The sequence below is a fragment of the Lactuca serriola genome, chromosome 1, assembly GCF_051521515.1.
Source record: "Lactuca serriola cultivar US96UC23 chromosome 1, Lser_US96UC23_V15, whole genome shotgun sequence".
Lineage (NCBI taxonomy): Eukaryota > Viridiplantae > Streptophyta > Magnoliopsida > Asterales > Asteraceae > Lactuca > Lactuca serriola.
Genome location: NC_136408.1, coordinates 88,949,889 through 89,021,977, shown reverse-complemented (window position 1 = coordinate 89,021,977; position 72,089 = coordinate 88,949,889). Strand labels below are relative to the sequence as shown.

Sequence of the window (72,089 nt, the reverse complement as noted above, 5' to 3'; positions counted from 1 at the left end):
GCCATATCACAGAACCTACCTCTGCGGAGATCCACTTCCTTAAATAATCCCTCTTGATGACAATACACGAAGGGCTCCCACTGGAACCGTGGATACATGATACATCACTAGTCATCTTAAACCCAAGATTCTAAATAACTCCAAAATCGTGATGCTATACGCGGAAACCATGGAACACCCTAACAGAGCATCACAATGTCCTACCTCTACCATTGATTCCCTTACTCCCAGCACCATACACATACAACAATACATTTCCTCTGAATCCCATAATAATTTCCTATTTCACTCAATGCACAACTTCAGTGCATCCAAACACTTCAATTGGAATACAAGGAAGGCGCTAACTCTTCAGAACACACTGATGATCCTCCGAAACCCTTTCCACTACTGCTCAAAATCCAAGCAAGAATACACATCCCAACCCGGAAGTTGGCTACTCGATAATCTTCTACCCATATTTCAACCCAGAAGTTCTCAACTGCCCATACCATCATTACGAGTCTTCCACTTCAAACGACTCTGACCCCCACCAAATTCCTGACCATTGACCACCTGCCGTGGAGACACCCATCCTTCTCTCAGACATATACCACATGCATTATCTCGCCCTGCACCTTTCCTTGATCACCAATGACCCTGATCTCATGAATTCAAGTCGCAGGTTTCTGTATCCAACCCTTAACCGCTCTTGCACAAATCTCTGGTTCTCTCAATAAACCACCCGGTTCTCCCCCACTTAGGGTTCGAACCATCACTATCTGACACATCAACAACCTCACAAACTATTTTCACCAGCAATAACGCACCTGCCCCTGGAAAGTGCTACGCAACGCCCGATAATCCCCTTTAAGGAAATCAATCGATCTCATAACTCTGAACCTCAGATGAAATCCTCAAGAACTTCTCGTCACGACTGCCTCTAGTCGTTCCAAGTCTCGTACCAATCCAATACCAAACAACTCAATTGTCCAATAACATCACTGACTCATAGACTGGACCACGAAATCATCATACTCCCCCACCTCGACTCATCAACCGACGTTCCAACACATGGATCATCCCAAGAACAGGGACCCACTCCCATATTCAATACCCAACATAGATAGAAAAAACCACTGCACTGATTAACTCGACTGGACTCCCCACTGATACCTCTACAATACGCCCTACTATACTCAAATAGGTGTAACGTGGTCCTCGACTATCTCAGTCCCAACTGACTATCTGCTCATGGTAAATCACTGCCTCGCGGCACACATGCTACCTGATACTCTGATGGAAAATCACCATCAATGACAACCTGTGGGGTTTACCCCCAAACTCCAAACTTAAACATCATGCCTCTCGTGTTTCGCACACGAACATAAATAGCACCATCCAGGTCATAGAAGGTGTCATCTCCTCTATCGACTGATTGCTCAACTCAGACCGAAATTCTCCCCTCCCTCCGACTTCTTACCAAAATACTCGGAAAGGCTCTTGACCTCCCTCTCAAGGGACGCCTCTTCGAACTCAATCATGGCCCACTGGCCTAAAACCCATAGCGTCCAATTTCTACCTCATCAATCATGACCGGATAACCGGAGAACCACAAGCATCATTCACTATGAACCATGGTACTCATCCCATGACATCTCTTCTCAATATGCTCCGGTGTATGGTAACCAAACCATAGCATCACTCCTCCATCTGCTCCGATGTATGGTACTCGAACCATAACATCATTCCTTCATCTGCTCCGATGTATGGTACTTGAACCATAACTTCACTCCTCAATCCGCTCCGATGTATAGTACTCGGACCATAACATCACTCCTCAATCCGCTCCGATGTATGGTACTCAAACCATAACATCACTCCTCAATCCGCTCCGATGTATGGTACTCGAACCATAACATCACTCCTCAATCTGCTCCAATGTATGGTACTCGAACCATAACATCACTCCTCAATCCGCTCCGATGTATGGTACTCGAACCATAACATCACTCCTCAATCCGCTCCGATGTATGGTACTCGAACCATAACATCACTCCTCAATACGCTCCGATGTATGGTACTCGAACCATAACATCACTCCTCCATCCGCTCATTAGAACCTTCAGAATACTCCTTGTATCAAGTATGGGTCCTCTGCTTTCAATAGTACGGGCCCATACTACCTGCCACATCTACCCATACTTTCCACACGGACTATCCCGAAGCTCCTAAGTAGCTGCTCGACCTTCTCGTTCACCAATTCCGTCGCGCGTGCTCGCTCTCCAGCGAAATTCTCTACTCTGCCAGCGCACTCATCTGGCTAAGGTTACTCCCTAGGCTCTTCCTAGATTCCCACACTTCTCTGCCATCAGCTGGTGAAGAGCTCCTAATGATGCCAACCATCTACCTCCTAAATATCGTCATATTCGCTTGGTAGATGACTCCCATCATCGAGAGTTCCACAAAGCACGAAGCAAGCAGCATTCGAGCATCGAATAATATATATGACTCACTCTGGGTGATAACTCCGCTTGCTCTGCTCATCCTCGAAAGTACCACCGAACTCTGCAACTCTTCCCCTCGCAGGTTCTAACTATTCTTTCGCTAAGTACCACGGTACTTATCTAGGTATCTCCCCTAGATTACTCTTCTACTCAAATCCCCTAAAGGATTCCAACTAAATATTCTCACTCATCACATACTCAAAAGCACATCGCATATAACAGCAATTCCTAGGCTAAGGCATCACAAATCAGGCCACTCTAGTCCTAAGATATGGAATACCTAGCATGTCTCTAGCATGCAATAATATCTCATAAAGTGCATCATAAATATCTCATAACACAAAAGTAAGGGTATTTTGGGAAATCACCGTTCGGGCTCTGGCTGATTGTACACACTGCTCTTTCTCGCTTTCTCTTTGAACTCTTATTCGCTTTAGAAAATTATTTCTTTGAAAACTTTTCTTACTTCCTAAGTTTGAGTCCAGAGTTACCCGAAGGCGCATCCGAATCCCTCAAACCAAGGCTCAGATACCAACTTGTAACACCGAAAATTTCAAAACAATTTTTCGTTTAAAAATAATCGTTTAATTCTTAAAAACACTTTTCTTAAAATCTCATTCATAATCGAATTACAAAACATAACTCCATTTTCACTTGCATAATAAACCAGGATCCTCAAAACATGACTATTTCTCTGGTGTGTACAATCGAGCCGGTGCCGTCCCGTGATCTTGAGAGAAACCTGAAACACATAACACAAAACACTATAAGCATGAAGCTTAGTGAGTTCCCTAAAATACCACACATAACACATATTAGCCACTCAAGGCTATAACTCTGTGGGTCCGTGGACCCTACTCTGTGAACCCTCTGGTTCTAACTCTGGGAACCTTCCGGTTCTAACTCTGTAAACATGCACAACATAAATCACATAGAAATAATGCAGTACAACACATAACATACATAGCATACAAATACTCTGTCACGTAACTCTGGTTACCTACTCAAGGTAAAGTATAGTGAGAAGACTCACCTGGCAAGCAGGAAGCAGATATCCTCATGCTTGCATCTCGAACTCGCCACCATCTATCACATAAGGCAAAAGCTCTCTTGAACATAACTCTCGAGACTAGACTCAATCCTCTCTTGGCACCCTCTTAAGGGTAAAAGACCGTTTTACCCCCTTCTTGGTCCAAAGGCCACATTGCTGACCAAACCCTAAAAGTCAACAAAAGTCAACGGTCAAACTTTGACCCAACTCGCCGAGTGCACTCCGGTGACTCGACGAGTACACACATGTCCACTAACTCTTTGTCCCGCTTGGTACGTCGAGTCCCTCCCTATGCTCGACGAGTCATACCAGACAGGAATCGCGGGGCCACCCCGACTCAACTCGCCGAGTCTCAAGAACAACTCGGCGAGTACCGCCTTGAACTCCAGTCCTCTAACCCCTCCTGACTCACTGAGTCATCCCCCAACTCGACAAATCTATTCACTGAGCAATTTACCCTAACCCTACTCGCCGAGTCTCAAGAACAACTCGGCGAGTTCATGCCATGCACAAACTCTAATGACCACCTGAGGTCAGATCTGTTTCCCCAAACCATAGATCTGGCCTCCCCAAGCATGAATGTCATGTAAAGTTCGAAACTTGATGCTTGTATAACCACAACAAGGCATCAAAAGGAGATTTAGTCCTAAAAATGGCAACCTAAGGCCAATAACCCCAAACTGGTCCATAAAGCTCCAAGGGTCAAGGTCTCTGGACCTCTTTGAGTCCAGATCCAAGGCACAAACTCGAAGAGGGGCCATTTGCTCCACATAATCACTCTCCAAAGGGGTTAGAAAACCCTAAATCTAATGATCAACATCAAAACTGAAGGAGGTTCGAACCATTACCTCAAAATGATGTCTCTGAACTCTGGAACTGCTTGAATCGCACCTCCTCTTTGCTCTTGTCACCTTCTTCTTGCTAAACCAAGAGTTCAAGGATTAAAAAGTGACTTCTTCTCCCTCACAACGATTTGTCTCACTTAGGGTTCTCTCAAGGGACTGGTAGCCGCAATGCGATGCTATAAGTGCCCTTAAATAGGCTCCAAACCCGGGGGATTAGGGTTTCATTAAACAGCGTGGACTCGCCGAGTCCACTAATGGACTCGTCGAGTCCGGACGTGAACCCGGATGAACATCCGCGACCCTACTCGGCGAGTCTTGGCTCCAACTCGCCGAGTTCCTCCTCAAACTCCAAAATAATTAAATAAAATGATATACCTGGGAAATCAGGATGTTACAAGGTATCTTGGCCTATAGCATGCAGTAGGACCGCCTCAACCTCATACACCACCATACGTCGACATATAAACAATCAAGGATCAAGTAGGCACATAATACATGCAATTAGAGATGCAATCAAAAACCATATTCACCCTCAAGATCCGAAAACTAGATTTTGTCAAAACCAGTTTTGACCGAATCGGATCAAATTAAACTGGTTACTGGATCGAAACCATTTTGGTAATTCGGAAGCAAAATTAGATTGGACCTCATATTTAAAACCGAATCCGTCGAAAACTAGTTTTTCTATGGCCGTTAAAAAAAGGGAACTTTTGAAAAAATCAATTTTTTTCTAACCGTTAGAAGGTTCCAAAAAATGTCTATTTGACTATTTCTTGACTCTTTGACCCTCTTAACACATATAAATAGATCGCATTTGTTAGATTTCAATGTTACACATAATTTCACTACTTCTGGACTTCTAGTTTCTTAACACTCCACAAAAATGAGCTTTAGAAATTCTACCGTGGGTGATCAAGAGTTGGATGTAATGGTGGTGAAAATCTTACCAACCCGTCAGAATAAAGAAGTGCAGGAACATTTTGATATGGTGCTATTGTCGAACAGGAAGGAAAAGACTCGATGCAAGAAGTGTGGGTTGTTGATGGTAAAGATGACATTAGTACTTTGAAGAGCCATGAAACTAAAACTTGTCTGGTTGTAAAAGGTCAAGGCAATTCGGATAAACCGACTCCCGTCGGGGCAATTTTTAGGCACAACAATAATGATATTCGTGAAAGCTTTTGCAAGTTCATGATTCAAGTGGGAATGCTTATCAACCACTTCGACAACCCATGGTTGACAAGGATTTTGCGGAAAAAAAATGCAACCTCAATACCGGCAAGTAAGTCACACTACTCTTAGAGGTGATGGTATAATGTATTGGGGTATAGACAAAAGAGGTATACAATTGGGATTTTTAGATATAAAAACCGTTGTTTCTTTAATATGTGATGTTTGGTCCTCCACCAAAAATTGTCCCAAAAATTATCCTGACGTCACAACACATTAGATAGACCTCTCTACTTGGGTAATGAACAAATGAGTTATTGCTTTTGTACTTATTGCGCATCCTCATACGAGGTCATGATTATTTTCAATTTTAGTAAGCGTTATAGCGGCTTATAATTTAAGCGACAAAATCTTCGCTATTTCTTTTGACAATGCAATTAACAATGCCGCCGCCGCAAAAAGAATATTTGCAAAATATAAACCTATTTTTGATACCTCATTTATTTATACCCGATGTGTTTGTCACATAATTAATCTTGCGGTAGAGGATGGTTTAAGAATCATATATTCTATGATTGAAAAATTAAAAAGTGTGTTAATAAGAGTTTTTGGGAAACACATAGCGACAATCGAAAAATATCGACGTTTTGCACTTTCCATCAACATAAATGCATATACTCCTCATTGCGATGTTGACACTAGATGGAGTTCGACATGCATGATGTTTGAAAGTTTGACATGTCAAAGAATCTATGCAATTATTTTACGATACCATTTCAAAAGGAAAAAACCCAATTTTAGATTTTGATTGGGATTTGATGGAAGAGTTTGAGGACATGTTAAATGTTTTTAAACAATCAACAACTTTTCTATCGGGTGTGAATTATCCTACAATTCCTTTGTTATTAAATGAGTTATGGTTGATGTCCGCACAATTGGAACATTTTAAACAAAGAAGTGAAATATTTGTTGTAGTTACGAAACCAATGAAAACAAAATTTGTCAAATATTTTAAAGAGATATCACCACTTTTTACTTACTCTGCAACTTTAAACCCATGTATCAATGTTACGGCCGCAGAGGCTTTACTTACCAAAATTTCCATCTTTTAAAATTTGCAAAAATATGATTCTAGCTACATTCGTAACCAAATAAATGATTTCAATAATATTTTTACTAATTGGTTTGACCTTTACGTAGGAAAATATGGTGAAATGTCACACTCTTTTATCGGTGTATCTGACGCTACTAGTGGTGCATCAGGTGGTAGTGGAGGTCGAACGAATTTTCATACCGACCTCTATAACTACCTTTTGGAGGAACAAAACAAACGAGCACTCACATTAACCCCTAGTAGAAAACTTGGAATTTATATGGGCTCAAACTTTTTAAAATTCATGAGTGCACCACAATTTAAAATTTTGGATCTTTTGGCTTGGTGGAGAGAAAAGGAATCACAATTTCGTATTTGATTTACTAACTGTCCAAGCTTCCATGGTTGCTTCGGAATCCGCTTTTTCTTTTAGTGGCAGGGTTTTATCAAAGTTGAGAACGAATCTTACCCCGATTTGTGATGGGGGTTTACATTTTCTTGAAGAATAACTTGGATTCGGTGGAACGTACACAACACTTGGCATCACTAGAAGGCCTACTAGTGGATAATGTCAAACCGAAGATAGTGGAACAAGAATATGAACAAGGCTTATTAATGCATTCGGAACTAAACGAAGATGATGATGATGATGAAGACGAAGACGAAGATGAAGAAGATGGTATTGATGAGTCCCCTATCCATTTGCGTGGTCGTTGAAGAAAAATTTAGTGAAGGCAACACGAAGTAAAAGACCACAAAAATTGAAGGCTATTTGGAAAAAAATGTTATAACGCCACTATATTATTATTATTATTAGTTAACTAGTTTGATATCAGTATCAAAACTTTTTATATTTCGATGTTTGATATATGTTTTAAGTACTCTAATGAACCTATGTTGCATTTTGTGTTATATTTGAGTGCTTAAAATGTTTTTTTATTAAAAAAAAATCAAACTCCGAATCGGATTCCAACTTAATCGGATTAAACCGATTCGGATCAGGCATCTTCAAATCTAGTCAAAACCGGTTTGGATTCAGATCTAACCGGATTGATTGTGACGTCGGAAAAACCAGATTGGATCCAGATATCGGTTAGATTAAACCTTAGTGCATCTCTACATGCAATTATCAATAATACAGCTCACTACCGCCTACTAGTCCTCGCACAGCACATTGCTCCGCTACCAACTAACCTCTGTGAAATTCATAAGCATAAGTAATCAGAGGTGAGATAGCCACCAAAACAGATGGTCCTAATCTAGAGACACAACCAAACAAGTAACATGCAAGAAAGCCTAGATCAAAAGTTCTCAGCCTATCCTACATGACTACCTACAACCCCTAGGGCACTACACTACGTGATAAGCAACCTATTGGTATTCTGACCGACACACCATATATAATCTAGCATATCACTATAGCACAACAAAGTCCTATACACAATGATACATAACCAACAATCCAAGGAATGGATAACCATATGTACCCAGAGGTGAGATAGACACCCGTACAGATGATACTAGTCTAGAGCCACAACCAAACAAGCAACATGTATGAAAGCCTAGATCAAGAGTCCTCGGTCTATCCTACATGACCACATACAGTCACTATGACATCCCTCTACTAATGATAACCAAAACTGAGGTGCTGGCATTGGTACCTTCGATATACGAATATAGTGAGGAAAAACTCACAAGAATGAAGAACCCCGAAACACTGAGACGCACTTCCCTTTCTGCACTCCTAGCTCCTGCGAATCCACTAATCACCAAACTAGGTAGAATCTTAATTAACAGTGAAAAACCCTCAAGTTTGAACCAAATGCAAACTGATCACAAAAGTCAATGGTCAAACTTGGTCAATGTCAATGCCACGTCAGCCATGTCGTGGGGGTCACAAGGTCAAATAATGAACATGCAAGACATTGCCACACCGTGGTCGTCTGTGGACACACCATGGAAATGCTAGAACAAGGTATTCGAGATTTTTGACTTTGACATGTTGTGGCTACTTTCACCATGTCGTGGCCACTAGAAAATCACCATTTTTCTCATTAGGATCTTAATCCTTTCAGACCTAAGCCGATACTTCCAAATCTACTTCTCCACATTGAATTAATGGATAAAGTTTCCAACTTTATCCATTAGGACCTCACCATAAGACAAGATCTTAAACCCTAAGTCCTTAATATGACCAAAACTCAAACATGGGGCAAAGAACACTCATGCTAAGACCTTTTTTCTCACTAGCTCATAAGTTCTTGACCAAATGAGCACCACATCAAGCTCTGCAGTTCCTCAAACTCCAAAAGCACCCATGAATGGGACCAAAACATCCAAACATGGTCTTGAAATAGAAACAAGAAGAAAAAAGGTCAATGTATGAACTTTATACCTCTAATAACTCGGAAATGTGAGAAAGACCTTGGATCCAAGCTTGCTCCTTGCTTCCTTCAACCAAAATGAACTAGTTTCTTCTTCAAGTTTCACCAAATGAAGCAAGCAACCTCAAGTTAGAGCCACTAAGCTCAACATTAAGGGAAGAAGGGTAGGGTTTCAGAATGGGGATATGGAGGCTAAAGGAAATGACCTAGAATTGGAGTTATGGGGCTTAAATATGGGAGAAACGCTAAAATACAAGGGCTTGGACTGCTATTGTTCCCACTCCATGGTCATCCATTGCCACGTCATGGCGACCCTCTAAAATGTGCATTCGATAACATTTCACACCAAGTCGTAGGCATCCACATGCCACATCATGGTTAAGGGTTTGCTCCAAAAACCTTTATTTTTAGTTCCTTTAATCTTGGCCATTCTGCTTCGGGAAATGGGTGTTACAACTTCCCCCTACATTGAGGGTCACAGCACAAAAACCTAAGATTCAATTAAGAACCACAAATGTTCATCGCGCTTCCACATTTTGCTTGTTTCTCTTAATAATTTATGATTTTTTTAATATGAAGATACATAAATAATTGGTTTGCAAACTCCCACAACCATGGTTTCTTTTTATAATTACATTGTGAATGACTTAACACAAGAAATGGCAACAAACTATGATTCTCTTGCGTATTATATCACATGCCTTTTATCTTATATAGATGTTGAGTATATTATATAGTATACAATACAAGTACAAACTAGGGTATCCCTTACTCATTTAGCCCAGGGATTGGTAAAGCTTTAGACCGGCCCTGCGGAAACTAGACGGACCTGGTATAGTGACGGTAAAGTGACTTATTGGGCAACTTTGAATTTGTCACCCAAAGCATTTATAGTTGACAGATTTTAAGCAATGTAGTTGCTATGTGTAGGTCCAAAAGGAATGGTACATATCCCTTTTTTTGTACTATATTTTAATTCCCAAATTAACATACTAACCTTTATAACTTTTTGAAATAGGAAGGATTTCTCACTAGACCTTAGTTCCTTACATTAAGACATACAAGTCTTTCCGACAGTTTTGAGAAGGATTCAATTACATAAAATGCGAGTGCAATAAGTTGGCTCCTGAACAACCGAAGATTCGTGTCTTACACATTATGTTTGTCTTGAGTTGGAGTAATCTTTGTTTTTCAGTTGGAATATCATCAAAAAGTTCCTTGCAAATAGGATTCTCAGGATTTGGTGAAGTTCTGAACAAACTTGATTTTAAATTTGTAGATCTTTTATTGGGTTCCTTAATCATTTTTTAATCAGATCGAGTTTTCCATTTTGTATAGATCTTTTGGAATTTTATATATTTGATTACAATTAAATTATTGTTGCAAATTGTATTTTTATATGAAGTTTAACTTTCTATCCTTTTTCATATTTGTTATCCTTAATTTTCTTTTTGTATTTATAATCAAGTCAAATGAAATTATATGTTTGATTGGTGTTCAGTTCTTGTTGCATATGTTTTTTTCATATTAAAGTTTAAAAAAGTGGATAATTGTCTTCTAAATCTTGTTAGGAACACGTTACACCCGTTCGAGTATTTTGTCCCAAAACTGATTTTGATCCAAACCAGTTTGAAAGTCACCCAGAAAACAAAAAAAACAACAAACATAAATCTTTTTAGCGCACCTCTATATGCATATTCCAAGTTATTTGAAAGCTATTAACGATAAGGCACGTTGCAGAGGAGAAGGCTTTTTATTCATAAAGAATAAAGACAACAAAAATGACAGAAAGGTCAAAACATGGTTAAGGAGAACGCATGCAGTACAACACAAGAGAAAACTCCATGAAAGTACCAATCTCTAAGATACGGAACTCCATATAAAGAACAATCTTTAAAGCATTTTTCAAACCGTTAAACACATGATTGTTAAAGATTTTCAAACTATCAAACACATGATTGTTAAAGATAATTCCATAGATCTCTAATAACATGAAACAGGGTTTAAAACATAGTTTTAAACAGAAACCGAAAGATTCAACACGCAATTGATGTGCTCAGCAGCTTTTCTTCAAGATCACCTCCTCTGGAGCTTCATCCCCATGACCCATCATATTCAAATTGCTTAGCTGGCAGACAAAGCAAGAATGGTGTGAGAAGAAAATGATATTTACAATCTAGAGAGAGAAAGAGAGAGCAAATGAGAAGTAAACATATTCCTAATACATTGTCACTGGAAAAGCAATATAGGGGAGCACGATTGCATATGACTCAACTTGATGACCGGAATGTTATGAGGAAGAGGTTGTAGTGCATTTGGCAAAGGGACAAATACTGTAATCTTTTATCCCCCCCAAAAGTGACAGACAAGTGTGTTAGACTTAAAATCTCAATTGTTAATTGATTTCTAAACCATTATGTATGGAATAGAATTTAATGTGAAGGGAACAAAGTAGAAAAAAGAAATGTGAGGATCACCAACAAAACTATAAAGATAGACACCAATATTGGAATAAAGATCGTTTGGTACTATTTTATGTGGTGAATCCGAAGGGAACAAAAGTGGAAAATTAAAAAGGAAATCCAAGGATCCACTATGTGCTTCTCTACAAGTAATTCCTAAACTGAGCACTTAGGAACAAACATGTTACCCTTAAAAAGCAAATAATCATGTGGCAATGATTCACATGAAACTCCATTTTTACATTCCTGAAAAATTGAACCAAAATCAACCTGCATCTTGTAGTACTCAGTAGTCACGTAATATCTCAAAAACCAAGCAATTTGGCACCAAAAGCAGTGACCATAGCATATCTCATCAGAAGTACATTAGCTGACACATTGCTCTAGTCATCCTTCTAAACATGTTCATTATTTCTTCATGATGAACCACACATTGATCGAATTGCCAATGACATCTTAACACGATATGATACACATTCGCAGACCGTAGGCACCACAACCCATAGGTCACGATCTAGATAATTACCAAATAAAAAATAAAATTAGGGCTTGCTGCCACCATTAGGCTGATGTAATTGGTAGGGTTGTTGATGAACATGTGTGTGTGTTGGGGGGGGGGGGGGGGGTAGGGAGGGGGGAAAGCTGCAACTCTTTCACAAGTGTGGAAGATGATATTCACAACTTCCTCTAGGAGTATTGACTTTGTGTGTAAGGCTATTCACACACTAAACACCTTATTGACGATATCTTCAGTGTTAACCGAGCCACACTCCATTTGTGAAACTACTAGCACCATAGAAGCTTTATCCTCAATGTTCATGTAATGTCCAGGCTGAGCTATTTAATCAGGTTAGTTAGTCATGGTCATATCCCTTCTACCATAAACACTTTACATTGCTTATATTTATAGCAACCATCATATCTTCACCTAAAACCATCATTTGATGTAGCATATCCGCTTAAAGCTAACGGTTTGTGGGTTGTTTTCTTAGTCTTTAATTTCTTCTCACATTTCACAGCAGCTTGTTGACCTTGTTGAGTTGTGGACACTAATTTTTTTTCGCCGCGAGTCAAGGGTGCCCCACATTAAATGGGTGAATAGTATAGATTCCATACCAATGATGATAATATGTTAGCTCTATATAAAGAGCATCTTTTTTAGTTGTACGTTTGTCATTTGAATACCTAATACAACTTTACACTTCCTCAAAAGCAAAACATGGTAGTAACTCGACAAAGTCACTACTTCCACATCAAGACCACAAATAAATCAAGCCATGCTGCCTTCATGAAGTTTTTCACATTACCTAAGATAGTTAGTTTTTCAAATTCCAAGTTGCACTCTTACTAGATACTTGTTTCAACTTATTTAGTTTAGCGAAGTTATCTTTCAAATAACAATTAGTAAAATATCTCATATTAAGGTACTTCTTAAACATATCCAAGAAGAAAATTTTGTTTTACTTTCACCCTTTCATTGGTTTTCAGACTCACAACACAACCTTGATTTTAGCAACAATTTTGGATTTACTTCCATGTCTTCATCAGTCATCATTTTCCTTGTATTCAACAATATCTTCAGTTCTTTGTAACCGATCTAAGCACTTAAAAGGATCGGTTCCTCCTAAGAATTTTAGACATCAAGCTTAAGACCATGATCATCATAGTTGTGTGACTATACTCTTTAACTTCCCTAAACAATAAACTCCAATGAACCACAATTAAATAGCATTCCAACATGGAAAACATAAAGGCTATATAGATATTTAACTTCTTAAAAGATTAAACTCCCTTGTACTAGTATTAAATAGCATTAAACATGGCTTTTGATTTTCCATGTCATGCAAATGAGCCTCAAAGAAAAGTAAAAGAAAATTCGCACCACCAAGAAAAGCCTCTAAGCCCTTATCCACCCATTCTTTTAATGTCCGTGCATCAAAATTCATGTTGTGATTAATACATGGACCTTACCAGGCCCTTAATGGTGGGATTTTGAGAGGTTTATCACTGATAAAGGCATAAAAGCTTAAAAACAGCAAATTAAGATGTAAATGAATTTTGTGAATTATAGACTCCAAGTCGTATGACCTCAAGCTTTCATTGAATTGTCTACGTTTATAACGATCGTCATATAGATAGTTAGATTCAAGTGCTTTACCTTTCATGATTACCCAACTCACTTGAACTACCTGGGACAAGACAAAGTTTTGGTACCTAGACATATAGTACAAAGATAAAATCAGAGGCACAATTCGAGCATAACGAACACAATATGAAACCATATATGAAAACCAAAAAGCCAAAAAATAAAAAAAAAATAATAATTTAAGTACAACCCACCTTGCAACTGTTGGTGATGCTTGTTTCCTGCCTCTTTTTTTCCGGTGTACTGCATACATGAGGAGATACAAGGTTACTGCATACACGAGGAGATACAAGGCTTGGTATATACCTAGGGGCCCATATAAAATCTGGAGTTTGGACAACACTCTCTTTATGACACAGAAACCTCTTCTTTGGTCTGTAGTACTTTATATCTTTCAAGTGATGCACAACTTCAGTCTTAGTCTTGTGGCCACGCCACACAAGCTCCCAAGATTGTCTCACATTATACTCATTCATCACCCATATTTTGACGGTACACATACCATCAAATACACACAGACAACCATCCATGGTCCCCAAACGCATTGCTCCTTCGGAAGCTACATCATTCTTATATCTCATATCATCAGGTTGTGGAATCTCCTTAAATTTGTCCTTGGTCAAATCTAAAGAAAGAATTACCTGTTGCTTATCGTCAGGTGAACCATGATATGCAACCCAATGAAGTGCTCCACTGTGAAGGACACCCACCCTACTGATACAAGTGTAGTCTACTTCTCCTATAACTTCCCAGAGGTTGGATTTTGAACTAAAAATTAGAAAACAGGTATGACTGCTACCTTTCCCAAAACCTAATACCACCTTATAGTCATCTTTGGATGAATCATAGCCAAAACCATAAGTCAAAGGTCCGGCCTCAGGTATTTGGGGCTTTTTCAGTTTATTCACCTCTCTAGTTTCAGGATTGATAAGTAAATATTCAGCACGAGAGGGAGTAATGCATACCAAACCATTTGATGAGCCAATTATATGACGTTTTCGACTGTCAAAATAGATATTATCAGCATTACTTCGCTTGTTGCCGTAGAGCATAACAGACATAACAATTCTCCTTTTTACAATTTTGTCATTTTCAGAATCACGGCGATAACTGTGTTCAAGATGGGCTTTGATGAAATCAGCTCGAGAGATCAAAGATTTCCATGAATTTAAAACACTCTTGTAACGGATCAGATCCCTCACCTCTGATCTTATCAGTATTTCTGCAAGCATTTCCTCGGGCAACCGTTCGATTGAAACCCTTTCCTCCGGCAACTGTTCCATTGAAACCCTAGAACCGGATGATCGCATTTGCAAAAGAGAGAGTAGGTTGCGTGTGAGAATATACTATGTAGGCTTCTTTTATACTAAATTTATTACTAGGCACTCATAAAAAGACAAACTTAGTTTTGCGAAATCTTACCGGATAGAGTAATTACCTTTAGTGATGACTTGATGTGCCTTGTTCAAATTTACCACATATGCTTGTGGATCAAATAAATTTGTAGATCCTAACATACCTACTAGATATGATTCTTGATTGACAATGCTGGAATCTAAGATAACTATAAAGACATAATAAGAATTAGGTTCCCTAAATGGAGAGGGAAGAAGGAAGGCAAGATAATAAATTATCAGTGAAGAAACTTGCCTTGAAAATAGGCCTGTAATGATCAAGTTAGCTACATAGATAACGTGATTTACCAAGCTATGAAGATCAAGCACAGTGGCAATACTGTTATACCGGAAGGAAAAATTTGTTCCTTTTTGCTTGCTTCACTTAGTTCTCATCTAATTCAACAATTTTATATCAAGCCTGTTTGTTAAGGTTTCTTCTGGGGAGATGCAGAAACTCAATTACCTTATAAACACTCTACTATAATGTAATATAAACTAAATTTCAATTAATTTTGTGAAATTCATTACTATTTACTATCAATTATACTCAAAATTAACTTAACCGCAAAAACCGACCAAATTTCGATCAAAATCAAGACTACAATCTAAACAAACCTAATCCACATTTCCACAATAAGCATTTGAATACTCCAAACAATGAAAATTAATGCACCCACAATTTACACCATAACTAAATATGTCAAACCAGCACATACGCAAATTTCAGTTCTTGTTTCAAGCTCATACCCAAATTTCCACATACATAGTGAATTCACAAATTAGAAAAAAAAAAGAAAAAAAAAAAAAGAAAAAGAAAAGTGAGAGAGAATTATCCAATAAGAATTTGAAAGAAAGGGAAAGGGTCTGGCCGGCGACAAGATGGAGAGAGATGAGGAAGATGGCGGCATCTGCCGATTGAGTTCCGAAGGATCGTCGTTTCCAAATCGAGCTAGATAAAATCCCCAAGGCGTATAAAGCATAAACCCTGTAAACGGAAATTTAAGAAATTGGAGCAACCAAAGATACTCTATCTAAGCCAGATACGTAGATATATGTAAAGAAATCTATGAATATGATTAAAAAAAGTATTATAGAAACAATTAATTATGTTTTTGGTAAATCCAATTGGGATTTTTTTATATTAAACTTCAACTTTTCTTTAAGAAAGTCCACAAAAAAATCCTTATACGTTTATTTTTTATTTTTTCCTATTATTTTTCCGGTATTACATAATTTTCAAAAAAAAAAAAAAGAAACTAATTTTGATACACAAGACAGAAATAATGCTAAAAACTAATTTTGATACAGATATGATCTAATGTTTCAGGTTTCAGGAGTAGAGAAACTAATATTAAATTATGATATAAAAAAGTATGAAGTTTAAACTGATTTCAGATACAAAATTTCAAAAATCATAATTCTGATAGAAAAGAAACTGATGCAGAAATCTGATTTAGACAATCACATTATGATTTTATTTTTCTTTTTGTTTGCTGCGAAAATTGAGTAGGAGAAAAACAAAAAACATTTTTTTTTCTTTTTGTTCATTTCGTACAAAAGAATTTGTTTTAAGATGTGTACGCACAATATTATGGAAATGTACGAAAGAAAATAAGAAAATAAAAAAGGTTGAGGCATGTGTTTAAGACATTGTCCTTAATACGAATTCGCCCGCTAGTGAGAGTTTGTTTTCCTAGGATACAACAACTTCAAATGATTTTTAGAGATCACCTGAACATATATTAAGAGTAGAATTGTGTTTTTTTTCATTTGGATGTTCCAATAGTCACCCAAAATCTCTATTTATACACATAAATAAAGGCCAACTTGTAACTCTTAGAGATTATGCAACTCCCCGATTCTCGAGTATCAAATTATGGTTATAAGTTCTCATGATTTCAAGGTTTACTCGACGAGTTGGTTGCCTGACTCGCCGAGTAGCAGTGGGTTGGTCCACGTGTTTAAGTGATCTACTCGTCGAGTCCAAGAAGGGACTCAACGAGTAGGAGCTGGAGGATGAAACCCTAATTCCGGGGTTTTGCACCCTATTTAAAGGTCCTTAACTTTCCTCCTCAGCCTCCCTTGTCACCTTCACATCCAGAGAAACCCTAATAGCTAGCTAGTCTCTATTCTTGAGTGTGTGAGACCAAAAGAGAGTGCAGTGGAGCATTTCTTGAGGAGTTAAGAGCTTGGAGTAAGGAAGAGCCTGTAGATCCAGCCTTTCCAGTGTTGTGGCATCAAGGTTGAGGTATAAACCTACCACCTTTACACTTTATTGTTTAGATCTCCCCTTTGTGAAAGAAAATGGTCATTTCTAGGGCAAGATAGTCATTTTGGGTTTCAGCTTGTCACTAGGGCAAAGTTTCAGATCTTGACTCCCGTAGGCTTTGTGGATAGAAAGCCTCAAGCTTTATGAAGCTTTGGCCCTCCTTCATGTCCAAAACCTTCTCCTAATGCTAGTTATGAGTGTTTTAGTTCCATAGAGCCTTGCATGCACGTAAAGTCAGCAACTCTACATGATAGCAACACCCTAGGAGCCTAGATCTACAATTTGGAGCCTTAGCATAGCTTAAAAAGCCTATGTATGGATGAAGGACTGGAGGGACTCGGCGAGTCCGATGAAGATTGTCGTGGGCTCGGCGAGTCGTCTAGGGTTTTCCCAACCTTTGGACATGTATGAGCTAGGCGAGTTGCAAAGGAGGCTCGTCTAGTCAGCCAAGGAGTTTACGACCGCAAACCTTAGGAACCCAACGAGTCACTCTAGTGACTCGGCGAGTTATGCAGGGAACTCAACGAGTAGCTGAGGGTACTCGACGAGTTGAGATCAACATGGACTGTTGACCTTAACCGTTAACTTTGACTTTGACCAAGGGTTGACCAGTTTGACTTTTGAGGGCAATTGGTAATCGGGTATTTATGAAAATGGATCATTGATGGTTATAGGTGTTGGAGTTTAGGGCAATGCTTCGGGAGCGTGATTTTGTGGTTCAGTTCATCAGTTACGAGGTGAGTTATCCTCAATATATCAACAGGGTCTAAGGCACCAAGGTCGGCCCTTTATCGGAGTTGTATCTGGGTATTTGCTTGATATGTTATTGATCCGCTAGATCTGCATCCTGGTAGTTAGGATGGTACTATGTTAGTAAACTGGTTTAGGTCGGTATCCTGGTATATAGGATGATGCTTTGTTAGTGACCGGTTAGGTCGGTATCCTGGATATAGGATGGTTGATGTGTTAGCGATCTGTTAGATCGGTATGATTACCTGTTATATACATGCTAGTGTATGATATTTATGTGTACATGATTGTTTGATCGGTATGGGGGTTGGGTACAGGCGGGTCCTGCTTTGTGCTGTAGGCCAACATACACAGGGCGAACCAGATAGACTGCAGGCCCAGGAGGGCACATAGTTAGGCCGAAGGCCCAACGAGCGATCCGGATACGCTAAAGGCCCCGAGAGGGCGGTCCAGACGTGTCGAGGCTCGGAGAGTGGGCCATATAGACTGAAGCCCTGGTGCAGGCCGTACAGTCATACTGTAGACTCAAAGAGTTGACCAGGTGAACTAAAGACTCGGTATGGGCCGACCAATCACGCTGTAGACTCGAGATGCATGGTTGTTCTGTTGCTTATACGTTTATACGATATGGTTATCCGTATGACATTTGTATTTTGGGGGTAACTCACTAAGCTTTCGGGCTTACAGTTTCTGTTTATTGTTTCAGGTTCAGCGGATGACCACGGGAAAGCGAAGGCGTGATCGTGCACCTCCTCACGTTTTATGATTTGATTCTGGGAAACTATGACATTAAACCATTTTAAAAACATGTTTGTAATAATTATCGGTTTTTGAATAACGTAAAAAGTTTTAGATTGGCTTGAATTTTATGGATGTTACAAGTTGGTATCAGAGCCTTTGTTTGAGTGAATTGGAGGAACATTTGTGTGAATCCAGTCTCAAATCAAGGAAAGATTTTCAAAATAATTTTAAAAAGGTTTCAAAATAAGTAAAAGAAGATGCGAAGTGTACGATCAGTCGGACCAGTAAGTAGACACCAAAATACCATATAGTTATTTGATATTGTGATATGTTAGAACAGCATGCTAGTACTAGGCTAGGGATCTTCAGGAACTGCATGATAGAATTGCCTGATCACATGATGCATGCTAGACTATGGTGTCCTTTATATGAGATTGACATCATTATTGTAGTTATTTAGTGTATGCATCACAGTTATATATAATTAAGATCTTATAGCCTGAGAATGTTTGATTTGGCCTTATGTACTGATTTTGTCTGATTGTGGGCTTAGGGTAGGATTGGATATTCAAAAGTCTATGGGGTCCAGCGTTATGTATGGCTAGCATACACTGGTGCTATAGGTTTGGTGAAAGTTTCATGGATGGGTGGATTGTGTAGGACCGTTAGGTCAGTTGTGAGATAGTTAGCCTCCCTCTAGGAGTGAGGATTGAGCGCTCAATATGTTTACGTATTTGTTAGGGTGTTGTGATGATACTTGAGACAAATATGGGTAGGTGTGGAAGGTAGTATGGACCCGTACTACTGAAAGCATAGGACCCATACGCGTAGCAAGGAATTCATAACCCCTAGGGTGTGGCTGGGGTTAAATTCCCCTTCGTTGTGCTGATATCTGATATGTTCTTGTTACATTTTCAGTATGGTGGTTACGAGGCGTTTTGTGACGGGATCCGGATCAGGATCAGGATAGGACGATCAGGGTGCCCCGGCAGCACCCGAGGTCATCAATAAGGATGCACCAGCATTGACAGAGGATCGAGTCAGGGAGGTCGTCCGTGAGGAGGTAGTTGAGATTGTCCAGAGTCAGATTCTGGAGTTGTTAAGGTCTATCAAGACCACTATGATGGAGTAGTTTGATGACAAATACGCAACCCTAGCTGAGACAGCTGCCACGACAGCTACATTGGTTGTAACAGCGGCAGGGGGAGGATCCAGTCGGGGCTTCTAGTACCAGGACTTCGACAACATGAAGCCCCCGACTTTTGATGGGATTCAGGACCCTATCATAGCCATGAGGTGGATATCAGACATCGAGGGGTGCTTTTTTCACATGTTCCTGCCCGACTGACCATAAGGTCAGGTGTGCCCTGAACATTTTGAGGTTCGTGGCGAAGGACTGGTGGAGCTTGATGACAAGGTCTTATTCGGATAAGCGGAGAGCTACAGTTTCTTGGGATCAGTTCAAGGAGATGTTCCGCTCCCGCTACATTCCACAGGTTGAGCGTGAGCGGCCAGCTCAGGAGTTCTTGGAATTGAAGCAGGATTCGGAGTCGGTGACGGAGATCATCCGTAAGTTCACTGAGAGGGCGATGTTTTGCCCAGAGTTTGCTTCTGAGCAGGCTCAGATGACCTGATATATGAGCATGCTCAAGACTGACACTAGACAGTTTGTTTCTACCCAGCGATGTGATACGTTACTGGATTTACAAGAGGCCGCCAGGCGGCGGGATCTGGAGATTGAGTTGCAGTTACGAGAGCAGAGGCAAGCCCTGATGCAGTCTCAGCCGGCACTGAAGCGGTCCAATACCGCTAATTGTAGGGTTGGAGGACAGAGTCACCGCACTTGTGCAAAGTGCGGGAAGGGTCATACCGGAGTTTGTAAGTCCGGTGGTACATGCCGCAAGTGCAGAAAGGATGGGCATTATGCGAGGGATTGTCGCTAGTTGATGTACGGTAAGCGTACTAGCCAAATTGTGTGTACGTTGGGCATACCTACTTGTACGCTCAACGTACTCCCCTGTTAAGTCATTTTCCCATTAAGTGCTTAATACTCAGATTCAGAAGCTACAATCATTGATCCAAGTCCTTTCGAATGTCTTAATCCATAAAGTCACTAACTTGGTGACTTTGCATGCCCCAAACAAGTCCAAACTCTAAAAATGATATTCTACTTCTATGAAAGTGGTCTTAACTCTTGCATGAACCCATTAAGACCACAAAGATGACAACTTTCTGTCCTAGGGAGTCATTTGGCACTAAGGGTGGCCACCCTTAGCCCAGAAGCCGGATTTGGACTAAAAAGCCTCAACCTTTGGACCAAAATGATCTCAAAACTAAACCACACTAGATCTAAGCACTCTTAGATAAAGTTTATAGCTTTATACCTCCAAGTGATTTGAAATGGAACCCTGAACTCGGATCTACTGCTTCCCCTTTGATCCACCACCTTGCTATACTCTTCACTTGCTTGGAAATGGCTTCACAATCACATAAATGCTCTTTAATGACCTCCAAAGCTCCAAGAACACTCAAGGGAGGGTTAGGGTTTCGTGGTGGCCGTATAAAGATGAGAGGGAGGCTGATAATTGGGGTGTTATGTTCTTTATATAGCATCATGCTCTAAAAATTAGGGTTTAGGGTCTCTGAGAGTATGCTGGGCATACCTCTCGTACGTTGGGTGTACTCCTCCCCATACTCAAGATCATTTACTCCACTACGTTGGGTGTACACCAGCTTACGTTGGGCGTACCCAGCCGGACACGTGCATGCTTGCCTTGCACGCGTGGGACTTGCTTGCCAAATATTTCCATTAGGTACCATTTATGCCAAATGCGTTAAAGTGCTATAACTTCTTCATTCTAAGTCCGTTTCCGACAAACTTTATATCCTCAAAAAGGTGGCAAGAAGCACTACGCTCCTGACTACACACCCAAGCCTTAAACCTTCCTAATAAATCTTGGGACCCTAAAAGACTGAATCACTCATACCCTGGGTCTCCGAGACCTCCACAAGTGCTTTTCAAAATGGGGTGTTACAACTCTGCCCCACTTAAATTAGACTTCGTCCTTGAAGTCCGCTATGGCTAACAACCATGCAACCTCTTACGATGCTTCGATACGATTAGAAATCCTTGGTGCTGACAAGATAAAGCATCCTTCAACTCCCAAAATATCACACATAATCAATCCACTAATGAACACAAACACTCATTCCAGAGAAGTCGATTCCACGATCCCATGCGACACACAACCCTTTACCACCTAAAACCCGAAATCTGGAAACCTGGATTCGGTCTGACTCCCTGGCCGACCACTCATACTATCCATCGCTAGCTCTCTTCTCATTACTATTAATAGACTATTCAGCCCTGGGAACCTAAAGTTCCTACCCAAAAGAGAACCATGGGTCATAATCTGCTGAACCCATGTCCCTACGACTCACTGTTGGCCCACACTGGGAATCTTGGCCTACTGCATAGAGAAGGATCGCCTCAGCCCGATCAAGCACAACATGCCATCTAATATTCCATCAGAATAAGATGTCCATACAATACCGACGATAATTTACCATCTTGTTCCTTGCCATCCACCACTTCCATAGAATACAGTCCCATAAGCAATTACCACCAACAACATACCTACCACTACTGCCCAACCAGTGCGACACTCATTTCTAGCCCATACCATCCTTCGGGTGGGAACAGTGGCAGAACCAGGAATTTTGATATGGGGGTACAAACATTGTCAATATATATTATATGTAGTTATCCAATATCGGGCATTAAAAGCATGTTATAATCTTTTTAGTTGGGGGTACAATAACATGAAAAATGTTTATAAATAATATTATATGTATATGTATATATATATATATATATATAATTTTTTATGGGTACTGTAGTACCCCCAACGCCCCATCTAGCTCCGCCACTTGGTGGGACTACCAATATGGCAAGTCCAAATGATCATAGGGTCTGGTCATCCTTGGGATGGAATACCCTAGTTTAGAATACCAACATGTCAAATCAATTCAACCATCGTGTTGAAACTCTTAGGGTTTGTTGGCCTACCGCCTCAACCCTACCACTCCTCCAGAGCCTTTGTGCCTACGACTTTCAGTCGGCCCACACCGGGTATCTTGGCCTACTGCATAGAGCAGGACTACCTCAACCCTATCCACATATAATGTTACGCCATAGATGATCAGGAGAAAGATCTAACCCGAACGTGCTCCTACAAAAGACATAATCAACACAATCTTTATACCCACAGCCTATGACTGGAATGCTCCCGGTAACCTATTGAAACTACTATCGTCACTTCAGTTGTCCCAACACTCCATCCTTAAGATTCTCACCTCCTCTATTGCCCAAAAGGGCATAATTAATGTCCTTCCCAACATCAACAAGCGTCACGGTACTAAAACCTCACTCCACACTATCCACTTGTAGAACAAGTTACTACCCATTAACACATATATACTCAAAACCTGATCATATAACTAACAAAACCCACAAAATGTCTTCAACATACTCCATCAACATGTTCAATACTTGGGGACAGACCTACTAATTGCTATACCATAGCAGCATACTCAATACCCGTACATAGATCTACAAACACATAAAGAGTCTTCAGCATGACTATTCTCACCCACTTTGGGTTCAAAACTCCTGATCCATTCTGTGGACTCTAAACCCCGTCTTATCCCTAAGCCTCATGTTGATCGTCCACCCTATCGGAAATCAGTGGTCTATTCCCTAAACCGTATGTCTACCACATGTACTAAATAACCCGCACACCCATGCTGAAACTACTGTCGAGCCCTGGAAACCAACAAAACCCTCAATCTATCAATCCAAAAACCATTAGATTCGAGAACACCCTCGACCGAATACTCGAATTGAACTCAATTCATGACTAGAACTCCAACCTGGTTCCCCGACTTTTGCTATCAAGCACTAAGAATACGTGATACACATGTTGGGGAGTTTTACCGAACTCCCAACTCACACAACCCTCAAACCAAACAGCCACTTGGTTGTCTTCCTTCTTGACAACGATGTGAGACTTATCCCATTTCAACACTGCTCCTGCTTCTGTATCCTGGGACGATTCTCCCCCACTTAGCTTCGACTAAGTCTTCACAATACATGATCTTATGATAATTTGGAGAATTCCCGATCCTTCTCACTTTCCGACGGTCTATCCGATGAGAACCATCTCTTCCCAATTAGTGCTTCGTTACTAGCCAATCCCCATGATCACACACTTCATAAGAACTGGATGAACACTTCCTGAATACCAGTGAAACCGAGAGTCGCTAATGTTTGAATGACCCCACACTCAAGTCCTGAAGACCAAAAGATAAATGCTCCAACTAATACCTTGGCGACGAACTACTTCCTTTGGCGCTTTCATTCGTCAATCACTAATGGTTGTTGAAACCACTAAATCCTAACAATGATGGATAACCCTTCTGTGGGACCCTATCCGCAGACCTCCAACAGAATACCCCTTTTCCAAAGGTGTTCAAAACAAGTTCCCCTCTCTCGTGCTTTAGAAATCATTCTATTCAGGGTTTGCACCCTGACTCACTTACCCGCTCAAACGTCCACAGCTGAACTGCAGCAGCTGTAGCAACCTCTACCCTAAACTAGGCTACAAACCACTCCCAAAACATAGTCTACAATCCCAAAAGTGCAATAGATCACACAATCAATCCTTACCGCCCGATATAAGAGATCCAAAGAAAACCGGACATCACAAAATACTTATGCCACATCGACCCACCTGCGGCCAACGACATTGAAATAATAGCACCAATCCCTGCAACCAACTGACACCGAGCTGGAATAAAACCTGATCCTGGGGTCACAAGCCTGCTCACTCTTTCGAGCTCGAAAAACTGAAATGGCACAATCCTTGCCGTATAAAATGAGAGTCCAATCCACCAATTAACCATTCCCCTTCCAGGTGCAAAACCCCAGTTGAACATAATCATCACTCCTTTCTGGAGTCCCCGCGACTCACATTCCGGCCTCCAGCAAACCCCCGAGCCTCAAATCTAGAAACTCATTTGCCAGCCTCTCCCGCTCAACCCGTAGAATGGATCGAGTACATAACATCTCCCTGATCTCAAGCAACTGCAGTCCTCTGCTCATCAGAATATGTCCCAACAACAAGTCCCAATACTGGAAAGCTCAACCAGCTCCTCCCCTACCGTCGTTATAGCTGCTGAAGCTGTTGTGACAGCCGTCTCAACAAGGGTTGCATAACGCTCCTAGAAATACTCAACCATGGAGGTCTTAATAGACCCGAACATCTCCAGCAATTTTCCCCAGACAATCTCGATCACCTCCTCCTGGATGATCTCACTAACACGATCCTCTAACAATAATGGCCTATCCTGGCTGCCAACTTTCGATCCTAATCCAGATCCAGTCTCAAGATGTCCCGTAACCACCATTCTTGTAAGACACCTAAAGATCTTTGATAATCCATATAATAATAGTGGACCAACTCCCTACCCAACCCTAGGGGTTGTGACTTCCTTGCTACGCGTATGGGTCATGTGCTTTCAGTAGTACGGGCCCATACTACCTTCCACACCTACCCATATTTATCTCAAGTATCATCACAATGCCCTAAAAACCTACATAATCATAGCGAGCGCTCAATCCTCACTCCTAGAGGAATGCTAAAATATCTTATAACTGGCCTCCCGACCTCACATAACCCACCCATCCATGAAACTTCCACCAACCCTGCAGCACGAATGTATGCTCTCCATAAATAACGTTGGACCCTATATACTTTTGAATATATGATCCTACCCTAAGCCCTTAATCAACAAGAACAGAACATGATGCCAAATCAAACACTCTTAGGCTATAAGATCTTAATTATATACATCCGTGATACATACACAAGCAACTCCAGTAATGATGTCAATCTCATATAAGGAAAACCCTAGGCTAGCAGGCATCATGTAGTCAGGCAATTCTATCATGCAATTCCTGAAGATCCCTAGCCTAGTACTATCATGATGTTCTAACATATCACACAGTCAAATAACTGCATGGTATTTTGGGGTCTACTTACTGGCTCCAGCTGATCGTACACTTCGCATCCTCCTTTCTTATTTTGAAAACCATTTAAAATCATTTTGAAAACATTTTCCTTAGTTAGACTGGATTCACACGGGTGTTCCTTCAATTCATTCAAACCAAGGCTCTGATACCAACTTGTAACATCCTTAAAATTTGAGCCAATTTAAAACTTTTTAAATCATTTAAAACCATTCAATCATTACAATTTGTTTTCAAAATAGTTTAAACATCAAAGTTCCCAGAAATCATAATCATCAATCGAGGAAGTGTACTGTCATGCCTTTGCCTTCCCACAGTCATCCACTAAACCTGAAACAATAAATTGAAATTGTATGCTCGAAGGCTTAGTGAGTTACCCCCAAAATACCAACGCCATACCGATATAACCATAACACATAACATACAATTAAACAGAACAACCATGCATCTCGAGTCTATAGTGTGACTGGTCTGCCTGCATCAGACCTTCAGTCCACCTGGTCCACTCTCTGAGTCTACAATATACATAATGCGCCTTCAGCCTGACTGGACTATCTCACAGGCCTTCATTCTATCTGGACCGCTCTCCGCGCCTCCGGCACGTCTAGACCGCCTCAAGGCCTTCAGCCTATCTGGACCACTCGTCGGGCCTTCGTTCTGACTACCATACCCTTTCAGGTTTGTAGTCTATCCGGTCCGCCCTGGGTATGTTGGCCTTCAACACAAAGCAGGACCACCTCAACCCATCCCAAATCACAAAAACCATGTGCACATATAACAGATAATCACATAATAGTCTATAGACAACAAACCGATCTAACAGATCCATATCATAGCAACATCCCATAACTAGGATACCGACCTAACCGGTCACTGACATAGCATCATCCTATATACCAGGATACTGACCTAAACCAGGTCACTAAACATAATACCATCCTAACTACCAGGATGTAGATGTAACACATTAATAAGCATAATACCATCCTAACTACCAGGATGCAGATCTAACAGATCAATAAGCATATCAAGAAAGTACCGGTATACAATCCGAAAAGGGTCGGCCTTGGTGCCTTAGACCCTATTGATATAGTGAGAATAACTCACCCCGCATTGCCGATCTGAACTGAAGAGTCGAACTCCCAAACCGTTGCCTCACCAAAAATCCCAAACAGCTGATCTCTCGACTCCCAAAGCTAACAATACCAAAATATCACTTAGTTCAAAACAATAATCCTCCTTAAGGTAAAATAAACATTTTATCCCTAGTCCAACTTGGTCCATATCTAAGGCTCGAAATCATAATATAAAAAGCCCAACACCGGATGGGCTTCACAAACCCACTAGTGGCCTACTAATGGCCCAATTTAGCAAATTGGGCCTAAACCTTCTTATGGGCCTTACCCTAAGCCTAAACATCTTCTTGGCCCATATTATCTAACTCTTGATGGCCCACTAAGGCCCAAAGGACCAAAATCCCCCTGCATGGCCCAAACTGAGGCCCTAAATCCATATGGCCCATAACTGATGAGTACGTTGGGCGTACTCCTATGTATGGTAAGCGTATTAGCCAAATGGTGCATACGTTGGGCGTACCTGCTTGTACACTCAGGGTACTCCCCTGTTAAGTTATTTTCCCATTAAGTGCTTAATGCTCAGATTCAGAAGCTACAATCACATATCCAAGTCCTTTCTAACATTTTAATACATAAAGTCACTGACATGGTGACTTTGCATGCCCCAAACAACTCTAAACTCCAAAAATGATATTCTACCTCCATGAAGGTGGTCTTAACTCTTGCATGAACCCAATAAGACCACCAAGATGACAACTTTCTATCCTAGGGAGTCATTTAGCACTAAGGGTGGCAACCCTTAGCCTAGAAGCCAGATTTGGAGTAAAAAGCTTCAACCATTAGACCAAAATGACGTCAAAACTAAACCACACAAGATATAAGCACTCCTAGATAAAGTTTATAGCTTTATACCTCCAAGTGATCTGAAGTGGAACTCCAAACTTGGATCTATTGCTTCCCCTTTGATCCACCACCTTTCTTGGAAATGGCTTCAAAATCACAAAAATGCTCTTTAATGACCTCCAAAGCTCCAAAAACACTCAAGGGAGGGTTAGGGTTTCGTGGTGGCTGTATGAAGATGAGAGGGAGGCTGATAATTGGGGTGTTATGTTCTTTATATAGTGGCATGCTCTAAAAATTAAGGTTTAGGGTCTCTAAGATTACGTTGGGCGTACCTCTCGTACGCTGGGCGTACTCCTCCCCATACCCACAATGATTTTCTCCACTATGCTAGGCGTACCCATCCGGACACATACATGATTCTCTTGCATGCATGGGACTTGCTTGCCAAACATTTCCATTAGGGACCATTTATGCCAAATGCTTTAACGTGCTATAACTTCTTCATTCTAATTATGTTTCTGACGAACTTTATATCCATGAAAAGGTGGCGAGAAGGCCTACGCTCTTGACCACCACCCAAGCCTTAAACCTTCCGAATAAATCCTGGGGCCCTAAAAGATCGAATCGCTCATACCCTGGGCCTCCGAGATCGCTACTAAATGCTTTTCAAAACAGGGTGTTACAGTGGTAATGTTGTCTTCGTTGCGAGGATAGGAGTTTTCCAAGAATGAGAACTCATAAGCCAAGGAGGTAGTGGAAGGCAAATTGATCTTGAAGAGCTTCAAGAATCAAGTGATGAAGAAACCTCTAACACTAGCGCTCAACTCGAGGAGGAAACTCCGGTTGAACTGATTGACGAGTCTTTACCTGTTAGACGTTCCAGTGGAGTTAGTGCTCCAACTGTGTTATATGGTTTTCATATAACAAGTGAAGGTGATATGTTTATTAATGATAGTACACTAGTAAATTTGGATGAACCTAACAGCTACAAGGAAGACATGGCAGGCCCGGAGTCTGCGAAGTGGAAAGAGGCTATGGACAGTGAGATTCAGTCCATGTATGACAACCAAGTTTGGAATTTGGTTGACAATGTACTGAGTCTTAAGACGGTCAGGTGCAAGTGGATCTTCAAGAAGAAGACCGATATGGATGGGAAAGTACACACTTATAAGGCGCGATTAGTTACGAATGGATTTACTCAAACTCCCGGAGTTGAGTATGATGAGACCTTCTCGCCAATTGCAAAGATAAAGTCTTTTAGGGTTATGCTAGCCATAGCTGCATTTCATGATTATGAAATATGGCATATGGATGTCAAAATCGTTTTCCTTAAAGGGAAGTTGGCTGAGGATGTTTACAAGAGTCAGCCAGAGGGTTTTGTCGATGTAAAGCATCCTAACAAAGTGTGAGAAATCCATTTATGGATTGAAACAAGATTCACATAGATGGAATCTTTGTTTTGATGAGAAAGTCAAAGAGCTTGGTTTCTTGCGAAGCGAGGATGAGTCCTGCGTATATATCAAAGCTAGTGGGAGTATAGTTAGCTTTCTCGTTTTGTATGTCGATGACATATTACTCATAGGAAACGACGTCCCATCCTTGCAGGAAGTTAAGTCATGGCTTGGGAAGTGCTTTGCTATGAAGGACCTCAGAGAAGCTGCCTATATTCTGGGTATAAGGATAGTGAGAAATAGGAGTAAAAGACTAATAGGACTTAGTCAAAGTACTTACCCATGTAAAGTACTAAAGCGTTTTAGTATGGAGAATTCCAAGAAATGGGAGTTACCAATACAAAGCAATACCAAGTTGAGTAAGACTCAAAACCCGAGTACCAAAGCCGAGATAGCAGAGATGAGCAGAGTACCTTATGCTTCCGCAGTTGGCTCAATCATGTATGCTATGACTTGTACTCGCCCTGATGTGGCCTTCGCTTTGAGTATGGTCAGTAGATATCAAGGGAACCCTGGTAGAGCACATTAGACCGCAGTCAAGTATATTCTTAAGTATCTTCAGAGGACAAAGGAATGGTTTCTTATCCTCAGTGGGAGTGATGACTTAAGGTACGAGGGTATAGTGACACTAGTTTTAAGACAGACCGAGATAATTATCGATCTCAGTCAGGCTGGGTCTTTACCCTGAATGGAGGAGCGGTGACTTGGAAAAGTTCCAAGCAGGAAACTGTAGCTGATTCAACGTGCGAATCAGAGTACATAGCAGCGAGCGGAGCATTGAAGGAGGTAATATGGTTGAAGAACTTCATCGGAGACTTTGGAGTTGTACCAACCATAAAGGAGCATATGGAAATTTTCTATGATAATGAAGGTGCAGTTGCCTTGACCAAGGAACCGAGGGATCATGGTAGATCCATACATATCGACAAGAAATATCATTTTATTAGACATCGGGTAGAATAGGGACTCCTCGTAGTGAAGAGGGTATCGTCAGAGGATAACACAGCAGATCCCCTTACGAAGGGACTAAGTAGGGTTAGGCACTTGTAGCACACTAGGAGCATTGGGTTGAAGGACGATATAAGTTTCAGTGATTAGATAGTTTTGAAATGTGTAATAGATAAATTGTAATTAACATTTGATGATTAAATAAAGGAATAATATTTATAAGTAAAGTTACTGTCTTGTGTTAATTATTTACCTATTGTTTCCCTTTGCATGTTTTGACTTCCTGAATAATAAGATTATTCGAATAGTCCACAATCGCTCATACTTTGGAAGTAGGTATGAAAGAAGATTGTCATGAATTGGCTTGTAGATTGTCTAGAGTGTATTAGACATAACAAAAGTTTGCTGCAACGTTCATGAGTACTTATGAAATAAGATCTGAGTATGGAATAAACCCTCGCTCACTTGCATCACTTCGTGGAATTTATCACGAGTGATTGTGAGACGATAATATCATATAGTCTTTAAACCTAGATATATGGTTTATTTTTTGCAAATTGGTTGTGCATTGATAATGCATAAACATATTAGTAACTTGATGTTATAAAACGCATTGTTGTGTATGATTTGATGAGTGAATAGTAAATGCATATAAGTCGAAGTTTATCTATTCCTTTTCTCCTAAGAGGGTAAAAGTGATATCTTGGGCCCCTCGATGATTTGGTTTGACTTATGTGTCGGGCCCAGTCAGGACTGAATTGATGTGTTCAATAAAGTTCTATGTCAAACGGATCAGAGATCGAGAAACAAACTGCTGGACAATAAGTATGACTATGTTCCATGTAATTGTTTGCACAATAGCTTGAGAACGGAGGACTATACGATCCCTTATCTAAAGGACGAGTCAGAGTTCGACAACGGCTTTTAAGAGCTACGATTGCTAATCGGATTTTGAATTTGTACTTTCATTTATAGTTATTCGACTTATCCAAGTGGGAGACTGTTGGATTAATGTCTAAGTCCATAACTATATTTGGTATGTACTTGACCCAGTTGTAGCATGGTCCTTTTGGGTTGCCTTCACCAAAGCAACTTGACTGGATGAATAATAGAGAAATAGGTTATTATGGTTTATTGATATATTATATGAATAATATATTAAAGGAGAAATCATATTTGTTTAATTATTAGTCAATAATTAATTAAGAATTAATTTTGTGAACAAAAGAGATTAATTAAAATAAGGGGACTGGAATTGCAATTATAAGATAATTGCATTGTGGGCTAAGGAAGCCCTAAAGATAGGGAGTGGACGAAATCCTTATGGATAGCCCATAAGATTTCGTCTAAGGGGGATTTCTGGAAGATTCTCATGGGCTGCTTATAGCCTAAGCAACTAGATGAGATCTTGGACTAAAACCCTAATTCTTCACCTATAAAAGGAACCCCTAGGCATGCAACTTTCGGCTACCACAACCCTAAGAAGAGTTCAAGAGCTGAAAATTAACTCTCCCCTCTCTCTCTCTTGCCTTCTCTTATTGTTTTGGTGTTTGTGATATATTAGAGGCACAACATTTGAGGTGCTAAGCTTCTTAAAGGCTCAAGATCTTCAAGAACAATCAAAGGTAATGTTCTAACTAGTTTATTAGACATGATTTCAATTTTGTGATATGCTAGATTAGGGTTTTGCAAGTCTTGGACAATTATGCATGTACAATTAGAAAAACTAGATCCAAGCATTAGGGTTTGCATGAACACCATAGGAATGTTGTTTTGCTTAAAACCCATCACATATATCTATGTATTGTCTCTTATATAAAAAGTATTATAATGTAGATCTATAAATGTGGCTGATAGTGAAATATGGCCACAGACTTCAACTGTTACTAATAATTGTCACATTTAGTATAATTAAATGCGGTTAAAGTTTTGATTATATATACAATAGACACACAAACTAATGTAAATGTATCCAAAATCAGTCTCTAAATTTTTTTAGTGACCTTTTTAATAAAAAGTGTGACAGAATGTTTCTGTAAATTGTCACCATAGGTCATTTTTGTACTAGTACACTAGCCTTCACATATATACATGACTCATCCTCTCTTCTCAAAAAACCAAACTCTTTAACTTTCTCATCGAAAAAAAGATTCCATCTGTGAGATGCTTGCTTCAATCCATAAATGAATTTCTTAATCTTGCACACTCTATTGGGGTATTTGGCATCCACAAAACCTTCTGGCTGACACATGTAAACATCTTCAGCCAGCTTCCTATTAAGGAAACCGGTTTTCACATCCATCTACCAAATTTCATAATCATGAAACACAGTGATAGACAACATAACTCTAATAGACTTGATCCTGGTCACTAGTGAGAATGTCTTATCATAGTCAACCCCCAAGGTTTGAGTAAAGCCCTTCGCAACCAGCCGTGCCTAGAATGTGTGTAATTTCCCATCCATTTCAGTCTTCTTCTTGAAGATCCATTTCACCCGACCATCTTACGACCCAATACATTGTCAACCAAGTTCCAAACTTGATTGTCATACATGGACTAAATCTCGCTTTCTATAACCTCTCTCCATTTTGCAGACTCCAGGTCTTCCATGGCTTCCTTATAGTTGTTAGGTTCATCCAAATTTATTAGTGTACTATCGCTGATAAATGTATCACCTTCAGCTGTTATATGGAAACCATACAACACAGGTGGAATAGTAACTCTACTGGAACATCTTAGAGGTAAGGACTCATCAACTGGTTCAACATGAATCTCTTCCTCATGTTGAGTGCTAGTGTTATAGGTTCCTTCATCGCTTGACTCTTGAAGCTCTTCAAGGTCAATTTGCCTCCCACTGTTCTCTTGGCATATGAGTTCTCTCTCTCTCTCTCAGAAAACTCCTCTCCTCGCAACGAATACAACATTGTCACTCAGTCTGTAGAAGAGATATCCAAAGGAGTTCTATGGATAGCCGATGAAAATACACCGCTCAATGCGAGGTTCAAACTTGTCATGAGTCTCCCGTCTTACAAAAGCCTCGCAACCCCAAACCTTGATATGTGCCAACGAGGGAACCTTCCCTGTCCACATCTCGTGAGGTGTTTTGGCAACCTTCTTAGTTGGGAATAGATTAAGGATATGGGAGGCAGTCTCTATGTCATACCCCCAGAATGAGATAGGTAGCGAAGCTCGACTCATCATGGAGCGAACCATGTCTTACAAACTTTGATTGCACCTCTCAGCTACACCATTGAGTTGAGGTGTCCTAGGCGGCGTCCAGAACGGTCAATTTTTTCAATCCTGAGATATACTGGTGTCACACCCCCAAACCAGAACAGCAGAAACGTTCGGGGGCGGATGACTTCATGTTAAGTATCACAACAATTGCATAATAGAAATCAAAGTACAACAACCATGTATTGATAAAATATAAGTTTTACATTTGTGTTCAAAATTATTATATACATGATAACAAAATGTATATCAAAAGTTTAAAAGACATGAGTCTATGAAGCTCCATCTTCTTCAAAACATGTGGGTACCTGCTAATTGTTATCCTGAGAATACAAGTAGTTTTGAAAAGGTGTCAACAATTAAGTTGGTGAGTTCATAAGCATGTTTGTAACTGAAATCTGTTGTTTATTCTTTAAAAATGTAAGTTTGTTTTCCTAGATACCCTATATTTTCTATTGTAATATGTTGTACTCAAAACATGTAATTGTTATTGTACTTTGAAATAGTATAACATAGTTTTAGTTTACATAAAACCATGAAAAGTATGTTTTCTCTACACTAGAATAGTATTTAGTGTTTGTACTAGTATGAACATAGTATAATTTTAACTATCTAGATTTACCAGTTGTATTCGTAAAATACTGTATTATAGTTTTATTATTTAATAAAGTTATATGAAGTTGTTTACTTATTTATACACTAATTGTATAGTTCAATACCAAATTATGAGTTATCATAACCATACTTGATGACATCGGAATGCTCGAACACGACGTTCTTCGGGCGTCGTTAATGGTATGAAATTTGTCACCATAGGCCTGTCGGCCTAGCTGTTGCAAGCAGCTTAGGTGCGAGATTGTCAGTCACGTATAGATCTATACACAAGTGTCATGCTCTACCTCCAGGAGACTCTGATTATAATTTTAGGACTTGGTTGATACTTTAGATAAGTACTTGAAGATTGTCTCACAAATTCTATATTGACGGTTATGTGTAGAATAATGAAAAGTTACTTTGTAATAGATAATTTGTAAGCTTTTCTCATAAACTATACCTATCATAGTTTATATGTTTGTTTCTGTAATGTAATCTGAACTTGTAAAATACTATGTTTATTCCATAAACTATACCTATTATAGTTTATATGTTTGTTTTTGTATTGTAACCTGAACTTGTAAAATACTCCCTCCGTCGCAATATTATTGTACACAGACAAAAAACACACAGATTAAGAAAAACATTAATTATCACTAACTTTATTTAATAAAATGACAGTTTTGTCCTTACTTTGCATTTAATGTTCCATTAAATGCTTAGTTGGTTAAGTAATAATAAGGGGGTATTTTGGTAAAAATGTTATTTATTTTTAGAAATGGACTATTATTTTGGGACAAACCAAAAAGGAAAGATGGACTATAATTTTGGGACGGAGTGAGTAGTACGTTTGTTCCATAAACTATACCTATTATAATTTATACGTTTGTTTCTATAAAAACGTCAACTGAAATCTATTTGAAAAATATTGATTTTTAACATAAGATTTCCTTGTGTTTTACTTGTATTTCCCTCCTAAGTTTAAAATGAATTTATACTTATATAAATATAATATTCATATAATTTTTATTAAATAGACAGTCGAATAAATAATTTTACCCTAAGCCCACAACCAAACAAGGAGCAGAAAATGGAGTTAAATTATCAATTCTAAGCCTGTTGAACCCTAATTATATAATTTATATATACATAAATATATAATTTCATTGATAGCAACAATTAATAAATGTTGAAAACATTTACATATTAACACAAATTTCTTGTGTTATACTTGTATTCCCCCTTAAAACAGTGAAAATTCATGAAAACATAGGGGTATAAACTCACTTGATAAGTGGTGATTTGAGCAGCGCTTCGCTACTTGAAATTACGAGTTTCTCGTAAAAATCGAGTTCTACGCAAGCAGAGTTTCGACAGAAAAATATTATTTTCTCGAGGACTTCGATTGCTCCAGGCTTTCTTTGGGTGTTGGGGGGGGGGGGGGGGGGGATGGGGGTTCCTAGGCTTCAGGGGTTTTAGAAGGGCTTAAGAGAGTATTTAAAGTGAAGGTGTGATAAAAAAAAATTTAACCAAAACCCAGAGGTCATACATCCTATTTATATCCCGAGATTTTGACATTCACATCGTGAGCATGCATGGCTCATGTCGTGAGTTTGGTCCTGATCATCACGTAGACTTGCCACATGTGTTTCTAGCTCCAAAAGGTGTCTAGGTGACTTCTCACGTCTTGAGAATGATATGCTTACGTCGTGAGCTTCCAAAAGTCATCCCATAGACTTCCCAGGTGTCTTCTAGGCTTGAAAAGTGGTGATTTGACTCCTCACATCGTTGGAAATGATTCTCACTTCGTGAGTCCAGTCAGATTAGAGTTTCTGACACGTGTCATGCTCTCAGACAACTGTATCTTCGGAAGGTTATAACTTTTGCATATGAGCTTTGTTTTTTACGTTCTTTATATCCACGTGTAGGTATTTCCGAGTACTACAACTTTCATTTAGACTCAAATAGCTAATTCTATGTCTATTTTAAATTACACTTGATATAAAGGTTATAGTGATAGAATTTATCATAACTTCTTCATGCGAAGTCAGATTTAGACGTTCTATATATTTTTGGAATCGTATAGACTTGTATTATTCAATGAAAACTTCATTAAATATTAAAGTATATTGATTATAATATGTGTTTTTTATATTTATGGGAATTATATTTATTACTTTAACATGAATTACAAGTTTTTTGGGTCGTTACAACCGGCGACGAGATTCTTTTCGTCCGGTCTTTTTTGGTCTTGTTTTTTGGGACCGGTCTTTTTTTTGGTCTAGTCTTGCCGTCTTTGCATGTGTCTTTTCGGTTCAGTTTAGAGGTTTTTTGTTCAGATTCGATGTTTGTAACGTACCAAAACTTATGAGGTAAAATTTCCATTTTTAAATCAATCAAAACACCAGTTATCTTTTATTCAAACATCCAAAAGTATTTCTTAATAAAATAGTCACCAGAGTACGATCCCAAAATCATCACATTCCGAAAGTATGGGTGGATGCATTGCGATCACGTCGGACCCTTCCCTATCGGAAGTACGTGAAACTATAAACACAAAAAACATAAGCACAAAGCTTAGTGAGTTCCCGAAATTATATATATATATATATATATATATATATATATATATATATATATATATATATATATATATATATATAAACTCAAATATGACCCTAAGGAGATGTCTTAACACGTAGAGTTGACAACTTTACACCTTTGCATACCTTAATAGGACCAAATCCTCAATAAAATCAATAAAAAAAACACCCAAACATATGCATGGCATAAAATAACTCATCAAGATGACATTTTTACGAACAAGGGACCTCACATGTTATGGTCCGATTTTTTTAAGGCCGGTGTCGGAACACTCCCATCATTTTAGGACCGGTCTCAAAACGGTCAAGGTTTTTTTTTATCATTTCGGTCCTGAGACATAATGGCGTCGAGATTTTTTTCAGTTTGGTCTTTTACGGTCTTGTCTTTTGGGACCGGTCTCGTCTGGTGGTCTTTACAAGCACCTTTTCAGTTCACTTTAGAGGTTTTTTGTTCGGTCTCAAAATTTTTAGGTTTTTTGGGTTTGCTTTCGAACTGTAAAATAAATTGTGATTAACACCAAAATGATACATTAAGATTTAATAGAAATTATACGGTAAAACTTAATAAAAGATTGAAGGGAAGTTTAGGCTCCATTCAATCTATGATATATATATATATATATATATATATATATATATATATATATATATATATATATATATATATATATATATATATATATTACGTCTAGAATAAAGTAATCTTGCGAATGCATGGAACTTTTTTTTTTCGTGATTTATAAGATTTTTTAATGGTAGAAGATGAAAAGGTGTCCATATAATAGAAATTATGTATATATTTTGAATGCGAATAAAAAAGGTCTATCTTATACACAACATGTAGTTTCTTTGATACTTTATACTGTATCATGAAAAAAAAAAAGGTAAAACGTACCATTTATTCGGCCCATGTCACATTGGGCTTAAATCACAAGGCAGTAGTAACATTTCATATGTGTCAAGGTTTGAAATGCTTGCACCATGGATTTCATCGGTGGATTACCACATTTCAACCACAAGGATTCGATTATGGGGACGAAAATGCATCATTTTAAAAAGTTTTTTCTTTTTTTCTGTTAACCACTAAGATTCGACAAGAAGCCTTACCAATCTTTTCTTGTTAAAATGTCGATTCATTTGAAAGCTATAAAACAATAAGACACACCACATATAAGAAGTTTTATGATTCATAAAGTATCAAGGAAATGAAAATCACGAAAAGGTCAAATTTGGTCAAAGTAAAGATATGCAGTAGAAGATAAAAGAAAACTCCATTGAAGTACCAATATTTAAGATGTTTGTTACCAATAAAACAACAATCCTTAAGAGTATTTACAAACCATGAAACACACAATCATAGAGATAATCTAATAGACTCTAAAAAGTTGGTTTTATAGCACCATTTTGAATAAAACTCTAGAAATTTGACATACAGTGATGTGCTCATGAAGCTTTTATTCAAGGTCGTTCCCATGAACCATCGTAACCAAACTGTTTACCTGATACACAAAGTAAGAAATTATTGTGAGAGAAAACGCCATTTACAATATAAAGAGAAAAAGCAAAACGAGAAGTCAATTCCTAAACATTATCAAAGTAAAATCAAGCTAGGCCAAAAAATTATGTATTAACTCAACTACATGACCACAAGGTCGTGTGCGTTATGCATGCCAAGACATAACTGAGCAAATTTTAATTTATTTTCAACCCAAAAAAGGCGGGACATGGACATCAATGCCCTTCTGATCTTCATCCTCATCATGAAAATAATCCTAGAAAAGCTACAACTCAAATAGCACAATTGGTCCCCATAAGGTGAAGACAATTGTGTATTAAACTTAAAATCTCAATCTCTATTAGACTTTAAAACCATTATCTAAAGGGATAGATATTTATGTATATTACCGGCAATCATGCAAAGCTTGTTTTGCTCGTTTCAGCGCGCTTCTGAATGATCTATAAAAAAAAAAAAAAAGATTAAAACCAAAACATTAAGGGATTTGATGAATCAAATTAGGCAGATAGCAAATCAACAACAGGGTATCAAGCTTAACAACATGATCATCATTGTTTTGTGACCATACTCTTTGACTTAGTTAAATACTAAACTCATATGTGGTCACTATTCCACCATTCCATCTACTTTACTTTGATATCCCAATAATACCCTTGATGTGGTTATTGAAATAAAAATCAGCTAATCGACCCCATTACGTCTCCTACGCTCCAAGCCCTTCTCTTCTGATCTGGTATGCTTCAATCGTCGCCACCAATCCCTGCTGCTGGTTTATTACCCTTTATGACCTCTTTACTTTGTGCAGAAAAATGAAAGGAAGATGGATTATTTTCAATTTTCATGTGTGTGCACAAAAGAGAGAAAACATTTATCACAAAAATTGAGTCTTCAATGATATCTCTCTTCTTACTTTTCAAACTTACATAAAACTTACATTACACAAGAACTTACATAATAAATATACAATAACTTTTCTGGACATTACCACCTACTCCGTTGTAACATACACAAAAGAAAATTTACTTGGCTGAAAACCTTGATTATAACAAAAGAAATAGCTAGAGTAGATAAACAGGACAACCTCACGTGATTGTACCTTCTACTTCTTCCTTTTTATATTAAAAACCTTATAGATTATTCTAATCTTTTCCCCCTTAATCCATAATTTTCATTTGCTTCGCTCCTGACAAATTACGCATATCTTCAAACTTCTTGCTCGCCATGGATTTTGTGAGAATATCTGCCTTCTGTTCATTGCTTCCGTGCTGCTCACATACGTGACTTTTATATCTCCATTCTAGACACATCACATAAAAAATGAAACCTTGTATCTATGTGTTTTCTTCTCCCATGAACCACTGGCTTTTTTTTTATCATGTCTATGGTTGATTTGTTGTCAACATGCAACCATGGCCGGCCTTACATTATAAAAAATTAAGCAAGGGCTTAGGGCCTCCAATTGTAAAGGGCCCCGGTTTTCAAAAATCGGTGGAACCGACGACACTTCAATTTCCACAAAACGCGATCGATTTCCACAAAACATAACTTTTTTTTCTAGTGTTCTTCTTCTTCAACCCCTTCTCCATTCTTTCATTCTAGATTTCGATTGTCTGATTCGATCAATGCCTTGGTGGTAGACTAAGTACTGAAACGCAGCCAACGCCCGGTAGCCTTTTGCAGTTTTGCCTTCTTGTTTTTCTCTGATTCTTGATTTCGATCGTCATCACCATCTCTATTGGTATTGTTTAACCCTTCATAAATTTAGGTTTATTTTTATGAAATAATTATATTTCTGATTGTAGATTCTACTTTTTAATCCTTTTTTGTTATTAGAACTTTTTTTAGTGTACTCTAGATTGGTCATTGGTGTAGGACGACCATCAACACACTCCTTCTTCTCCCTCCTATTTACTGGTTGTTCTTGGCATCATTCTGATAGAGGATTTAAGGTACCTAATTAGTCACTATCTTGTACTAATTTTTTTCCGAATATAGCAGCTATGTGCTTGTCCTAAGTTCACCAATCACCATTACAGGTGTGTATAATCTATGTTAAATTGTCAATATGTGTGTTGAATCTATATATATATATATATATATATATATACATATATATATATATATATATATATATATATATATATGTGTGTGTGTGTGTGTGTGTGTGTCATTGTGTGCTCTGTTGGCTTTGAAGCATCAACCAAGAAGAGGGAAACCAACCAAGTTCAAAATTTGTTAAGGATTTTGATTCATAAGAAACCTAATTTAGATTTTTATTTTGATTTGTAGGTTAAATCTCATGTCCTCTTTTATCTTTTTTGATTACTGAATATATACTATAGAATCAAGGCGTCGAGGTTAGGCCTTCATGGTTGGAACAGGCCGGTAACAAACTTGAGTTTTCACATTTGAGTTTTCAATTATCGTGTATTCTCAGGTATTGCATTAATCCATAATTTGAAAATCTATTACTTCCGGTTTAACTTTAGAAACTTTTTGGTTTATTATTACGGGTCTCAAGCCTATAGAAAAGAGTTGGGTTTATAACATTAATATAGTAAAGACCCAAGGGCCCCAATTTTTGACCCGCTTAGAGCCCCGAAACTGGTTGAGCCGTCCCTGTATGCAACACCACTAGACTAACTTTCTTTCATGTTAACTCACTAAGAAACCGACGTACCCATATCCTTTGGCACGTTGCACTTGTCGACGCCATGAATTATGATTCGCATGAGGAAAGAGCTACACTTCATTGTTTTTGCGACCTAGTTTTCATATTTTGCTTTTCTTATGTTTTCCTTCTTTTGGAATTTTGTTTATCTTAATATTTCCATCATATCGTAGATGATATTTAAAAAAGAATGGATGGCTAAATTATGGATATTATAAAAGAATTATGGTGCTTTTTCTTCTTCAAAAATAAACATCACATAATAGCTTGAAAAACCTTGAAGAGACAACCTATGCATTTTGGAACGGTCCTATTTTCTCTAAGGCTAGTCTTGGAACGGTCCGTCATTTTAGGATTGGTCTCAGAACTGTCATTTTTTTCTCTCAATCCCAAGATATACTAGCGACGAGATTCTTTTAGTCCGGTCTTTTTCGATCTTGTATTTTGGGACCGGTCTTTTTTCAGTCTAGTCTTGTCGTCTTTGCATGTGTCTTTTCAGTTCAGTTTAGAGGTTTTTTGTCCAGATTTGATGTTTGTAACGTCCCAAAAATTATGAATTAAAATTTTTCATTTTTAATTCAACCAAAACACCAATTATCTTTTACTCAAACATCCAAAGTATTTCTTAACAAATTAGTCATCAGAATACGATCCCAAAATCATCACATTGCAGAAATATGGGTGGATACGCTACGATCACATCGGACCCTTCCCTTTCGAACCGAAAGTACCAGAAACTATAAAAATAAAAAAAACGTAAGCCCTAAGTTTAGTGAGTTCCCGAAAATACCACATTATAACAGCATGTAGCTGTGTTGAGTCTGTATCAATCCCGAGTCCATAATGACTCTATATAACAACTTGTAGTTGTGTTGAGTCCCTATCAACCCTGAGTTCGTAATGACTTCGAGCCCATATAGGTCAATACATAAATCATACAAGCATATAAGCATGAGTTACAAAGACAACAAGCACGTGGCATATCAGCAAGTGTCATAAAGACAACAATCATCCTACAAACATAATCCATTGGGCCAACATTGTTGTCTTCGACCCACGAGTACAGTGAAGAGACTTACCTCAATCCCCTGGTATTTAAATAACTGCACGGGTCGTTGAACCGTATAAGCTCGCACCAACTAACAATAAATACAACCATAATTAACAATTAACCCAATAACACAAAATCTAAGTCCCAATCCATAATCCAACTCTCTAAGGATAAAAGACCATTTTACGCCTCCTATAACTGGTCCAACCTTAAATGGTCCAACCCCCAAAAGGCCCAAGGCCCAAAAGTTCAAAATGGATTCTAGGGGAGTACGCCCTGCGTACTCAAAATGTACGCCCCGCGTACCAACTGTCGAAGCACAATATACAAGACGTTGATGCGCAAACCATGAATTACGCTGAGTGTACTCCTATGTACGCCCAGTGTACCCGGTAGAGAGCCAAAAATCCCACAAAAGCTTTTAATGGTTAAGATATGGACTTCCAAACTCAAATATGACCCTAAGGAGATGTCTTAACACCCAAACTTATGCATGGCAAAAAATCACTCATCAATATGACATTTTTATGAACAAGGGACCTCACATTTAACTGTCCGATTTCTTAAGGCCTGTCTTGGAACAGTCTGATCATTTTAGGACCGGTCTCAGAACGGTTAAGGTTTTTTTTTCAGATCGGTCCTGAGTAATACTGGAGTCGAGATTTTTTTTATTCTAGTTATTTACGGTCGTGTCTTTTGGGACCGGTCTAATCTCGCTGCCTTTGCATGCATCTTTTTAGTTCGTTTTAGAGCTTTTTTGTTAAGTTTCAAAAATTTTAGGTTTTTTGGTTTTGCGTTCGAGCTGTAAAATAAATTGTGATTAACACCAAAATGATACATTAAGATTTAATAAAAATGATACACTAAAATTTAATAAAAGATTGAAGGGAAGTTTAGGCTCCATTCAATCTATGATATATATATATATATATATATATATATATATATATATATATATATATATATATATATATTAAACTTGTGACAATTTTCTAAAAGTTTTCGACATTGATTATACTCTCGAATTCACGTGTTTTTTAATTTATTTTTTGTTATATATATATATATATATATATATATATTTGCTAAAAAAGTTCTTTACGTCCAGAATAAAGTAATCTTTTGCGAATGCCTGGAAGATTTTTTTTCGTGATTTAGAAGGTTTTTTAATGATAGAAGATGAAAAGGTGTCGTTATAGTAGAGATTATGTATATATTTTGAATGCGAATAAAAAAGGCCTATCTTATACACAACATGTAGTTTCTTTGATACTCCATCCTGTATCATGAAAAAAAATGGTAAAACCTACCGTTTATTCCGCCCATGTCACATTGCAGTAGTAGTATTTCATACGTGTCAAGGTTTGAAATGCTTGCACCATGGATCTCATCTGTGGATTACCACATTTCAACCACAAGGATTTGATTATGGGGGCTAAAATGCATCATTTTAAAAAGTTGTTTCTTTTTTTTTTCTGTTAACCACTAGGATTCGACAAGAAGCCTTACCTATTTTTTCCTGTTAAAATCTCGATTCATTTGAAAGTTGTAAACCAATAAGACACCACATATAAGAAGTTTTCTGATTCATAAAGTATCAAGGAAATGAAAATCACGAAAAGGTCAAAATTGGTCAAAGTAAAGATATGTAGTAGAAGACAAGAGAATATTTAAGATGTTTGATACCAATAAAACAAAAATCCTTAACAGTATTTTCAAACCATGAAACATACAGTCATTGAGATAATCTAATAGACTCTAAAAAGTTGGTTTTATAGCACCATTTTGAATAAAACTCTAGAAATTTGACAGACAGTGATGTCAATTCCCATGAACCATCGTAACCAAACTGTTTACCTGATACACAAAGTGAGAAATTTTTGTGAGAGAAAACGCCATTTACAATATAAAGAGAAAAAGCAAAACGAGAAGTCAATTCCTAAACATTATCAAAGTAAAATCAAGCTAGGCCAAAAAATTATGTATTAACTCAACTACATGACCACAAGGTCGTGTGCGTTATGCATGCCAAGACATAACTGAGCAAATTTTAATTTATTTTCAACCCAAAAAAGGCGGGACATGGACATCAATGCCCTTCTGATCTTCATCCTCATCATGAAAATAATCCTAGAAAAGCTACAACTCAAATAGCACAATTGGTCCCCATAAGGTGAAGACAATTGTGTATTAAACTTAAAATCTCAATCTCTATTAGACTTTAAAACCATTATCTAAAGGGATAGATATTTATGTATATTACCGGCAATCATGCAAAGCTTGTTTTGCTCGTTTCAGCGCGCTTCTGAATGATCTATAAAAAAAAAAAAAAGATTAAAACCAAAACATTAAGGGATTTGATGAATCAAATTAGGCAGATAGCAAATCAACAACAGGGTATCAAGCTTAACAACATGATCATCATTGTTTTGTGACCATACTCTTTGACTTAGTTAAATACTAAACTCATATGTACCACAATTAAATCAGCAATGAACATCGAAACCATAAAAGGCTAGACTCTTTAACTTCCCCAAAGATTAAACTCCAATGGTCAAATTAAGTAGAATTGAACACGGATTTTGATTTTTCATGTCATGTAAATGAGCCTCTAAGCCCTTATCCACCTTTTCTTTTAATGTTTGTGCATCAAATTAAATTTCATGTTACAACTAATACATGGCCTTTACCAGGCTTTTGAGAGGGTTTTCTCTGATAAATGTATAAAAGCTTACAAAAAAGGATTCAAATGAAAACAATGAATAATGGTTTATAAGAATAGTGAGAATCAAGTGCTTTACCTTTCATGATTTCCCACCTCACTTGAACTAGCTGAGTGAAGACAAACTTTTGGTACCTAGTCATATGTACAAAGATAAAATCAGAGGCACAATCACAATATGAAATTAGTATGGCACATGGACAAATGAAATCTTCTCTTTTAATATTGATGATCATGAGTATAATAAAGATGATATGGAATTTCACATATAAGCATAATATCCCAGTATAACTAACGCAATTGGACAGATAGATGGAAACCAAAAAACAAGATAATAAGAACCCACCTTGCGACTCTTGATGATGCTTGTTTCCTGCTTCGTTTTGTTTGGTTTCTTGAATATATGGGGAGATACAAGACTTGGTGTATACAAAGGGGCCGCTATAAACTTTGGAGTATGGACAACACGTTGTTTAAGACATAAAGGCCTCTTATTTGGTATGTAATGCATTAAATCTTTCAAACAGTGCACGATTTCTGTCTTAATCTTGTCTTTAGGCTCCACAATCTCCCAAGACTCTCTCACATTGTACTCATTCATCATCCATACTTCTTCGAGAACATCAAATACACACAAACAACCGTTTATGGACCCCAAATGCTCTGCCCATTTGCAAGGTTGTGGGATCTCCTCAAATTTATCCTCGTTCAAATCAAAAGAAAGGATTACCGGCATCTGATAAGCTGAACCATGACAAACAACCCAATGAAGTGCGCCGCTGTGAAGGAATCCAACCCTATTAACAAAAGTGTAGTTCACATCTCCAATAACTTCCCAGACGTTGGATTTTAAACTAAACTTTAGAAAACATATATGACTACTACCTTTTCTAAACCCTAATACCACCTTGTAGTCATCTTTGGACGAATCATACCCAAAACCATAAATCATATATCCCTCCTGAGGGATTTGGGGCTCTTCCAGTTTATTCACTTCTCGGGTTTCAGGATTGATAAGTAAAAATTCGGTACGAGAGGGAGAAACGCATACCAAACCATTTGAAGAACCGAGTAGATGACGCGTGCGACAGACAGATAAGATTTTATCAGGGTCATATATCCAATCACCACAGCGCGAAGCAGACACAGCAATTCTCCTGTTTCCAATTTTGTTCTTTTCACAATCCTGGAGATAACTGCGTTCGAGATGGGCTTCGATGAAATTAGATTCAGAGATCCAAGATTTCCATAACTTTGAAACGCTCCTGCAACGGATCAGATCCCTCACCTCTAACCTTATGAGTATTAGTTGAATCATTTCATTGGGCAACTGTGCCATTGAAACCCTAGAACTGAATGCCCGAGTTTGGAAAAGAGGGAGTGGGTTGCATCTGAGAATGCAAGCTTCTATTTATACCACATTTATTACTAGGCACTCGTAAAAGAATAAATTAAGTTTCGCAAAATTTTACCGGATATAGGGAAATTTCCTTTAGTGATGTGCCTTGTCGAAGCTTACCACATATGCTTATGGGTTTACTAAATTTGTAGATACTAACATACATACCAACTATGATCCTTCATATACAATGGAAATGGAAGGAACTACTGGAATCTAAAATAACCATAAAGACATGATCATAAGCAGGTGATGATAAAGTTAGCTACATTGAATAAGTTGATTGATAAGGCTATCAAGATATATCTAGTTAAACTTTTAGAAGAAGCAGTGGTGCCATTGTTAGTGAACTCTGAAATTACAATGTCAAACTAGCAAGGAGAAGCTTCTTGAAGAGATGTAACATTTGAACAATGAAATGTCCCAGTAGTTCTTGAGTTTAACAGTAAAAGTTAAAACAAATGACTGTCTAATTATATATTATTCTTTAGTTAGCAACGATCACTTGATTGCATCCACTACAAGACACCACTTTTTTTGTGTCAAGTTCCAGATTAACAAGTCACAATATTGGAAGGAAATCTGTTGCACAAAATCTGTATAAGACAGTAACTTAAACCATCTGTTCTTCATTAGCACAGTTTTCAAGCAGCTGTACATCTAGCTAGTTTGTTAAAGTTTCTTCCTAGATGAAGTAGAAACTCAGTTACCTTATAAACCGTGAAGAATAAAGCAGGACAATTCAAAAGCAACACTAATTGCCATCGACCTACTTCTTCTTCCTCATATTTAACAATCAAACTTAATTAATACAACCCAAAAAAATCAAACTTCAAGCACAACACAACCCTGGTTAATCAACTCTATGTTCAAAACAAACGTAATCCATATTTCCACATTACTCATTCAATAATCCAGCACTTATACGAAAATCAGAAACTATTTCATGCTCATAAACAAATCTAGAATCATTTGTACATTGTGAATAACTATTAAAAAAAAAAACTTGAAATCGTAACAGATAAGTATCCAACGACAATTTCTGAGGAAGGAAAGGAGTCTTGCCGGCGACAGAAGATGAGGACCGTGACTGCGTGTTCCGATCGTTTGGATACTAAGCTATTCGCTAGACGTCCGAATCCTATGAGCTATAAACCCTGCGAAATGGGTATTTCAGGAAAAAACAAATTGGACCGAGTACATAGAAACCTTGAACACTTGTTCAGATTAAATAAAGATTACAGAAATGGTCCTTTGATATAGTCAAATTAGCAGCTGAGAGCCCAACTTTCAAAAGGTTGGTCCTCGGTTTTATTTATTTATTTTTATTTTTATTTTTTTCATTCTTCAGTCACGTTATAAAATGATTATATTACCTTTCTTAATATCAATTTTTTTTCTCATTTACAATTTTAATAAGATAAAATTATAAAGAGAAATTAAATTGTCTGAGATTATTTGTTTCTATTAGTATTCCCATACAATAAAATTATGAAATTGGTCACTATTCCACCATTCCATCTACTTTACTTTGATATCCCAATAATACCCTTGATGTGGTTATTGAAATAAAAATCAGCTAATCGACCCCATTACGTCTCCTACGCTCCAAGCCCTTCTCTTCTGATCTGGTATGCTTCAATCGCCGCCACCTAGTCTTAAATCGTCGCCACCAATCCCTGCTGCTGGTTTATTGCCCTTTATGACCTCTTTACTTTGTGCAGAAAAATGAAAGGAAGATGGATTATTTTCAATTTTCATGTGTGTGCACAAAAGAGAGAAAACATTTATCACAAAAATTGAGTCTTCAATGATATCTCTCTTCTTACTTTTCAAACTTACATAAAACTTACATTACACAAGAACTTACATAATAAATATACAATAACTTTTCTGGACATTACCACCTACTCCGTTGTAACATACACAAAAGAAAATTTACTTGGCTGAAAACCTTGATTATAACAAAAGAAATAGCTAGAGTAGATAAACAGGACAACCTCACGTGATTGTACCTTCTACTTCTTCCTTTTTATATTAAAAACCTTATAGATTATTCTAATCTTTTCCCCCTTAATCCATAATTTTCATTTGCTTCGCTCCTGACAAATTACGCATATCTTCAAACTTCTTGCTCGCCATGGATTTTGTGAGAATATCTGCCTTCTGTTCATTGCTTCCGTGCTGCTCACATACGTGACTTTTATATCTCCATTCTAGACACATCACATAAAAAATGAAACCTTGTATCTATGTGTTTTCTTCTCCCATGAACCACTGGCTTTTTTTTATCATGTCTATGGTTGATTTGTTGTCAACATGCAACCATGGCCGGCCTTACATTATAAAAAATTAAGCAAGGGCTTAGGGCCTCCAATTGTAAAGGGCCCCGGTTTTCAAAAATCGGTGGAACCGACGACACTTCAATTTCCACAAAACGCGATCGATTTCCACAAAACACAACTTTTTTTTCTAGTGTTCTTCTTCTTCAACCCCTTCTCCATTCTTTCATTCTAGATTTCGATTGTCTGATTCGATCAATGCCTTGGTGGTAGACTAAGTACTGAAACGCAGCCAACGCCCGGTAGCCTTTTGTAGTTTTGCCTTCTTGTTTTTCTCTGATTCTTGATTTCGATCGTCATCACCATCTCTATTGGTATTGTTTAACCCTTCATAAATTTAGGTTTATTTTTATGAAATAATTATATTTCTGATTGTAGATTCTACTTTTTAATCCTTTTTTGTTATTAGAACTTTTTTTAGTGTACTCTAGATTGGTCATTGGTGTAGGACGACCATCAACACACTCCTTCTTCTCCCTCCTATTTACTGGTTGTTCTTGGCATCATTCTGATAGAGGATTTAAGGTACCTAATTAGTCACTATCTTGTACTAATTTTTTTCCGAATATAGCAGCTATGTGCTTGTCCTAAGTTCACCAATCACCAGTACAGGTGTGTATAATCTATGTTAAATTGTCAATATGTGTGTTGAATCTATATATATATATATATATATATATATATATATATATATATATATATGTGTGTGTGTGTGTGTGTGTCATTGTGTGCTCTGTTGGCTTTGAAGCATCAACCAAGAAGAGGGAAACCAACCAAGTTCAAAATTTGTTAAGGATTTTGATTCATAAGAAACCTAATTTAGATTTTTATTTTGATTTGTAGGTTAAATCTCATGTCCTCTTTTATCTTTTTTGATTACTGAATATATACTATAGAATCAAGGCGTCGAGGTTAGGCCTTCATGGTTGGAACAGGCCGGTAACAAACTTGAGTTTTCACATTTGAGTTTTCAATTATCGTGTATTCTCAGGTATTGCATTAATCCATAATTTGAAAATCTATTACTTCCGGTTTAACTTTAGAAACTTTTTGGTTTATTATTACGGGTCTCAAGCCTAGAGAAAAGAGTTGGGTTTATAACATTAATATAGTAAAGACCCAAGGGCCCCAATTTTTGACCCGCTTAGAGCCCCGAAACTGGTTGAGCCGTCCCTGTATGCAACACCACTAGACTAACTTTCTTTCATGTTAACTCACTAAGAAACCGACGTACCCATATCCTTTGGCACGTTGCACTTGTCGACGCCATGAATTATGATTCGCATGAGGAAAGAGCTACACTTCATTGTTTTTGCGACCTAGTTTTCATATTTTGCTTTTCTTATGTTTTCCTTCTTTTGGAATTTTGTTTATCTTAATATTTCCATCATATCGTAGATGATATTTAAAAAAGAATGGATGGCTAAATTATGGATATTATAAAAGAATTATGGTGCTTTTTCTTCTTCAAAAAATAAACATCACATAATAGCTTGAAAAACCTTGAAGAGACAACCTATGCATTTTGGAACGGTCCTATTTTCTCTAAGGCTAGTCTTGGAACGGTCCGTCATTTTAGGATTGGTCTCAGAACTGTCATTTTTTTCTCTCAATCCCAAGATATACTAGCGACGAGATTCTTTTAGTCCGGTCTTTTTCGATCTTGTATTTTGGGACCGGTCTTTTTTCAGTCTAGTCTTGTCGTCTTTGCATGTGTCTTTTCAGTTCAGTTTAGAGGTTTTTTGTCCAGATTTGATGTTTGTAACGTCCCAAAAATTATGAATTAAAATTTTTCATTTTTAATTCAACCAAAACACCAATTATCTTTTACTCAAACATCCAAAGTATTTCTTAACAAATTAGTCATCAGAATACGATCCCAAAATCATCACATTGCAGAAATATGGGTGGATACGCTACGATCACATCGGACCCTTCCCTTTCGAACCGAAAGTACCAGAAACTATAAAAATAAAAAAAACGTAAGCCCTAAGTTTAGTGAGTTCCCGAAAATACCACATTATAACAGCATGTAGCTGTGTTGAGTCTGTATCAATCCCGAGTCCATAATGACTCTATATAACAACTTGTAGTTGTGTTGAGTCCCTATCAACCCTGAGTTCGTAATGACTTCGAGCCCATATAGGTCAATACATAAATCATACAAGCATATAAGCATGAGTTACAAAGACAACAAGCACGTGGCATATCAGCAAGTGTCATAAAGACAACAATCATCCTACAAACATAATCCATTGGGCCAACATTGTTGTCTTCGACCCACGAGTACAGTGAAGAGACTTACCTCAATCCCCTGGTATTTAAATAACTGCACGGGTCGTTGAACCGTATAAGCTCGCACCAACTAACAATAAATACAACCATAATTAACAATTAACCCAATAACACAAAATCTAAGTCCCAATCCATAATCCAACTCTCTAAGGATAAAAGACCATTTTACGCCTCCTATAACTGGTCCAACCTTAAATGGTCCAACCCCCAAAAGGCCCAAGGCCCAAAAGTTCAAAATGGATTCTAGGGGAGTACGCCCTGCGTACTCAAAATGTACGCCCCGCGTACCAACTGTCGAAGCACAATATACAAGACGTTGATGCGCAAACCATGAATTACGCTGAGTGTACTCCTATGTACGCCCAGTGTACCCGGTAGAGAGCCAAAAATCCCACAAAAGCTTTTAATGGTTAAGATATGGACTTCCAAACTCAAATATGACCCTAAGGAGATGTCTTAACACCCAAACTTATGCATGGCAAAAAATCACTCATCAATATGACATTTTTATGAACAAGGGACCTCACATTTAACTGTCCGATTTCTTAAGGCCTGTCTTGGAACAGTCTGATCATTTTAGGACCGGTCTCAGAACGGTTAAGGTTTTTTTTTCAGATCGGTCCTGAGTAATACTGGAGTCGAGATTTTTTTTATTCTAGTTATTTACGGTCGTGTCTTTTGGGACCGGTCTAATCTCGCTGCCTTTGCATGCATCTTTTTAGTTCGTTTTAGAGGTTTTTTGTTAAGTTTCAAAAATTTTAGGTTTTTTGGTTTTGCGTTCGAGCTGTAAAATAAATTGTGATTAACACCAAAATGATACATTAAGATTTAATAAAAATGATACACTAAAATTTAATAAAAGATTGAAGGGAAGTTTAGGCTCCATTCAATCTATGATATATATATATATATATATATATATATATATATATATATATATATATATATATATATATATATATTAAACTTGTGACAATTTTCTAAAAGTTTTCGACATTGATTATACTATCGAATTCACATGTTTTTTAATTTATTTTTTGTTATATATATATATATATATATATATATATATATATATATATATATATATATATATATATATATATATATTTGCTAAAAAAGTTCTTTACGTCCAGAATAAAGTAATCTTTTGCGAATGCCTGGAAGATTTTTTTTCATGATTTAGAAGGTTTTTTAATGATAGAAGATGAAAAGGTGTCGTTATAGTAGAGATTATGTATATATTTTGAATGCGAATAAAAAAGGCCTATCTTATACACAACATGTAGTTTCTTTGATACTCCATCCTGTATCATGAAAAAAAATGGTAAAACCTACCGTTTATTCCGCCCATGTCACATTGCAGTAGTAGTATTTCATACGTGTCAAGGTTTGAAATGCTTGCACCATGGATCTCATCTGTGGATTACCACATTTCAACCACAAGGATTTGATTATGGGGGCTAAAATGCATCATTTTAAAAAGTTGTTTCTTTTTTTTTCTGTTAACCACTAGGATTCGACAAGAAGCCTTACCTATTTTTTCCTGTTAAAATCTCGATTCATTTGAAAGTTGTAAACCAATAAGACACCACATATAAGAAGTTTTCTGATTCATAAAGTATCAAGGAAATGAAAATCACGAAAAGGTCAAAATTGGTCAAAGTAAAGATATGTAGTAGAAGACAAGAGAATATTTAAGATGTTTGATACCAATAAAACAAAAATCCTTAACAGTATTTTCAAACCATGAAACATACAGTCATTGAGATAATCTAATAGACTCTAAAAAGTTGGTTTTATAGCACCATTTTGAATAAAACTCTAGAAATTTGACAGACAGTGATGTCAATTCCCATGAACCATCGTAACCAAACTGTTTACCTGATACACAAAGTGAGAAATTTTTGTGAGAGAAAACGCCATTTACAATATAAAGAGAAAAAGCAAAACGAGAAGTCAATTCCTAAACATTATCAAAGTAAAATCAAGCTAGGCCAAAAAATTATGTATTAACTCAACTACATGACCACAAGGTCGTGTGCGTTATGCATGCCAAGACATAACTGAGCAAATTTTAATTTATTTTCAACCCAAAAAAGGCGGGACATGGACATCAATGCCCTTCTGATCTTCATCCTCATCATGAAAATAATCCTAGAAAAGCTACAACTCAAATAGCACAATTGGTCCCCATAAGGTGAAGACAATTGTGTATTAAACTTAAAATCTCAATCTCTATTAGACTTTAAAACCATTATCTAAAGGGATAGATATTTATGTATATTACCGGCAATCATGCAAAGCTTGTTTTGCTCGTTTCAGCGCGCTTCTGAATGATCTATAAAAAAAAAAAAAAAGATTAAAACCAAAACATTAAGGGATTTGATGAATCAAATTAGGCAGATAGCAAATCAACAACAGGGTATCAAGCTTAACAACATGATCATCATTGTTTTGTGACCATACTCTTTGACTTAGTTAAATACTAAACTCATATGTACCACAATTAAATCAGCAATGAACATCGAAACCATAAAAGGCTAGACTCTTTAACTTCCCCAAAGATTAAACTCCAATGGTCAAATTAAGTAGAATTGAACACGGATTTTGATTTTTCATGTCATGTAAATGAGCCTCTAAGCCCTTATCCACCTTTTCTTTTAATGTTTGTGCATCAAATTAAATTTCATGTTACAACTAATACATGGCCTTTACCAGGCTTTTGAGAGGGTTTTCTCTGATAAATGTATAAAAGCTTACAAAAAAGGATTCAAATGAAAACAATGAATAATGGTTTATAAGAATAGTGAGAATCAAGTGCTTTACCTTTCATGATTTCCCACCTCACTTGAACTAGCTGAGTGAAGACAAACTTTTGGTACCTAGTCATATGTACAAAGATAAAATCAGAGGCACAATCACAATATGAAATTAGTATGGCACATGGACAAATGAAATCTTCTCTTTTAATATTGATGATCATGAGTATAATAAAGATGATATGGAATTTCACATATAAGCATAATATCCCAGTATAACTAACGCAATTGGACAGATAGATGGAAACCAAAAAACAAGATAATAAGAACCCACCTTGCGACTCTTGATGATGCTTGTTTCCTGCTTCGTTTTGTTTGGTTTCTTGAATATATGGGGAGATACAAGACTTGGTGTATACAAAGGGGCCGCTATAAACTTTGGAGTATGGACAACACGTTGTTTAAGACATAAAGGCCTCTTATTTGGTATGTAATGCATTAAATCTTTCAAACAGTGCACAATTTCTGTCTTAATCTTGTCTTTAGGCTCCACAATCTCCCAAGACTCTCTCACATTGTACTCATTCATCATCCATACTTCTTCGAGAACATCAAATACACACAAACAACCGTTTATGGACCCCAAATGCTCTGCCCATTTGCAAGGTTGTGGGATCTCCTCAAATTTATCCTCGTTCAAATCAAAAGAAAGGATTACCGGCATCTGATAAGCTGAACCATGACAAACAACCCAATGAAGTGCGCCGCTGTGAAGGAATCCAACCCTATTAACAAAAGTGTAGTTCACATCTCCAATAACTTCCCAGACGTTGGATTTTAAACTAAACTTTAGAAAACATATATGACTACTACCTTTTCTAAACCCTAATACCACCTTGTAGTCATCTTTGGACGAATCATACCCAAAACCATAAATCATATATCCCTCCTGAGGGATTTGGGGCTCTTCCAGTTTATTCACTTCTCGGGTTTCAGGATTGATAAGTAAAAATTCGGTACGAGAGGGAGAAAGGCATACCAAACCATTTGAAGAACCGAGTAGATGACGCGTGCGACAGACAGATAAGATTTTATCAGGGTCATATATCCAATCACCACAGCGCGAAGCAGACATAGCAATTCTCCTGTTTCCAATTTTGTTCTTTTCACAATCCTGGAGATAACTGCGTTCGAGATGGGCTTCGATGAAATTAGATTCAGAGATCCAAGATTTCCATAACTTTGAAACGCTCCTGCAACGGATCAGATCCCTCACCTCTAACCTTATGAGTATTAGTTGAATCATTTCATTGGGCAACTGTGCCATTGAAACCCTAGAACTGAATGCCCGAGTTTGGAAAAGAGGGAGTGGGTTGCATCTGAGAATGCAGGCTTCTATTTATACCACATTTATTACTAGGCACTCGTAAAAGAATAAATTAAGTTTCGCAAAATTTTACCGGATATAGGGAAATTTCCTTTAGTGATGTGCCTTGTCGAAGCTTACCACATATGCTTATGGGTTTACTAAATTTGTAGATACTAACATACATACCAACTATGATCCTTCATATACAATGGAAATGGAAGGAACTACTGGAATCTAAAATAACCATAAAGACATGATCATAAGCAGGTGATGATAAAGTTAGCTACATTGAATAAGTTGATTGATAAGGCTATCAAGATATATCTAGTTAAACTTTTTGAAGAAGCAGTGGTGCCATTGTTAGTGAACTCTGAAATTACAATGTCAAACTAGCAAGGAGAAGCTTCTTGAAGAGATGTAACATTTGAACAATGAAATGTCCCAGTAGTTCTTGAGTTTAACAGTAAAAGTTAAAACAAATGACTGTCTAATTATATATTATTCTTTAGTTAGCAACGATCACTTGATTGCATCCACTACAAGACACCACTTTTTTTGTGTCAAGTTCCAGATTAACAAGTCACAATATTGGAAGGAAATCTGTTGCACAAAATCTGTATAAGACAGTAACTTAAACCATCTGTTCTTCATTAGCACAGTTTTCAAGCAGCTGTACATCTAGCTAGTTTGTTAAAGTTTCTTCCTAGATGAAGTAGAAACTCAGTTACCTTATAAACCGTGAAGAATAAAGCAGGACAATTCAAAAGCAACACTAATTGCCATCGACCTACTTCTTCTTCCTCATATTTAACAATCAAACTTAATTAATACAACCCAAAAAAATCAAACTTCAAGCACAACACAACCCTGTTGAATCAACTCTATGTTCAAAACAAACGTAATCCATATTTCCACATTACTCATTCAATAATCCAGCACTTATACGAAAATCAGAAACTATTTCATGCTCATAAACAAATCTAGAATCATTTGTACATTGTGAATAACTATTAAAAAAAAAACTTGAAATCGTAACAGATAAGTATCCAACGACAATTTCTGAGGAAGGAAAGGAGTCTTGCCGGCGACAGAAGATGAGGACCGTGACTGCGTGTTCCGATCGTTTGGATACTAAGCTATTCGCTAGACGTCCGAATCCTATGAGCTATAAACCCTGCGAAATGGGTATTTCAGGAAAAAACAAATTGGACCGAGTACATAGAAACCTTGAACACTTGTTCAGATTAAATAAAGATTACAGAAATGGTCCTTTGATATAGTCAAATTAGCAGCTGAGAGCCCAACTTTCAAAAGGTTGGTCCTCGGTTTTATTTATTTATTTTTATTTTTATTTTTTTCATTCTTCAGTCACGTTATAAAATGATTATATTACCTTTCTTAATATCAATTTTTTTTCTCATTTACAATTTTAATAAGATAAAATTATAAAGAGAAATTAAATTGTCTGAGATTATTTGTTTCTATTAGTATTCCCATACAATAAAATTATGAAATTGGTCACTATTCCACCATTCCATCTACTTTACTTTGATATCCCAATAATACCCTTGATGTGGTTATTGAAATAAAAATCAGCTAATCGACCCCATTACGTCTCCTACGCTCCAAGCCCTTCTCTTCTGATCTGGTATGCTTCAATCGCCGCCACCTAGTCTTAAATCGTCGCCACCAATCCCTGCTGCTGGTTTATTGCCCTTTATGACCTCTTTACTTTGTGCAGAAAAATGAAAGGAAGATGGATTATTTTCAATTTTCATGTGTGTGCACAAAAGAGAGAAAACATTTATCACAAAAATTGAGTCTTCAATGATATCTCTCTTCTTACTTTTCAAACTTACATAAAACTTACATTACACAAGAACTTACATAATAAATATACAATAACTTTTCTGGACATTACCACCTACTCCGTTGTAACATACACAAAAGAAAATTTACTTGGCTGAAAACCTTGATTATAACAAAAGAAATAGCTAGAGTAGATAAACAGGACAACCTCACGTGATTGTACCTTCTACTTCTTCCTTTTTATATTAAAAACCTTATAGATTATTCTAATCTTTTCCCCCTTAATCCATAATTTTCATTTGCTTCGCTCCTGACAAATTACGCATATCTTCAAACTTCTTGCTCGCCATGGATTTTGTGAGAATATCTGCCTTCTGTTCATTGCTTCCGTGTTGCTCACATACGTGACTTTTATATCTCCATTCTAGACACATCACATAAAAAATGAAACCTTGTATCTATGTGTTTTCTTCTCCCATGAACCACTGGCTTTTTTTTTATCATGTCTATGGTTGATTTGTTGTCAACATGCAACCATGGCCGGCCTTACATTATAAAAAATTAAGCAAGGGCTTAGGGCCTCCAATTGTAAAGGGCCCCGGTTTTCAAAAATCGGTGGAACCGACGACACTTCAATTTCCACAAAACGCGATCGATTTCCACAAAACACAACTTTTTTTTCTAGTGTTCTTCTTCTTCAACCCCTTCTCCATTCTTTCATTCTAGATTTTGATTGTCTGATTCGATCAATGCCTTGGTGGTAGACTAAGTACTGAAACGCAGCCAACGCCCGGTAGCCTTTTGCAGTTTTGCCTTCTTGTTTTTCTCTGATTCTTGATTTCGATCGTCATCACCATCTCTATTGGTATTGTTTAACCCTTCATAAATTTAGGTTTATTTTTATGAAATAATTATATTTCTGATTGTAGATTCTACTTTTTAATCCTTTTTTGTTATTAGAACTTTTTTTAGTGTACTCTAGATTGGTCATTGGTGTAGGACGACCATCAACACACTCCTTCTTCTCCCTCTTATTTACTGGTTGTTCTTGGCATCATTCTGATAGAGGATTTAAGGTACCTAATTAGTCACTATCTTGTACTAATTTTTTTCCGAATATAGCAGCTATGTGCTTGTCCTAAGTTCACCAATCACCATTACAGGTGTGTATAATCTATGTTAAATTGTCAATATGTGTGTTGAATCTATATATATATATATATATGTGTGTGTGTGTGTGTGTGTGTCATTGTGTGCTCTGTTGGCTTTGAAGCATCAACCAAGAAGAGGGAAACCAACCAAGTTCAAAATTTGTTAAGGATTTTGATTCATAAGAAACCTAATTTAGATTTTTATTTTGATTTGTAGGTTAAATCTCATGTCCTCTTTTATCTTTTTTGATTACTGAATATATACTATAGAATCAAGGCGTCGAGGTTAGGCCTTCATGGTTGGAACAGGCCGGTAACAAACTTGAGTTTTCACATTTGAGTTTTCAATTATCGTGTATTCTCAGGTATTGCATTAATCCATAATTTGAAAATCTATTACTTCCGGTTTAACTTTAGAAACTTTTTGGTTTATTATTACGGGTCTCAAGCCTATAGAAAAGAGTTGGGTTTATAACATTAATATAGTAAAGACCCAAGGGCCCCAATTTTTGACCCGCTTAGAGCCCCGAAACTGGTTGAGCCGTCCCTGTATGCAACACCACTAGACTAACTTTCTTTCATGTTAACTCACTAAGAAACCGACGTACCCATATCCTTTGGCACGTTGCACTTGTCGACGCCATGAATTATGATTCGCATGAGGAAAGAGCTACACTTCATTGTTTTTGCGACCTAGTTTTCATATTTTGCTTTTCTTATGTTTTCCTTCTTTTGGAATTTTGTTTATCTTAATATTTCCATCATATCGTAGATGATATTTAAAAAAGAATGGATGGCTAAATTATGGATATTATAAAAGAATTATGGTGCTTTTTCTTCTTCAAAAAATAAACATCACATAATAGCTTGAAAAACCTTGAAGAGACAACCTATGCATTTTGGAACGGTCCTATTTTCTCTAAGGCTAGTCTTGGAACGGTCCGTCATTTTAGGATTGGTCTCAGAACTGTCATTTTTTTCTCTCAATCCCAAGATATACTAGCGACGAGATTCTTTTAGTCCGGTCTTTTTCGATCTTGTATTTTGGGACCGGTCTTTTTTCAGTCTAGTCTTGTCGTCTTTGCATGTGTCTTTTCAGTTCAGTTTAGAGGTTTTTTGTCCAGATTTGATGTTTGTAACGTCCCAAAAATTATGAATTAAAATTTTTCATTTTTAATTCAACCAAAACACCAATTATCTTTTACTCAAACATCCAAAGTATTTCTTAACAAATTAGTCATCAGAATACGATCCCAAAATCATCACATTGCAGAAATATGGGTGGATACGCTACGATCACATCGGACCCTTCCCTTTCGAACCGAAAGTACCAGAAACTATAAAAATAAAAAAAACGTAAGCCCTAAGTTTAGTGAGTTCCCGAAAATACCACATTATAACAGCATGTAGCTGTGTTGAGTCTGTATCAATCCCGAGTCCATAATGACTCTATATAACAACTTGTAGTTGTGTTGAGTCCCTATCAACCCTGAGTTCGTAATGACTTCGAGCCCATATAGGTCAATACATAAATCATACAAGCATATAAGCATGAGTTACAAAGACAACAAGCACGTGGCATATCAGCAAGTGTCATAAAGACAACAATCATCCTACAAACATAATCCATTGGGCCAACATTGTTGTCATCGACCCACGAGTACAGTGAAGAGACTTACCTCAATCCCCTGGTATTTAAATAACTGCACGGGTCGTTGAACCGTATAAGCTCGCACCAACTAACAATAAATACAACCATAATTAACAATTAACCCAATAACACAAAATCTAAGTCCCAATCCATAATCCAACTCTCTAAGGATAAAAGACCATTTTACGCCTCCTATAACTGGTCCAACCTTAAATGGTCCAACCCCCAAAAGGCCCAAGGCCCAAAAGTTCAAAATGGATTCTAGGGGAGTACGCCCTGCGTACTCAAAATGTACGCCCCGCGTACCAACTGTCGAAGCACAATATACAAGACGTTGATGCGCAAACCATGAATTACGCTGAGTGTACTCCTATGTACGCCCAGTGTACCCGGTAGAGAGCCAAAAATCCCACAAAAGCTTTTAATGGTTAAGATATGGACTTCCAAACTCAAATATGACCCTAAGGAGATGTCTTAACACCCAAACTTATGCATGGCAAAAAATCACTCATCAATATGACATTTTTATGAACAAGGGACCTCACATTTAACTGTCCGATTTCTTAAGGCCTGTCTTGGAACAGTCTGATCATTTTAGGACCGGTCTCAGAACGGTTAAGGTTTTTTTTTCAGATCGGTCCTGAGTAATACTGGAGTCGAGATTTTTTTTATTCTAGTTATTTACGGTCGTGTCTTTTGGGACCGGTCTAATCTCGCTGCCTTTGCATGCATCTTTTTAGTTCGTTTTAGAGGTTTTTTGTTAAGTTTCAAAAATTTTAGGTTTTTTGGTTTTGCGTTCGAGCTGTAAAATAAATTGTGATTAACACCAAAATGATACATTAAGATTTAATAAAAATGATACACTAAAATTTAATAAAAGATTGAAGGGAAGTTTAGGCTCCATTCAATCTATGATATATATATATATATATATATATATATATATATATATATATATATATATATATATATATATATATTAAACTTGTGACAATTTTCTAAAAGTTTTCGACATTGATTATACTATCGAATTCACGTGTTTTTTAATTTATTTTTTGTTATATATATATATATATATATATATATATATATATATATATATATATATATATATATATATATATATATATTTGCTAAAAAAGTTCTTTACGTCCAGAATAAAGTAATCTTTTGCGAATGCCTGGAAGATTTTTTTTCATGATTTAGAAGGTTTTTTAATGATAGAAGATGAAAAGGTGTCGTTATAGTAGAGATTATGTATATATTTTGAATGCGAATAAAAAAGGCCTATCTTATACACAACATGTAGTTTCTTTGATACTCCATCCTGTATCATGAAAAAAAATGGTAAAACCTACCGTTTATTCCGCCCATGTCACATTGCAGTAGTAGTATTTCATACGTGTCAAGGTTTGAAATGCTTGCACCATGGATCTCATCTGTGGATTACCACATTTCAACCACAAGGATTTGATTATGGGGGCTAAAATGCATCATTTTAAAAAGTTGTTTCTTTTTTTTTTCTGTTAACCACTAGGATTCGACAAGAAGCCTTACCTATTTTTTCCTGTTAAAATCTCGATTCATTTGAAAGTTGTAAACCAATAAGACACCACATATAAGAAGTTTTCTGATTCATAAAGTATCAAGGAAATGAAAATCACGAAAAGGTCAAAATTGGTCAAAGTAAAGATATGTAGTAGAAGACAAGAGAATATTTAAGATGTTTGATACCAATAAAACAAAAATCCTTAACAGTATTTTCAAACCATGAAACATACAGTCATTGAGATAATCTAATAGACTCTAAAAAGTTGGTTTTATAGCACCATTTTGAATAAAACTCTAGAAATTTGACAGACAGTGATGTCAATTCCCATGAACCATCGTAACCAAACTGTTTACCTGATACACAAAGTGAGAAATTTTTGTGAGAGAAAACGCCATTTACAATATAAAGAGAAAAAGCAAAACGAGAAGTCAATTCCTAAACATTATCAAAGTAAAATCAAGCTAGGCCAAAAAATTATGTATTAACTCAACTACATGACCACAAGGTCGTGTGCGTTATGCATGCCAAGACATAACTGAGCAAATTTTAATTTATTTTCAACCCAAAAAAGGCGGGACATGGACATCAATGCCCTTCTGATCTTCATCCTCATCATGAAAATAATCCTAGAAAAGCTACAACTCAAATAGCACAATTGGTCCCCATAAGGTGAAGACAATTGTGTATTAAACTTAAAATCTCAATCTCTATTAGACTTTAAAACCATTATCTAAAGGGATAGATATTTATGTATATTACCGGCAATCATGCAAAGCTTGTTTTGCTCGTTTCAGCGCGCTTCTGAATGATCTATAAAAAAAAAAAAAAGATTAAAACCAAAACATTAAGGGATTTGATGAATCAAATTAGGCAGATAGCAAATCAACAACAGGGTATCAAGCTTAACAACATGATCATCATTGTTTTGTGACCATACTCTTTGACTTAGTTAAATACTAAACTCATATGTACCACAATTAAATCAGCAATGAACATCGAAACCATAAAAGGCTAGACTCTTTAACTTCCCCAAAGATTAAACTCCAATGGTCAAATTAAGTAGAATTGAACACGGATTTTGATTTTTCATGTCATGTAAATGAGCCTCTAAGCCCTTATCCACCTTTTCTTTTAATGTTTGTGCATCAAATTAAATTTCATGTTACAACTAATACATGGCCTTTACCAGGCTTTTGAGAGGGTTTTCTCTGATAAATGTATAAAAGCTTACAAAAAAGGATTCAAATGAAAACAATGAATAATGGTTTATAAGAATAGTGAGAATCAAGTGCTTTACCTTTCATGATTTCCCACCTCACTTGAACTAGCTGAGTGAAGACAAACTTTTGGTACCTAGTCATATGTACAAAGATAAAATCAGAGGCACAATCACAATATGAAATTAGTATGGCACATGGACAAATGAAATCTTCTCTTTTAATATTGATGATCATGAGTATAATAAAGATGATATGGAATTTCACATATAAGCATAATATCCCAGTATAACTAACGCAATTGGACAGATAGATGGAAACCAAAAAACAAGATAATAAGAACCCACCTTGCGACTCTTGATGATGCTTGTTTCCTGCTTCGTTTTGTTTGGTTTCTTGAATATATGGGGAGATACAAGACTTGGTGTATACAAAGGGGCCGCTATAAACTTTGGAGTATGGACAACACGTTGTTTAAGACATAAAGGCCTCTTATTTGGTATGTAATGCATTAAATCTTTCAAACAGTGCACAATTTCTGTCTTAATCTTGTCTTTAGGCTCCACAATCTCCCAAGACTCTCTCACATTGTACTCATTCATCATCCATACTTCTTCGAGAACATCAAATACACACAAACAACCGTTTATGGACCCCAAATGCTCTGCCCATTTGCAAGGTTGTGGGATCTCCTCAAATTTATCCTCGTTCAAATCAAAAGAAAGGATTACCGGCATCTGATAAGCTGAACCATGACAAACAACCCAATGAAGTGCGCCGCTGTGAAGGAATCCAACCCTATTAACAAAAGTGTAGTTCACATCTCCAATAACTTCCCAGACGTTGGATTTTAAACTAAACTTTAGAAAACATATATGACTACTACCTTTTCTAAACCCTAATACCACCTTGTAGTCATCTTTGGACGAATCATACCCAAAACCATAAATCATATATCCCTCCTGAGGGATTTGGGGCTCTTCCAGTTTATTCACTTCTCGGGTTTCAGGATTGATAAGTAAAAATTCGGTACGAGAGGGAGAAAGGCATACCAAACCATTTGAAGAACCGAGTAGATGACGCGTGCGACAGACAGATAAGATTTTATCAGGGTCATATATCCAATCACCACAGCGCGAAGCAGACATAGCAATTCTCCTGTTTCCAATTTTGTTCTTTTCACAATCCTGGAGATAACTGCGTTCGAGATGGGCTTCGATGAAATTAGATTCAGAGATCCAAGATTTCCATAACTTTGAAACGCTCCTGCAACGGATCAGATCCCTCACCTCTAACCTTATGAGTATTAGTTGAATCATTTCATTGGGCAACTGTGCCATTGAAACCCTAGAACTGAATGCCCGAGTTTGGAAAAGAGGGAGTGGGTTGCATCTGAGAATGCAGGCTTCTATTTATACCACATTTATTACTAGGCACTCGTAAAAGAATAAATTAAGTTTCGCAAAATTTTACCGGATATAGGGAAATTTCCTTTAGTGATGTGCCTTGTCGAAGCTTACCACATATGCTTATGGGTTTACTAAATTTGTAGATACTAACATACATACCAACTATGATCCTTCATATACAATGGAAATGGAAGGAACTACTGGAATCTAAAATAACCATAAAGACATGATCATAAGCAGGTGATGATAAAGTTAGCTACATTGAATAAGTTGATTGATAAGGCTATCAAGATATATCTAGTTAAACTTTTTGAAGAAGCAGTGGTGCCATTGTTAGTGAACTCTGAAATTACAATGTCAAACTAGCAAGGAGAAGCTTCTTGAAGAGATGTAACATTTGAACAATGAAATGTCCCAGTAGTTCTTGAGTTTAACAGTAAAAGTTAAAACAAATGACTGTCTAATTATATATTATTCTTTAGTTAGCAACGATCACTTGATTGCATCCACTACAAGACACCACTTTTTTTGTGTCAAGTTCCAGATTAACAAGTCACAATATTGGAAGGAAATCTGTTGCACAAAATCTGTATAAGACAGTAACTTAAACCATCTGTTCTTCATTAGCACAGTTTTCAAGCAGCTGTACATCTAGCTAGTTTGTTAAAGTTTCTTCCTAGATGAAGTAGAAACTCAGTTACCTTATAAACCGTGAAGAATAAAGCAGGACAATTCAAAAGCAACACTAATTGCCATCGACCTACTTCTTCTTCCTCATATTTAACAATCAAACTTAATTAATACAACCCAAAAAAATCAAACTTCAAGCACAACACAACCCTGTTGAATCAACTCTATGTTCAAAACAAACGTAATCCATATTTCCACATTACTCATTCAATAATCCAGCACTTATACGAAAATCAGAAACTATTTCATGCTCATAAGCAAATCTAGAATCATTTGTACATTGTGAATAACTATTAAAAAAAAACTTGAAATCGTAACAGATAAGTATCCAACGACAATTTCTGAGGAAGGAAAGGAGTCTTGCCGGCGACAGAAGATGAGGACTGTGACTGCGTGTTCCGATCGTTTGGATACTAAGCTATTCGCTAGACGTCCGAATCCTATGAGCTATAAACCCTGCGAAATGGGTATTTCAGGAAAAAACAAATTGGACCGAGTACATAGAAACCTTGAACACTTGTTCAGATTAAATAATTTTTAGATTACAGAAATGATCCTTTGATTTAGTCAAATTCGCAGTTGGGATTCCAACTTTCAAAAGGTTGGTCCTCAGTTTTATTTATTTATTTTTTGTTTTTTTATTTTTATTTTTACTTTTTTTGCATTCTGCAGTCACATTATAAAATGATTATATTTCCTTTCTTAATATCATTTTTATTTTCTTTTTTTTACTCATTTACAATTTTAATACAATAAATTTATAAAGAGAAATTAAATTGTCTGATATTATTTGTTCCTATTAGTATTCATATACATTGAAATTATGAAATTGGTCACTATTCCACCATTCCATCTAATTTACTTTGATATCCCTATAATACCCTTTGATGTGGTAATTGAAAAAAAAAATCAGGTAATCGACCCCATTACGTCTCTACGCTCCAAGCCCTTCTCTTCTGATCTAGTATGCTTCAATCACCGCCACCTAGTCTTCAATCGTCGCCACCAATCCCTGCTGCTGGTTTATTTACCTTTATGAACTCTTTACTTTGTGCAGAAAAATGAAAGGAAGATGGAGTATTTTCTATTTTCATGTGTGTGCATAAAACAGAGAAAACATTTACCACAAAAATTGAGTCTTCAATGATGTCACTCTTCTTACTTTTCAAACTTACATAAAACTTACATTACACAAGAACTTACATAATAAATATACAATATAACTTTTCTGGACATTACCTGTTGAACACGACTCTTTTATATGGGAAACAACAAGACTTTTATTAAGACACTTAAGAAGACCTTACACTTTGTGAGACTACTACACACTTTTCTCTCTTTGAGGCTTTCTTGGATGGTTTGGAGAAAATGAGCTCCATACCTATTTATAGGCCTCTTAGGAAGGTTCTAGATACTAGCATACACTTACTACATACTAGATAACTCTAGAACTATCTAACATACTCTACATGCTTCCATATGTTTCTAGAACGTTCTACCATGTTCTGGAGAGGTCTAGGTTGCTCCAGTGTCTTCTAGAATGATCCATATCCTTCCAGGGTCTTCCATGTCGTTCTAGAGTATTCTAGACTCTTCCGGTATATTCCAGAGTCTTCCATAGTCTTCCATAATGTTCTAGAATCTTCTAGAGCATTCTAGAACTAGCTAAAGTCTTCTAAATAATATTTGTTCTATTGGGCTAGTGATGATCATTAACACTCCCCCTCAGCACTAGCCTCCATTCTTCGTACCATGTTAAGCTGACAGCGAAAAGCTTCACATTTTCCAGTACTCAGCCCTTTGGTGAACAAGTCTGCTATTTGGTCATCGGTCTTGATCTGCCGCATCTCAATTTCTTCCATCAAGACTTTCTCTCTGATAAAGTGATAATGCACTTCCACATGCTTTGTTCTAGCATGAAATACTGGATTTTCTGCCAGCCGTATTGCAGATTGGTTGTCACAGTGAAGTGGTACTGCATAGTCAATTTTTTGATGTAAGTCCTCCATTAGGAGTACCAACCATGTACTTTCTTGAGCTGCTACGGCCGCTGCTTTGTACTCCGCTTCCGTGGTTGACAATGATACTGTTGGTTGTCTTTTACTACACCATGATATTGGTCCCGACCCAAGCTTGAACACATACCCAGTGGTTGATCTTCGAGTATCATGGTCTCCTGCATAGTCAGCATCACAATATCCAACCAACTTGCAGTCTTCTCCTCTTTTATACAAGAGACCATAGTCAATTGTACCTTTGACATATCTCAAGATCCGTCGGGCAGCATCCAAATGAGGTTTCTTCGGATTTTGCATGTATCGACTCATAACTCCAACAACATAAGCAATGTCAGGCCGAGATAAAGTTAGGTAGATAAGACTACCTACTAGTTGTCGATACATCGTTCCATCGTCCAACTCTTTTCCTTCATGAGCACATATCTTGTCATTTTGCTCTATTGGTGTTGATACTGGCTTACACTCCAACATGCCAAACTTTTGAAGTATATCTCTTGTATACTTTTGTTGGCAGAGGAACAACCCTTCCTTTGTACGATCAACTTCTAGCCCCAAGAAGTGTTTAAGCTCCCCCAACTCTTTCATTTGGAATCGCACCGATAGATTTTCTCTTGTTTGATGGATTTCTCTTTCGTCATCCCCGGTGATGATCAAGTCATCCACATAAACCAACACAATTGCCAACTTCCCTCCTTTTTCTTTGACGAACAGGCTTGAGTCTGCATGTGCAACTGAATAACCACTTTGGGTAAGAAATTCAGCAATCTTACCATACCAGGCTCTTGGTGCTTGCTTCAATCCGTAAAGAGCTTTTCTCAGCTTGCACACATGAGTGGGATTAACTGCATCCTCAAATCCCTTTGGTTGGTTCATGTAGATCTCCCGATCTAATTCTCCATGCAAGAAAGCATTCTTCACATCCATCTGCCATAATTTCCAGTCTTTACTAGCCGCAAGAGCTAGCAGCACCCGTACAGTAGTTATCTTCACCACTGGACTAAATGTTTCATCATAGTCCAGTCCATATTGTTGTGAGAACCCTCGAGCCACCAAACGAGCCTTGTATCTTTCAATTGATCCATTTGTGCGTCGTTTTAATTTATAAACCCACTTGCAGGAAATGGGTTTTATATCTCTTGGTCTTGGTACCAGTTCCCACGTTTGATTCTGCTTTAAGGCTGTAACTTCTTCTTCCATTGCCTTCTTCCAAGCTTTATTCTTAACTGCTTCTTCATATGTCTCCGGCTCTTTAACACCGTCTTCTAAAATGGCCGCGTTAGCATACTTGGGATTAGGCTTTCGGATTCTTTCCGTCCTTCGAAGTTGTGGAGGCGGCGGCTCCCTTTCACCGGCATCACTTGTTTGAGTTACTTCTTTCTCAATGACATCAATGTCGCTCGGATCTTCAGGTGTATCAACACTTGACCAAATATGTGCAGTTTGCTCCCCCATCTTTTGTTATAAAATTTCTTCAATATTTTCCGAGTCTGGTAATACTTTCTTCTCTGAGGACCACCATGAAGATGCTTCATCAAACACTACATCTCTTGAAGTGTAGCATCTTCCACTTGTTGGATCACAACATCTCCACCCTTTTCTTTGATTGTCGTATCCAACAAATATACACCTGACTGCTTTCTTGTCAAACTTGCTACGTAAATGACTAGGCACAAATACGTAGCAAACGCAGCCAAATACTCGGAAGTAGCTAACAGTAGGTTTCATGTTCCATAGTGTCTCAAATTGTGAGATGAAACCTAACCTTGGTTGGGGAAGTTTATTGATCACATGGGTAGCAGTTTGCATTGCTTCAGCCCAAAATCTTCCTGGGACATTCTTCGCGTGTAGCATGCTTCGACAAATTTCTGCAAGGTACCGATTCTTTCTCTCAGCTACACCATTTTGTTGAGGTGTGTTGGCACATGTGAATTGATGACGTATACCACATTCTTGCAGATAGCGATTGAATTCTTCCGAGGTGTATTCTCCTCCATTGTCTGAGTATAGACACCGAATCTTCTTTCTCACTTCTCCTTCGACCGTTGTCTTGAATTCTAGAAACTTTGAGAATGTTTCGGATTTTTCTTTCATGAAGAAAACCCACACATATCTCGAATAATCATCAATGAACGTCACCATGTGCCGCATCCCGCTAACTGATGTCTGCTTGACTGGACCGAACACATCTGAGTGAATTAACTCTAGTGGCTTCTTTGCTCTAAAATTTGACTCCTTGTATGGTAATTGATGAGCTTTACCATACTGACATCCAGCACAAACAACATCTGTTTTAACTTCAAGTTGAGGTAAGCCATTGAGCATGGATTTCTCCATTATTACCTTCAACTTGTGATAACCAACATGTCCCAGCCATGCATGCCATAGATCTGTTGTCTCGTTCTTACGAGTCTTGTCTACATAGGCAGACTCTGCGGAGAGCACATAGACGGACTCCACTCTCCGTCCTTCCATCGTTAGCTTTTCTGATATTTTAAGATCTCGATAGACCTTCACATCTTGTGGGCCAAACAAGACGTAGTTGACTGATGATGTTAGTTGCGATACCGACAACAAGTTCTTCCTCATACCTGGCACGTGATACACATTATGTAGTGACACCATGTCAGATTTATTACCAGGCATGATCGTCGTTTTTCCAATCTGAGAAATTGGAATTCGTGCATTGTTGGCTGTAAGTACCATGCGACTTCCTTTGTACTCCTTCACGTCTTGTAGTTTGTTCTGATCGCCAGTCATGTGATTGGAGCATCCTGAATCAATGATCCAGTCATTCTCATAGTTGATACGCTCTCCCATCATTGTCATGAGTGCCAACTCGTTTTCTTCTATGGTACATAATGCCTCAGCATCCCATTCATCCTCTATTTCCTTTTTGGAAGTTACAACATTACTTTCAACAGACTTTTTCTTTGACCAACAATCCTTGGACATGTGGCCCCACTTTCCACAGTTGTTGCAGTTGCCTTCGAACCTCCTCCCCCGAGAACTCTTATTGTCGGTCTTTTGAGATCTCCATGGTTGTGAGGTTCCTGGTTGACTCTTCCCTTTGTCAGAATTTTTGTATCCTTCTTTAGAAGGTGGCTTGAAATTCCTCCGACTTTTACTTGTGTAGAGTGCTTCTTCTTCACTATTCAGCGTGATGCCTCCCATTTGCTTAGCCATAGCTTCTTGGCTGGCCAGCAAATTCTCAAACCCTACAAGTGATGGTTGAACGGGCCATCCTTGTACAGCAGTAATGAAGCTTCTATATTCTGGCCTCAGTCCATGGATGATGATCCTTTTCATTCGAGCTTCTGCAATGACGGATTGCGGATCTAGTTCAGTAATCTCCCGACATATCGACTTGACCTTGTGGAAATATTGAGCAATCGTCATGTCATGTTATGAGATTGATAATAGCTCGTTCTCCAAAAGTTGTAGTCTCGTATCATTCTTCTTTGAGAAAAGCATCACAAACGTGTCCCAAGCTTCTTTTGGGGTGTTCTCGTCCCGAATATGCTCCAACATCTCTTCTTCGATTGTGGTCTTCAAGGCAAACATTGCTTTGCCTGCTTTGATTTTCCATTTGCGCAAGGCGCCATTAACGTCTTCCTCTGGTGGCGTAGTTTCGCTTCCACCAACGACCTCCCATAGATCGTGTCCTTGTAAGTAGGACTTCATACATGTTTCCCAAGTTTTATAGTTGTTGTTGTTGAGTTTCTTGATTCCTCCGACGACTTGGAGATCACCCATCGTGTTGGCAGTACCTCAGTAATACCAAACAAGCTAGTTTCGATACTAAACTTGCAGAGTTACAAACTCCTCACGATACAACGAGAATCACTCGTTCTCACTATCAAGAAACCAGGCTCTGATACCAGATTGTTGAACACGACTCTTTTATATGGGAAACAACAAGACTTTTATTAAGACACTTAAGAAGACATTACACTTTGTGAGACTACTACACACTTTTCTCTCTTTGAGGCTTTCTTGGATGGTTTGGAGAAAATGAGCTCCATACCTATTTATAGGCCTCTTAGGAAGGTTCTAGATACTAGCATACACTTACTACATACTAGATAACTCTAGAACTATCTAACATACTCTACATGCTTCCATATGTTTCTAGAACGTTCTACCATGTTCTGGAGAGGTCTAGGTTGCTCCAGTGTCTTCTAGAATGATCCATATCCTTCCAGGGTCTTCCATGTCGTTCTAGAGTATTCTAGACTCTTCCGGTATATTCCAGAGTCTTCCATTGTCTTCCATAATGTTCTAGAATCTTCTAGAGCATTCTAGAACAAGCTAAAGTCTTCTAAATAATATTTGTTCTATTGGGCTAGTGATGATCATTAACATTACCACCTACTCCGTTATAACATACAAAAAAGGAAATTTACTTGGTTGACAACCTTGATTATAACAAAATAAATAGCTAACGACAACCTCACATGATTGTACCTTCTACTTCTTCCTTTTTATATTAAAAACCTTATGGATTATTCTAATCTTTTACCCCTTAATCCATAATTTTTATTTGCTTCGCTCCTGACAAATTACGCATATCTTCAAACTTCTTGCTTGCCATGGATTTTGTGACAATATCTGTCTTCTGTTCCTTGCTTCCATGCTGCTCACATACGTGACTTTTATATCTCCATTCGAGACACATTCACATATAAAATGAAACCTTGTATCTATGTGTTTTCTTCTCCCATGAACCACTGGCTTTTTTTATCATGTCTATGGTTGATTTGTTGTCAACATGCAACACCACTGGACTATCTTTCTTTCATGTTAACACACTAAGAAACTGACGCACCCATATCCCTTGGCACGTTGCACTTGCCGGCGCCATGAATTATGATTCGCATGAGGAAAGAGCTACACTTCATTGTTTTTGCGACCTAGTTTTGATATTTTGCTTTTCTTATGTTTTCCTTCTTTTGGATTTTTGTTTCTTTCAATATTTCCATCAGATCGTAGATGATATTTAAAAAAATGGATAGCAAAATTATGGATATTATAAAAGAATTTTGGTGCTTTTTCTACTTCAAAAATAAACATCACATAATAGCTTGAAAAACCTCGAAGAGACAATCTATGCATTTTGGAACGGTCCTATTTTCTTTAAGGCTGGTCTTGGAACGGTTCGGTCATTTTAGGATTGGTCTCAGAACGGTCAGTTTTTTCAATCCCAAGATATACTGGCGATGAGATTCTTTTAGTCCAGTCTTTTTCGATATAGTATTTTGGGACCGGTGTTTTTCAGTCTAGTATTGTCGTCTTTGCATGTGTCTTTTCAATTCAGTTTAGAGGTTTTTTGTCCAGATTTGATGTTTGTAACGTCCTAAAAACTATGAGGTAAAGATTTCATTTTTAATTCAACCAAAACACCAATTATCTTTTATTCAAACATCCAAAAGTTTTTCTTAATAAAGTAGTCATCAGAGTACGCTCCCAAAATCATCACATTGCAGAAATATGGGTAGATGCGCTGCGATCATGTCGGACCCTTCTCTTTCGAACCGGAAGTACTTGAAACCATAAACATAAAAAAAACGTATACACAAAGGTTAGTGAGTTCCCGAAAATACCACATACTATATATATATATATATATATATATATATATATATATATATATATATATATACACACACACACACAAATGTAAAAGCGCATGGCAGTGTCGAGTCTGTATCAATCCCAAGTCCTTAATGACTCTGAGTCCTTAATGACTCTATATAACAGCTTGTAGTTGTACGAGTCCCTATCAACCCTAAGTTCGTAATGACTTTGAGCCCATATAGGTCAATACATAAATCA

The 72,089-nt window shown here is 37.5% G+C and overlaps 2 protein-coding genes and 2 long non-coding RNA genes across 4 annotated transcripts; all 4 read right to left on the bottom strand.

The window, feature by feature from the left end:
- Positions 1 to 11,050: 11,050 nt before the first annotated feature.
- Positions 11,051 to 15,049, bottom strand: LOC145069953 (F-box/kelch-repeat protein At3g23880-like). The gene is made up of 3 exons (XM_079016889.1): positions 13,832 to 15,049; positions 13,650 to 13,705; positions 11,051 to 11,157 (listed from the first exon to the last, which is right to left on the bottom strand). The coding sequence occupies exons 1-3, from the start codon at positions 14,945 to 14,947 to the stop codon at positions 11,154 to 11,156; spliced, it is 1,176 nt and encodes a 391-aa protein (XP_078873015.1). The 5' UTR covers positions 14,948 to 15,049; the 3' UTR covers positions 11,051 to 11,153.
- A 23,485-nt stretch (positions 15,050 to 38,534) lies between these two features.
- Positions 38,535 to 45,932, bottom strand: LOC145058570 (F-box protein CPR1-like). The gene is made up of 4 exons (XM_079006461.1): positions 44,940 to 45,932; positions 44,673 to 44,728; positions 44,135 to 44,185; positions 38,535 to 38,589 (listed from the first exon to the last, which is right to left on the bottom strand). The coding sequence occupies exons 1-4, from the start codon at positions 45,930 to 45,932 to the stop codon at positions 38,535 to 38,537; spliced, it is 1,155 nt and encodes a 384-aa protein (XP_078862587.1).
- A 6,983-nt stretch (positions 45,933 to 52,915) lies between these two features.
- Positions 52,916 to 53,857, bottom strand: LOC145069945 (uncharacterized). Its single transcript, XR_013689746.1, has 3 exons — positions 53,726 to 53,857; positions 53,459 to 53,514; positions 52,916 to 52,970 (listed from the first exon to the last, which is right to left on the bottom strand). It is a non-coding gene; the product is annotated as an uncharacterized LOC145069945 (long non-coding RNA).
- A 7,821-nt stretch (positions 53,858 to 61,678) lies between these two features.
- Positions 61,679 to 62,619, bottom strand: LOC145069938 (uncharacterized). Its single transcript, XR_013689740.1, has 3 exons — positions 62,488 to 62,619; positions 62,221 to 62,276; positions 61,679 to 61,733 (listed from the first exon to the last, which is right to left on the bottom strand). It is a non-coding gene; the product is annotated as an uncharacterized LOC145069938 (long non-coding RNA).
- Positions 62,620 to 72,089: the final 9,470 nt, after the last annotated feature.

Excerpts from the sequence above, each read along its gene's own strand:
- LOC145058570 (XM_079006461.1), bottom strand. The coding sequence starts at position 45,932 with ATGGCACAGTTGCCCAATGAAATGATTCAACTAATACTCATAAGGTTA. Across the intron at positions 44,729-44,939 it reads GCATCATCAAGAGTCGCAAG|GTACCAAAAGTTTGTCTTCA; the intron begins GTGGGTTCTTAT and ends ACATATGACTAG. Across the intron at positions 38,590-44,134 it reads CAAGCTTTGCATGATTGCCG|ATCATTCAGAAGCGCGCTGA; the intron begins GTAATATACATA and ends TTTTTTTTATAG.
- LOC145069953 (XM_079016889.1), bottom strand. The coding sequence starts at position 14,947 with ATGCGATCATCCGGTTCTAGGGTTTCAATGGAACAGTTGCCGGAGGAA. Across the intron at positions 13,706-13,831 it reads GCATCACCAACAGTTGCAAG|GTACCAAAACTTTGTCTTGT; the intron begins GTGGGTTGTACT and ends CTATATGTCTAG.